At 34.3% G+C, this 65,072-nt stretch overlaps 1 long non-coding RNA gene across 1 annotated transcript; it reads left to right on the top strand.

Moving 5' to 3' along the window:
* Positions 1-23,284: 23,284 nt before the first annotated feature.
* LOC120227417 lies at positions 23,285-39,116 on the top strand. The gene is made up of 3 exons (XR_005527251.1): positions 23,285-23,741; positions 24,473-24,598; positions 39,088-39,116. It is a non-coding gene; the product is annotated as an uncharacterized LOC120227417 (long non-coding RNA).
* The last annotated feature ends 25,956 nt before the right edge of the window (positions 39,117-65,072 follow it).

Below are 65,072 nucleotides of genomic sequence, written 5' to 3'. Positions count from 1 at the left end.
AAATAAAAAAAAAATAAAACATCTATTATGAAGGTAAGTCTGAAATATCTGATGCTCCCTGTCATGCTATAGATATCCTTTTTTCCCTTAGATTCTGTTCAATAGGAAGTTTCACTTTCAGCATCAATGCACATTGGTAGCCAGGTCCTGATCTGAAATGGTTGCCTCTCACACTAGGTAATGGTTTGGACCTTGCCATAAAACATCACCACACATTTGCCCCTGTCAGTGCATCCAACACACAGAAACTCTCAGTAAATAAAAAACAAGGGAAAAATTAGTTTTGATTTGGTAGAAAATATTCAATGGGAAAGATAGAGACAAAGGTGACTGATTTAATTTATTGTGAGAATTGGTTAAAAATCTTTAAGAAATAATTTAGCTTAGTGTGTCATTTCTGCATACAACACTTTTATAAAATAATCTGAAAAGTATAAAAATGCATTTTAACAAAAACAAAAATTAAAGGAAAAGTAGTAATACATGTAACACAAGTGAACTCATGAATTAAACATCATTCAAATTTATTCTTCAGTTTCATAGTTCAATGAATCTGAACTTTCAGAAAAAATTTCAGAGAAATATTTTTGTTGGAAATATTCATAATAAAATGAGCTTTTCTTAATAGTACATCAGGATATAAATGAGAATGGTGACAGTTTTGTAGCTTTGTTTCATAAAGACATTTAATTTTTATATTGTAACTAAATATTTTTTAGGACTAAAAAGGGTGATTTATTGTCCTATTTTAGACTCTATCTAATCTCCTAAAATTGTCTGATCCCACAGTACACTGAAACAATATCTTTCAAAGCTTAAATAGGAAATGATGCAGGTTTAGAAAATCCTGCTGCTAGACAAGAAAGCTGTAGTTCTTTACAAAATCTCTCAAAGACTACTAGGGCAAAGTCACACAGTATCAGTGGGTTGACGGAAATCTTTATCTCATTCTTTTTGGGTAGGTTTAGATTAAGAAGTTCTATCAAAAGACCCTTGCTGTTTTAAATTATAGCTCAGAGTAAGAAGAAAAAAACCTCCTTGATTTCTATTTTGGTTTACCATTTATATAAGAAAATTCAGTTGTCTCTCATGCACTTGGTTGCATAGAACACAGTAAATTTCTGAATATCTTGCTAGCTTATTTCATTAATTTTTTTTCTCACATTTTGACTTCATAAGTATTTAAACAGGTAGCACTCTACATGAGAAATGAAGAAAATTTCTCCTTAGGTTTTATGTATTAGAAAAACTGTTTCATGCACGTATTTAATTTGAAGAACAATTTAGGTCCATTGAAAACCATTAGATGTTTTGCTCTGACATTTAGTTAAATAGAATAAATGAGTCTCTTTCCAAGTGAGAAGTACCTTTCTTTGTGTTTTAAAATTATCTAAGAAAAATTCACAACAGAAACTGAATTTTCTAAAATACACAGAAATGGCTTCATTGTTTAGTGTCTAAAAAGTATTAAAAGTGCCTTGACATTTGTGTTACAACAGTAATAACCTTCTTTAAAGTTACCAATGTGCTTTGGTCTTAAAAGGCCATAAATGTTTATCTGCCACTGTACAGAACTGTTCAATGTGTATATCATCCACGTACATACACACACAGAGTCCAAAATAAATAGCCCATTTACTTTGCACTGTTTCCACTAGGGGCAGAGTTGCATATGCACAGGATTGTTAGATTTTATTTCTGTTAGATGGGAGAGTATTTAAATCTTGGTACATATCACATAGTGCAGTGGTTTCAGTCATAGGGAAACTACTAAAAACTACAGATGAACAGGAAATTAGTTTCAACTGGCCTGTGGTGGGGCTCAGACATTTATATTTGTAATAAAGTCTCTCAGTGATTTTAATGTGGAGCCAGGTTGGAAACCACTGGTCTTGATTTTAGGATTGTTACAGCATAATCTTAATACCATAAATACTCAATATGGGATATTATTTGAGGAAAATTAGCCCTCTTTCTTCCTATCAATTACAAACTTTTCATCCTACACAGTTTCCTAAAGGTAGGAAAACCTGTGACCCTTTTTATCACTTAAATTTTACTCAAAGTCCAGAACAGTCCTAAAGAGCCCAGTTCTCTTTCCCTTTCTTACATCTAACTCGGCTGCCATGTATTCCTCTTTATTTTTTTTAAACTTTTTTTAGCATTTTATTTATTTCTGAGAGAGAGAGACAGCGTGAGCAGGGGAGGGTCAGAAAGAGAGGGAGACACAGAATCCGAAGCAGGCTCCAGGCTCTGAGCTGTCAGCATAGAGCCCGACCCGGTACTCGAACCCATGAACCGTGAGATCATGACCTGAGCCGAAGCCAGATGTTTAACTGACTGAGCACTTAGGTGCTCCTATGAATTCTTTTTTAATTGAGGATTTCCCAAGCAAAAAACCTACCTCTTATCATTCATTCCAAAGGAAGAAAGGCTACGAAAAAGAAAACTTCACTTCTCTCATTACAAGATCCAGATTTTAGCCAAAAGAAATGTATAGGCATCCATGGAAACAATTACATTTTATTTCACATAGACAACCTAGGAAAAAACAGCATGAGTAATTTATTAATCATTCCTGCAGTGAAAATGTTTTAGCAGCATCCATTGGATTTGGGTTAAAACTAACGTGAAAATATAACAATGATCAGAATTAGTAAAATGGAAATAATTGCCAGTTATTAAAATGCAAATGACCTAAGCTTTCATAAAATTATATACTATAAACAATGATCAGTAACTAATATCCGTAATTTGTTTTTGCATATAGTAGGCATTTAATAAATATTCATGAAATGAATGCATATGAACTTATGTGAGCAGTGAGCAGACCATCAGTTCAGTAGTCAAGAGAAATAGCAAACTGAAGAATCTACTTATTTATAATATAGGAGCCACATTCTCACTTTAGCACCTTTTTAGTGGGAAAACCACAGAAAAATACTGCAGTCACCAGTTCCTCCAAACTAGCTCAGCCAGACTCTGAGGAGTATTGTAAGGCTTAAGCAAAATCCAGCAATATGAATGAAAGCATTTTTGTAAAGCTAAAAGTACTATGAAACTTTAAGATGTCATTAATTTACAAAAATATTAGTGGCCCAGTACTAGTGAATTTCAGAGATATTTGTACTCTCTTACACTATAGGCAGAAGTTCTACCAATGAGGCAAGTTTATCTCTTGGAACTTCTTTAGTAACATTAAATCTTAATGTTCATATTTCTTACAGATAATTCACATATTTCATTACTTTTTAATTTTAAAATGTATTTTAAATTGTAAGACAATAAAGTATTATACTGAATTGATCCTACCATATAAATAACATGTAAATCATGAATGAAATTCCAACATTTGTGAGAAACAACTAATAACAACTGAGCATATAATTTTCCATTCTCAACAAATTTATGACAATGATCATCTAAAACCTACTAAATGACAGACATTACTATTACGTTACATGATGTGTAGTCATTTTTCATAAAACTGCTTTGGTATTTTAAATAGTGATGCTTTTTTTTTTATAAGTATTCCTCTTCTTTTAACATTTATTTTATTTTTGAGTGAGAGAGACAGGAAGCACGAGCAAGGAAGGGGCAGAGAGGGAAACAGAGACAGACTGAACACAGAGACTGATGCAGGGCTCTAGCCCACAAACTAAGAGATCAAACCTGAGCAGAAATCAAGAATTGGACAGTCAACCGCTGAGCCACCCAGGAGCCCCTAAATAGTGATACTTATCTACTTTTTATTTCCTTCTTTATTTTCAGTTCTCACTTTTTGATTTTTCTATGTCTGTAACAATCAGAAATGCTATTGGTATTTTCTGCCATTATCTTCTGATTCTACAAATGAATAAAGCAAACACGCACAGTCTATATATAAACCTGTGGCCTGTGTGCTGGTATATGAACATACAAATAATCAATAATGATATAAAGCTTCAACAAATTTTATAAAACCTTAAATTATTTTCTATACACAGTATAATTACACTAGTAAAAATGACAAAAAAGTAACTAAAACTTTTCAACCACTGGGAAATTAACCCAAAGTTAAAAATAATTAGAAAATATTTTAAACATTAATAAAAATACAAAATATCAAAACTTGACAAGTGCAGCTAAATCATAGGGAAATGTATAACCTTAAATGCAAATATTGAGGGAGGGATACTGGAAAGTAATGATTTAATTTGTATCTCAAAAGCTAACAATTGAGGACAGCATTGTATCTGAAAAACAAAAGAAGAAAATCATCAAAGTAAGAGCAGAAACCACCCCATGTCTACATGAGTGGGGCGGGGGCGGGGGGGGAGGTAATTTTCTGAATACCTAAGAAAGAGTATTATCAATCTTACACAAATTCATCCAAAAACTGGTAACAGAAGAAATACTCTACGCTTTTCTGAGTCCATGATGGCCTTGATTAAAAAAAAAAAAAATTGATAAGAATGACACAGGAAAAGAAAACTACACACTCTATTATCAAATTCACATATCCTAAACAAAATATAAGCTCATTAATATTAATTCTGGTGTTATATAAAATAGTAAAATATTTTGACCAAGGAGGATTTGTTATAGAAATGTAAGAGTAAGTGTAGTTTAATATTCAATGTTAATAAACAATATGAGTCTTCATATTTATAGAAAAAAATGGAATGGGTTTGAACAGATGAAAAAAGTAACAAAGTTTAACACCTAATTATGATATACAAATCCTTAACAACTGAGAAACAGAAGCTAACTCAAAAAATCATATGAAAAAATAACTGCAAAAACCTCATAACAAACATCATACTTAATGGTAAAATAGTGAACGTTTTTTTTTTTCCAAGATGAAAATGAGAAAAGGATGTACCTTCTATTAAAAACTGTATTAGAGGTCCAAAGCAGTTCTGAAATAAGGGACGGAAATTCTTTTAAAATCATGGCACTGGAATAGAAGAAATAAAACAGTGTGTATAAGGAAAATCCAAAAGCAAATCTATAGATATACCTGTTGGGATACTACAACATGAATATTTCCAATTCTCTGAAAGGTCAGAGCTTTCACAGAAAAGAAAAAAAAAAATTACTAGCTTAAAGGATGACTGAATGGCAAGGAAGCACTGGAAATTAGAAATAATGAATGCACCCAGAGAGATTTGCAGGTTTATTTCCCTGTAACCATTTATTTACTTTTAGCCTGTGAATAGATAAAGGAAATTACTCTCCTCATCCTGGAAAGATTCTGTTTATAAAGATAAGTGCCCATGGTCCCTCGAAGGCTCAATCTCTCTCAAACTCAGTCTCCCTCTCCTTCCTTCCCTCCCTTTCTTTCGTCCTCTTCTCTTTTGCCCTTGAGGAGAGAAAGTGTAGCTGTACAAATATAAGCTCCAAAATTCAGAATTCTGGGGTTCCCCTCCTATATAGCAGACCCACCCTGTATATGCAGAGTTTACCCAATACTTGCCGATCATCTTCTGGGGGAAAATGTGGTATGAGAAATGGGCTCTAAAATATTTTGTAGGTAAATAGTTATTTGCTTCTGATCCAGAAACTTCATATTTATTGTAAGGAGAAGGGGAAGGGGATGGGGGAGGGAAGGGAGAAGGGAAGAGGAAGGAGAAGGGAAGGAAAGGGAAGGGAAAGGAAGGGAAGGGAAGGAAGAAGGAGAGAAAAGAAGAAAGAAATAGATTTTATTTGAATAAGTGAATTTAACAAGATTGTTGAATATATAATCAACATCTAAAAAACAATCGCATTTCTATGTATCTATAATAAGTGGAAACTGAAAGCTAAAAAAATATAGCATCAAAATTATTGAGTGCTTAGAAATACATTTAACAAAAGATATGCAAGGTTTCAGTCATGAAGACTGTAAAACATCTGTAAGAGAAATACTTAAGATCCAAGTGAATCAAACAGGAATATAGCGTGCTTATGCTATAAAAGATTCAATATAGTAGTTACCTCAACTCTCTTCAAATTAATGTATGGATTCATTACAATCGTAATTGAAATTCAAGAAGTTTTGGTCAAATCTGACAGATTCTTAAATTTATGTAGAAATTCAGGGGATCAAAAAGTCTAGGCAACCTTGAAGAACAAGAACAAAACCGGAGTACCTTTACTACAATATATTAAGAATACCCATGACTAAAAATTGCAAGAAAGCAATGTAGAGCTGCAAGGGTCTGAAAAATAAATACAAAATAATATAGTATATGCTACAAGTGAAGAATGTAGGCTCTGGAAAACAATGCTCAGGTTTTGAATTTACAGTCTGTCATTTACTAATTTTGTAACCTTGGATAAACTAGTAACTCCTCCAGGACTTAAATTCATTTCACATAAAATAATGCTGAAAATAGTACTTCTTTCTTAGGATATTGTAAGGATTAAGTGAATTCAATCACGTAAAGTATCATGAACAGTGTCTGGAACATATAAGCACCCAATAAACATTAGAATCAATACTCAAGAGAAGACGAAATAAGGTATACAGGAGATAAAGGGAGTGGAGAAAGGCTGCTGTGATTGGAACCCTGCAATCTCGGGAGAGAGTTAGAAGATTATGCAGTGAAGGAGGCAGACAAATGATAATGCCTGGTCCTGTTGATCATGATGAATGTTTAGGGATTCAATACAATTGTAATTAGAAATGGAAACAGTAGTATGCGCATATTAGAAAGCTTCCTGGCTTTTGTGTAGAAAATGTGGCTGTGAAAAACTGGAGAAAAGAATATTAGTTATAAAGTGGTGGTGTAGGTCGATACGAAAGAGACTGGTTTCGTGTTTTTCAGTTGAAATGGTGATAAGTGGCTTGATATAGGCTATATTTTGGAACCAGAGCTAATAGGATTTGCTGATAGACTGGATCTGCATAATGAGAAAAAGAGAAAGATCAAGTATCAAAATGTTTTTGGTGTTAGCAACATGTGCAACGGTGGTATTGTTCGACAAGACTGGAAGAAGGATCTCTTCAGGAGGACATTAGGCAAGAGTGGGAATTTAATGTTTTAGATATACTTAAAATGAATTGTGTATTTTGTACCCAAGAGGGACTTTTGAAAAAATAGTTGGACACTGAAGTCTATATATAGCTCAAGGAAAAGATAAGGGATAAAGATCTGTATGTGCAATGAATAGTATTTCAAATATAATGGCAATGATGATGATAAATGGTTAGCTATGTATATATTCTTCTTGCCAGCCTCTGCCAGAAGCTTTTTATGCAATATCTCATTTATCTCTCAGAAACGATTCTAAGGGATCAGTTCTATTTAGTATCGTTTTTAAAATAAGAAAATTAAACCTGGAGCTGGAATAATATGCACATGATCACAAATAATAGAGCTATGATCTGAACAAATGATACTCTGACTAAAAGCTTTCTTTTCCAATTATTTTACATTTTTTAACAGCAAGTTATCTCCTCAAGTCAGAGAATAAAAATGTGGCTTTCTAACAGTATATTGCGATTTTTTGTCAGTATGTTGTGTCTCATGCACTTATGCCACATCTTACAAAAAAATAAATATTTGAATTATTTTGTATTAAGAAAAAATAGTTCCTTCCCATATAAATTTATAATCTAATATTAAACATATTTTATAATCTTATAATGCAGTAACTCTCTGTCCTTGAAGAAGAAACCTGAAATAGAACTGTATTTCTTATCAACGAGTCTAATAAGGAGTGGCAAAGCACCATCAATGGAAGAAAAATTCATTTATCACACTTAATAAAAGTTGTTTGTTTTCTTAAATTATGAAACACTTAAGATTTTAGCCAACTGGGCACTGAATATGAATTCTTTCTTGTGAATCCATCACCCTCCCATTTTAAACAGTTTATTCCCTTTGCAGATTCTCTTTTGTGGTCTTTTTGACACACATTTTTACTTTAGCTGATCTCTTCTGAATCTGATTTTTTTTCCATCTGCATAACCAAACTTCATCTCAACTCTCCTTAATTAAATCAATAGCTGAATTTATACTTTCTACCAAAAATATTGACCAACTCTGATAAGGTAAGTGCTTAGGGAGAAATAAACTTCACACAGCACAGCTATGAAGCCGAAGATATTTTTCTCTGTCTTGCTCCTTTACCCCCATCCTCTTTACCTCTCTTCCTTTTCTCCTAATTATTCAGTAAAGAAGAGTTAATCCATGTCTTGGAGGTGACAGAATGCAGCCAGGGCAAGATATGGTGAATAATCAGCATCTGTGCAGGGATTCCTTTTACTGAAAGATCCCAGTGGGAGCAGTGGGATACAAGCTGACACAGGACTGCTAACCTGGAGGAGTAACTGTAACCTGGCTACAAGGCTGCAATTCTAGACCTTAAATCCTTTAGATAAATGCTGCTGTAAGGAGAAGTAGCCAGGATACAAAGCCCTGTAAACATGATGCTTTTCTTTTCAAATCTGAAGGACTCCTGAGTCTCCTAGGTTTGGAAGCCCTTATATAAGTGGGAGTATTGCTTTTTTAGGATATTTTCTTGTATATTTTGATGGGTCTGTGTAGCCACTTCTTGGCAGTTCTTGTACATACCAAACTGAATAAATGAAACATTTTCTATAGTTCAAAGCCCTTAATACAAAATATTGTGCAATTGTCTTTTCATTCTGAGATATATTTTTTTATTAATGAAAGAGTTCATGGAATGAGTGAATACTGAGAATAAGGGGCACACTTTCAAACAATTTAATGTCAAAAATGGTTTCCATTTATCATATTCAAAGCAGTTGTCTTTATTTCAGTTTAGGAAAATAAAGTATTTCAGCTCTAGTTTTAGAATTTCATCAATGCAATTCACTTGTATAACGCAATGGATAGGCTATTAGGTTATTTTCCAGAGAGATATTGTGCTACAGTTCATTAAGTATAAGAAAATAAAATTTAAAAATCACCAGGGCACCATTTGTGCCCTGGTTAGAGTATGAAAATGCAGCAGAGTATTAGTAAAATATTGTAGGCTTACAGTTAGACATACCTGAGTTGAAATTTTATTGCTATCAATTACTAACTGGTTTTAGGTAATCCCTTTAATGGCTCAGTTTGCTTAACTCTAAATTACAAGAACATATATTTAAAAATTTTTGGATAATACTGGTAATTGTTACAGACTAAACGATTGTGTCCCCCACAAAATTCATATGTTAAAACCTTCCTTACTTTCATGATATTTGAAGATGCGGTCTTTGGAAATGATTAGGTAATGAGGGCAGAACCTTCAGAAATGAGAGTAGAAGTCCTTTAAGTGGAAGCTCCAGAGAGCTCAGTTATCTCTTCCACCACAGGAAGAACCAGAAAACAAGCGATCTACCAAACACCAAATCTGCCAGTGCCTTAATCTTAAACCTCCCAGTCTCCAAAACTGTGAAAAATGAATATTTGCTGTTTGTAAGCAACCTAGTCTATGGTGGTTTGTTATAACAGTTTAAAACAGACTAAGGCAGAAATTGGTACTAGAAGTGGGGTGCTACTCCGACAAATACCTAAAAATGTGGAAGCAGCTTTGGAATTGGGTAATGGGTGGAGCCTGGCTGAAACTGGAGGTGCATGCTAGAAAAAGCCTACATTGCCAAGAATACCATTAAGAGTGATTCCAGTGAAGAGCATCTGCCTGGCTCAGCAGCAGATGGAACATGGGACTCTTGATCTCTGGCTTGTGGATTTGAGCCCTACTCCAGGTGTACAGACAACCTAAAAATAAAATCCTGAGGCACCGGGGTGGCTTAGTTCGGTAAGCGCCTGACTTCAGCTCAGGTCATGATTTTGCATTTCGTGAGTTCAAGCCCTGTGTTGGACTTTGGGCTGACAGCTCAGAGCTTGGAGTCTGATTCAGATTCTGTGTCTCCCTCTCTCTCTATCTCTCAGAAATAAATATAAATTATTTTTTTAAATAAATAAAAAAATAACATCCTAAAAAATTACAAGAATGGTTCTGGTGAGAGCTCTGAAGAAAAAGAAAAAGTTTCAATTGTGTTAGAGAATACCTAAGTAATCCTGAACCCAATGCTGGTTGGAATATGGATGATAAAAGCTATTCTGATGAAGTTGCAGGTGAATATGAGGAATATGTTATTGGACAACAGAGGAAAGGTCACCATGAGGAATATGTTACTGGAAAACGAAGGAAAGGTCATCCTTGTTAAAAAGTGACAAGGAACATGGCTGAATTGTCATGTTCTATCTAGTGTTCTGTGGAAGGTAGAACTTGAGAGCAAAGAAAGTGGATATTTAGCTGAAGCAATTTCTAAGCAAAATATTGCAAAAGTGGCCTGCTTCTTTCTGAAGCTAATATATTGTAAAATTTGAGGAAATAAATTACTTAAGGTGTAACTGTTAAACAAAAAGTATGAGAAAACTGTCAACCTATTCATATTGTAAAACATGAGGGTATGACCAGATAATCATTTGATAAGATTGGTCAATCATCTCCATTAAAGCCAGCAACTATTGTTCAAAACAATTTCTATTGTTTATCAGCTAACCAGTCTATGGTAGTTCCTTACAACAACCCAAACAGTAATATATTTGTTACATAGCAGATAGTACTTATTCAACATATATTTCCCCACTTGTTGCTACTATTGCTTTATAACAGTAATTGCATTCAAGCATAACTTGCCCAATTGTTTTTAATCAATTGTTCTCACAGTTTTCTAAACACTTTGGAACCAGGTTTGTTGAAGTACTAAAATCAATAAAATACCTAGTCAAACTTTACAATTTTATCCTTTTAAAATAGATATGGCATACCTATAATAATATATTTATATGTATTAAATCTATGTTTACTTTAAGCCATTAGAACTTTTTTTTTTTTAATGTTCTGAGAGAGAGAGAGAAACAGCGTGAGCAGGGGAGGATCAGAGAGAGCAGGAGACACAGAATCTGAAGACAGGAGCCAGGCTCTGAGCTAGACGCGGGGCTTAAACCCATGAACTGTGAGATCATGACCTGAGCCGAAGTCAGACGCTCAACCGACTGAGCAACCCAGGCGCCCCATAAGCCATTCACACTTAATCAGTGTATAGGTGTACGGTGAAAAATGTAAATGTTTAGTTATTGTTTCCAAACACGAAGTAAAGTAACGCTTCGCTGATGGTGGGATTTGCCAACTTTTGATGTAAACAGCTTTGGTCACTTCCTGACAAGTGTGGTTCGGTACCCAATTTGTAACGGAGCCCAGGAGTTGAAAGTTACTTTTAAATACACATAAAAATAATGTCAAAAGTAATATTACTAAAATAAATTTCTTATCCTTGAAAAAATATGTAAGAATCAAGACAAGCCACACTGTAATTAAAAGCAATTAAGCAAACTGAAACAAGAATATGAGTCCTGATGGTACAGTCAGCCCTGGAAGTTGATGTCCTGAGGACTGTGCCCCAAATACATGACTGTTTTAAGCAGATCAACATCATACATATTGGCACAATTTTTCTGGGATGATAAACTTTGTTCATTTATCTATGCCATGTCTAATTTAGGCTGTGTCAGCAGCGGTAGCAACTGAACAAATGAGTTTATTATTAGTATTAATTTTTGGCCTGAGAAGCTACAAGTGATCCAGTTCTGTTATTGTAAAACATGTGCCTATGACTGACATAATTCTTACGTCTTTTAGGACCACAAAACTCTGAAAACTGATTAAATATGTAGCAATTTAATCAGACTACATTCTATAACTAAAGTAAAAATGAGCCTCTTTAGCCACTTTAGCCCATGATGATAGTATCCTATTATGCTACTTGAAATAAGTAAAAATTCAGGGAAAAGAAAACTCTGTGGTTAATACGCCCTGGATATTATTATATTTCAGGATGTTGAAATTTATACCAAATAAGGGGAGGAAAAGTAAAAAATGAATTTTTTCCATTTGCCTTTAGTATGTAAATATCTGCTGGTGTTTTAGGAGGTCTTTTTGGCAGGAGAGAAGTTGGCAATTAATCTGAAGTGTCTCAGTTTCAAAGGAAAATTATTTCAGAATGTTTCTGTGGGCATCAATTTAATTTCAGTAGAATAAAAGTTAACATGTTTCTGTATTTTTTTTATGTTTATTTATTTTTGAGAGAGAGAGAGCAAGTCAGGGAGAGGCAGAGAGAGAGGGAGACACAGAATCCAAAGCAATCTCCATCTGAGCTGACAGCACAGAGGCAGACGTGGGACTTGAACGAACTGAGAACCATAAGATCATGACTTGAGATGAAGTAGGCTGCTTAACAGACTGAGCCACCCAGATGCCCCTTGATTTTTTTAAGAGAAACCCGAAGTATCCAATCTTTGGGTTTCATTTTATATCTGATAGGTATAATCCAATTTTCAGCCTTTTAAACTACATAAAATATTAGGCGGCACGTAGATATACCAAAAATGTAAGTAGATTTTAGTTTGAATCCTCCATATTCCCCACTCTTCCAGCATTCCCAGATGGGCAGCTTTCTTGACATATAGAGTAATTTTCTGGTCTTTCCTTTCTCTTGTTTGCAGATCCTTAATTTATTCATCCTATGGTATATACTGAAAAAGCCCCAATAGAGATTTCCTTTGCTTTTCAACAGATAAACTAAAAAAGGTTATAAGAGTGATTTTAAAATATTATTCACTGTATGTTTCTGATTGTTAGTCTGTATGGACAGGAAGGTGAATAAGTTTAAAGATATTAGTATAACTTTTTCTAACACTCTTGAAATTTACCATTTGTATTTAAAATTAAATAACCTGAATTCTCTTTGATTTTGCATGAATTGCTTCCCAGGATACTATCTCCCCATAAAGATAAGAATTACAATAAAAGTAAAATAAGGAAATAATATAAATCAAGCAAAATACAAAACACAGCAAAAGAAAAAAAAAAGACATCTGTCTATGAAATGCCTACATGATAGAGGAAATTTTATTCTCTCAAATTATTATGTTTATTGCTTTACTCCTTCACATATTTTACTATTACACCTCTTCTCAGTTTCAATTAAATTCATTTTCTTATGTTGATTAGTCAACATGAAGTATATTTACTACTGAAATTATCATAATGCTAAATCAAATATTTCTAATAAAGTTCATTCAGAAGTGATGAGAATGGTAACAATTTGCTCCATATGTCCAAAATAAGGCTTTTCTCAAAACCAGCCATCTGGAACTGACATAACTCTGCTTAACTGTTCTATCTTCAAATATCATTTGAAAAAAGTTATGTTTTTTTCTTTCTATCTCGACTATTCATCACATCATAAAAGACAACATACATAACCATTTATAGATTACTTATTATGTACAGGCCTTTTGCTTGACAATATTTTAGCAGTTTAATATATGCACTAATCTAATTTCAAGAGCTTGGATTTTGAAGGAAGGAGAAGAGAAATAAAAGTGTCAATATTAAATATTTTATCTGATCCTATTAAGACTTTGGATAAATGAAGATAATTTACCAAATAATTTCAACTTACTGTTTATCATCAATATCATCATCATTGTCATCATTATTATATTTCCCATTCTCTATAGAGTTCTTGAGGAATGACAATTTTTAACAAATGCTCTTTCATTTAACCTTACAACGGCACTGTAAAAATGATTATCTTACGAAGCAACTAAAGCCCAAGAAAGCTTTTCTAAAAAGCAACTGTGCTAGGTAATACAACTAGGAAGAAATAATATTGTGTTTTTAGACCATGACTTCTAACTTTAATGGCAGAGAATATTTTTGACACTAGATGCTAGCTTTTTAATATCTATTTTTTTATTATTATTCTAGATATATGCATAAAATTTCTTGGAGCAGATTATTATTATTTACACACAGCAATAAAAACTGTGATTCTTCTATGTCCCAATTTTTACTACTGATGTGGTACAATGAAAACCAGATGTCACTGTACATATACAAGGTCTACATTGTAAGTGAGGAACCAAAAAAAAAATCTGAATTTTATATAGGAAAGAGACCACAAAAAGATAGATCTAGACATTAATGTAGGAAAGTTCTCCCAGCCGCTTCAGAGAGTCTTTTTTGTAAATGTAAGGTGAAAGATCCTGGATTCTCACTCTTTGGAATGCAAATGTGTTTCTTCAGGAGAGATATAATACCAGTGTTTCCAATTTCACAAGCCAGGGAATGTCTCCTGTTGCCAGGTCAACCCTCCACCATGTGAAATAGAGATTTATATTTCTGAAGAAGTAAATGTCTCTATCTTTCTTACTAGCTGATGAGTTATAAATTAACTCCTATCTCTTGTCTTTTAGCCTAGGTTTGAAGTTTCAGTAAGATATGTCCAAAAAGTTCTGTGTATAAACATAAACATATTTCCTAAATAGCCTCAGGCCAGGGTTGATTTTGCTTTTATGGCAAAAGTATACCATATATTAAAAAGAGTAGCAATTTCACAGAATCTAAGTCTCTCGTAACTTGCAAAAGAAAATATCTTTTTTAAAAATAATTTCAAATTGAGCAATTGAATTTATTTTTAACTGGTATTAAATTACTAACTTATAATTAATAGAACTATATGTAAATGAATGATAAATAAGGACAAGATTAGGGCAAAAAAAAGGAAAGATACACGCAGGAAGTACCAACAAGATTCTGAACATGCTATTCTCTCCAAGGTATCTTTTAGCTTTTTGAGACCAAAGCTACAGAAGAGGATAATGTGCCAAGATGAGGATTAGGCACTAATAAATCACTTAAGAAAAAGCAGTCCTTGTGATTTCAACAGCTATAAGAATTCAATCAGATTGTTAACACTTCCTGAAAAATAACATCTCATGTTGAAAAGTCATCTAGCATTATTTTGTTGATAATAATAATCCAACCTCTTGCTATTGGGATTAGTTCTTATGTGCATAGATTTTCCATGTTCTCATAAACTCAAATATCATGGTTTCACTTAATGTGACATCAAGATTTGAGGTAAGCATCTTCGCTTTTAAGTGTAAACCTTTTAGTCTATGTGCATAAAAACAAGCAGCAATAATAAAATACTTAACTGCTAATATTTTAAACAATCACAAAAGAAATAATTCAAAAATAATGTTGAAAGCATTTCAGAATCCGTATTTTGTAAAATTTCTGTATCCTCATATAGAATCTGGTGAATACATTTTGTTATGATACCTTTTTGCTATTTTAACAATACTTTCTGGATTTCCATAAAATCTCTTGATTTCAAAGTGAATGAATCCAGAACATCTATTGTTCTTATATAGAATCATTTCAGAAAGACATGTTTAAAATAAGCCCGTTTTACTAAAATTAAAGCTCGACTAAGAAACTATTCATCATACTCTTTATTTAATTCATACTTTACATAATGATATGTCATTCATGTGCTATGCAGTTTCACATTGTAGGGGGAAAATCTCTACTGCTTTATATTGATTCAGGATTTCCTTTATAGTATAGTTCTTATGTAAATGGCTAGTATCTCATTTTCACGAAGGTAGAATCAACCATTATCTCAAAATACTATTATTTTTCTTTTTTAAAGAAAGGCAGATTGCCAATGCAGCATCTCATTTGGATGAGTCTTGGAAGTTTGATGACCCTATATTCTCCTCCAAATGGACCTTGAGATCTTGTTTGGAGGTTCGAGCACAGGAGCGAAGATATTCTTACACCCTTGACCATGAACATTCTTCCTCTCTCAGGGAAGTTCATCTTTTTCAACTGACCAAGTACACAGCTTCTGGAAGGGTGCAGGGTGCACATGGAGCAGGGAGGGACAAAACCTAGCCAGACAGATCAGCCAAATCAATCCTGGTAATCAATGGAGTGACAGATGTTGCAGCCAGATTGCTCTGACATTCTCCAAATCCCAAAAGTTTAAAACGTCTTATTTAGTAACTATTCAAAATAGTTTCACTGTATCTAATTCATTTTCAAATGGAACAGAAAGTCATAATTTATACATGTTAATTGAGAATGAGATATTTTCTTATTGGTAGCAAAATGAATAATTAACAAAATTCAAAGATTAATTCTGGCACCGATGGCCTGGGGCAAGTTTATTGCCCTAAGTATGATTACATATGTGATAATTCTTGATCATATAGTTGACAATGTAGAAGCAAGAGTTCTTAAGTGTCTCTTTCATTTAAATTCTATGATCACATTAATTATAAAAGTGTCCCATCTAAATGTGTGGCTGTTCCATTTCATACAGGCAAAATCTTGTAAACTGAAAAGGAATATAATATTGCTGATAATACTGAACTATTCCAAAGCCATCTGTATTTACTCTCTGTTTAAAAGTATTTTAGTAAGTTCATTTTTGGGTAGTGGGAATTTGCAATGGAAGAGGGTGGATTAATTTCCTTCCTTTCACAAAAGAGTGCCAAACCTATGAGAAGTTGACTGAAGAGTTGATATTTATAATGGGAGAATCAGAAGGCCAAGAGGTGTCAGGAAAAGATGCTGATGCTGGCAGGGGTAACAGGTATCAGTAAACATGCTCCACTCAACATCAAGTGCAAGTAGGTAGGATAAAAGATAGTTGCTAGGAGTCTAATTAGGAGCCAAACTCACACAGAAGAGCAAGGTTTGGCTGAGGGTACACAAAATAGTGAGGAGGAAAAATGTGATGTTATAGTAGGAGAGACTGAGGAAACTTCTGAATTAACTAGTAAATAGAAATAGGTATTATAACAATTCAGTTTAAAACATTGGGAGGACATATTTTAAATGTAAGAAAAACAACACTTAAAATTCAAAATATAATTATGAAAGGATGATGAATTAAAAAAATTTTATAGCAGAATCACAAACTTGAATTTTGCTGCACATAAGCATGTTGAAATTGACCTCACAGTGACCTCCTTCCCCTGCCACACACACAAATGAATGTAGTTGCCAACCTTTAAAAACTTGAGACTCCACTTAGAAAAAAAAAAAAATGCACTCTTCAATGATCCCTATTTCATTCAGAAATGAACCACATTCCTTACAGTTTACTATAGGAATCTATAAGAATTGCTCATACCCTAACTTTACCTCTCTAACTTCATTACCCATTTCTTTCACTTTGCTGTAGTACCTTTGTCTTCCTTGCCTTTCCTTCAACATATCATCTTGTATGCTAATAACTTCTTCTGTCTACAGTTCTTGACCCCAGATACCAGCACTGTTTCTTCATGTCCTTAAAATCATAATCACACTGACTATATAAAATTGTAATTCCACCTACTATTCCTAATCTCCTTTTCTGTGCCCTACTCCTTCCCTATAACAGTTACCATATTTTAAATATTATATAATTCATTCATGTACATTGTTGGTACTTCCTACAGTAGACCTATACTATAAGAGTATAGTAGACCTCTCTATAAGAGCATGGGTTTTTTGTTTGTTTTTATATTCTATCATAAGTAATTAACACAATTATGCCATCACTCTACCCCCAATTAGATCGTTGTATTCCTAAAGTTTTGGAAGATTCTAAAACTTCAGACTTATATTATTACCTCATAACAATAACTATCTGGATCCCAGGAGCACATGTGTCTTTTATATGAAGTATTCATTCTTTTTTTTTTTTTTTTTTTACTAAAGTCTCCAATATTGCCTTTTGTTCCCTGACATTGTTTATCTCCAATCTTGCACTGATCTCTTTCTTTCCTTTTTCAAACACTGAACAGGAATTTGAAGTATCTTTTGTGTCAATATATGAAAATATTAAATAATAAGAAAAAATGAGACAGATAAGTGAAAATTATTTCTCTTTATCTAGTTTTAATATGCACTTGAATCACCATTATAAAACAAACATTGGATGATAGTTCACTTATTCTATTATTTGCTGACCTTGTGGGAAATTGAACTTGAGGTCTCTGAATATAAGGTATATGAGTGGAGTATTAGAAGTTTCAATTGGTATGGTAGATTGACCAAATTAATAATAATATAAAAAAACTTAAATGTTATACCAAAAAAGTTTTCAATTAATGTTGGATGAGGTTCCGATAGAAACCTCACAAAGTCTCATTTAATAATCTCTATTCCAATTTCTTTGTTATCAAACCTTTTCGTTTTAGTTTTTTTTTTAATGAAAGATATTCTTTTTAAGTTGCAAGAGCAGGAAAATTTGTTCTATACACTGGCATCTACAGAGATGAAAAAATTTCATTTCTTGATGCCTACCTACGTCAAGTCCTAAAGTACAATTCTGAGACCAATCCTACCCCAGAATACCTTCCATTTCCTTGTTTTACCAATAGATGTTCGGGTATTTCCTAACCAAAAGTTGTGTTTCAAAATTGCTTGATCAAGTATGAAACTAAAGTGAAAGAAACACTAGAAATTATATATACCAAAAAAGTGGTAATTTTTGTATTTATAAAACATTCAGAAAGAATAACACTGATATATTAATAATAAAGCAAGATATCTGTTGCTGAATTTTGGATTTAACACATATTTTTTTTAAAGTATAACTAGCCTAGGGGCACCTGAGTGGCTCAGTCACTTAAAAGTCCGACTTCAGCTCAGGTCATGATCTCAGTTTGTGTCTTTCCAAAGACAGTTTGTGAGTTTGGGCCTGGCATTGGGCTGTGTACTTACAGCTCAGAGCCTGGAGCCCACTTCGAATTGTGTGTCTCCCTCTCTCTCTCTGCCCCTCCCCCACTCATGCTCCATCGCGCTCTCTTTCTCCTTCAAAAATAAAAATAAACATAAAAATTTAAAATATAACTAGCCTAATATTAACTTCAGTTTTTCTTACTTAATAAATTGCCATGGAATGGGGAGGAGGGCCAGCATAGGTAGATGGAAAACAAAACTCACTGAAGATATTTAGAATTGGCAGTCATAAATGCTGCCTTCAAATTAAACAATGAAGTCAATCATGTAGAAAAATCTGCTTTTAGTCAACAGATGGGGGATTCAAGAACATAACAATTTAAGGTAGAAGACTTACGTTCAATGGTGTATTTAGGTACCCCTAGGATATGGAGAATGTCAGAATACTCTTGTGGATCCATAGTACAAAATATTACACTGACTAGTATTATTAAATCATTTAATTTTAGGAGAGGGAACATTCTTAGTAGGATTTACTTCAATAATTTCACATTCAAAACATTTAGATAAGCAAACTGAGGTGAGGCCAAGAAAATTAAAGAAAAAAGCCACCATGGTTAAAAGAAAGGTCACTAGAATGAGATCTTAGATCTTAGTTCTAGTACTTGTTTTATGACTCATCAAACAGATATTACACAAGTCATATAGTTCTATATGTTTGAATTCTTTACTGTTACTGGTGATAATTATGTCAAACTACCAACACCAGAGGCCTGAGAGAAAACATGATATCTTCAATGGTATCATCAAGATACTTTAATAAAGGGATTATGTTTCAAAGACTTAAGCAGAGCTAAGGGAAACCACTGAGAGTAAGTGAAACACCAAGGGACTTGTACCAGTACCATGACCGAGTTTCTAGAAAAATGGATAGGGGCACATGAGAAGGGAAAAAAAATTCTCTTTTAATATTTCCTTTGTCATATTTTCCTCCTCTATATCTTTCCCATTTGTTCCCTAACCACTTCATTAGAAGAATGCTAGGCATATATTTATAAACTAATTCACCAAAACTATCAACTAATACTTGACAAGGGAAACAAGAATACTCAAAGCGGAAAAGATAGTTTTTTTTCAATAAATGGTGTTGGGAAAACTGAATAGTCACATGAAAAGAATGAAACTGGACCCTTATTTTATACCACTTACAAAAATTAACTCAAAATAGATAAAAGACTTACAAGTTTAAGAGCTGAAACTGTAAAACTCCTAGAAGAAAACATAGGGGAAAAGCTCTTTGACATTGGTCTTGGCAATGATTTTCTTGGATGTTTCACCAAAAGCATAAGCAACAAAATTAAAAAAAAATAAAGAAGTGGGACCACAGGGGTGCCTGGGTGGCTCAGTTGGTTAAGCGTTCAACTTCAGCTCAGGTCATAATCTCACGGTTCATGGGTTCAAGCCCCACATCGGGCTCTATGCTGACAGCTAGCTCAGAGCTGTCTTCGGATTCTGTGTCTCCCGCTCTCTCTGATCCTACCCTGCTCATGCTGTGTGTGTCTCTCTCTCGAAAATAAATTTTAAAAACATTAAAATAAAATTAAAGAAAAAAGAAGTGGGACCATATCAAACTAAAAAGCTTCTGCAAAGCAAAAGAGAAAATCAACAAAATTAAAAGGTCACCTATAGAATGAGAAAAGATATTTGCAAGCCATCTATCAGCTAATGAGTTAAAATAAAAAATATGTAGGATATGTAGGAACTCATACAACTCAAAAACTCCCAAATAATATGGATTTAAAAATAAGCAGAAAATATGAACAACCATTTCTGCAAAGCAGACATACAAATGACCATCAGGTACATAAAAAGATGCTCAACACCAATGATCATCAAAGAAATGCAAATACAGACCAAAATGAGTTATCATTTAATACTTCTTAGAATGACTATTATCAAGAAGACAAGAGATAACAAAAGTTAGCATGGAGAAGGAGAAAAAGAACACTGTACACTGTTGGTGGGAATGTAAATTTGTTCAGCTAGCACTGTGTCGAGAAATATAAATTTGTTCAGCCACTATGAAAAACAGTATGTAGATTAATAAAAAAATAAAAATAGAGCTACCATATAATTTAGCAATTCTACTTCTGGGTATACAGCTGAAGGAAACAAAAGCACTCTCTCAAAATATCTGCACCCCCAAGTTCACTGCAACATGGTTCACAATAACTAAGATACAACCTAAATGTCCAATAATGAAATCAAAGGAGAAAATAATGCAGTATATATACACAATGAAATATTATTCAGTCATAAAACAGAAAATCCTCCCATATGTGGGAACACAGATGTACATTGAGGGCATTATGCTAAGTGAACTAAGTCAGACAAAGACAAATATTATATACTCTCACTTATATGTGGAATTTAAAAGCTGAACTCATAGAAACAGACAGCAGAATAATAGTTGCTAGGGTCTGGGGATGAAAGAAATGGAGAAGTGTTGGTCAAAGGGTACAAATTCCCAGATGTAAGGTAAATTAATTCTGAGTATCTAATGTACAGTATGGTGACTAAGTTAGTAATATTGTATTATATACTTGAAAGTTGCTAAGAGATTGTAAATGTTCTCAGACCCACAGAAAAGAAAAAAAGTAATTATGCAAAATGACAGATGCCTTAACTTACTTTATTGTGCTAATCACTCTAGAATATTTTTATGTATCAAATCACTACAATACTATGGATCAACCTTTAACTTACAGAGTGTTATGGATCAATTATAACTCAATAAAGTTGGATAAAATATACCATGATACTGTGTCATCATTGTGAGTACAAACTAGGAAATGTATACAGTACAAAAAAAATAAGAGAGAGATATTTCTGAATTTCCAGCCAAATAATCTGAGTAGACAAAATCACCCAATTATTTATAAATTATTTATATTTGTTACAGGGAAGTAAATGCAAGTCCAGTAAAACTCTCCAGAAGCTATTTATCTGTGGTTTAAGATATTAAGATCTGTTAATGACCAGCTTCTCCAGTCCCTACATTTCACAAATAGGGAAACATGTATAGAGAAGCAAATAGAATTTTTTAAGACACAACTAGAGCCAGGTTCAATGTTCTTCACAGCATAATATACAGCCTCTTTATTTAGGGCAGATGTTATAATATTTCCATTGTATACAATGTTTGATTTTTAAACCAATGTTTGAAAATTTCTTTTTCATTGAAGTATAAAACAGAAAGATTAATTCAAGTTTAATTTAGAACTAGGTTATTTTACTAAGGCAAACAAACAGAAAGTGATTGTTTTCATTTCACAACCTCGTGATTTTCTCCCAAGACAAAATTTTCCTTGTTGTTTAGTAAGGAAGTTTTGTCACTCTATGCATCTATCCCCAAGATGGGTACAGTCACTTCCACTGTTTCCTGGTTAATGATCAGAACAAAAGGGGTGGGAAATTATAAAAATCTATTTAAAAATTCGGGATTTCATTCTGGGATATTATGCTTCCTTCTCTTCCTCAACTAAATCAGCCTGTTAGATGTCAGGTTGGCCAAAAGAAGGCCGAAAGCATCCAAATTTAATTCTCGATTAGGCCATCTAGATTATTTTGTTTAACTAAAAGAGTTCTGGATCACAAAGATAATAATGACTACTTAGTCAAGTACACTGTTGGTCAATCTGTAACGAGCCAAAGTAAGATCATATTATAATTCTGTACATGTTTAAATTTCTTTGTCTTTAGGGCATCTGGGTGGCTCAGTCGGTTAAGCTTCCAACTTCGGCTCAGATCATGACCTCATGGTTTGTGAGTTCCAGCCCCATGTAGGGCTCTGTGCTGACAGCTCAGAGCCTGGAGCCTGCTTCAGATTCTGTGTCTCCCCCTCTCTCTGCCCCTCCCATGCTGATGCTTTGTCTCTCTCTTTCTCAATAATAAATAAAAACATTTAAAAAATTAAAAATAAAATAAAATAAATTTCTTTGTCCTTGAATTGACTACAGCAGATGAAATGTCTTCATGTGAGTAGGGAATGATTTGGGAACAAAAAAAATAAATAAATAAATAAGGATGAGGTTATACCTATTGGAATGAGACACACTGACTTTTATGGGAAGGGAGAGGGAAACATCAGAGGTGCTTTAGATCCAGAGAAGCCTGGAGGAATGGAAAAACACTAATCATCTATCTCTTTTAAGTTCACAAAACCTTCATTAAAAAATGGAAAGCACTGGAGCAATCTCCCAAACCCTGCGGACACTTTTCAAACTTTGCCGTTCCCTGACAGGTTTCACCGACCACGATCTGATCACCGTCTTAATTTTACGGAGACATCTTTCGGAAACAGCAAGGGAGGGTACCCAGCCTCCGTACTCACCACACAAAGCAGGTCAACTCCAGATGCCATCTCCACGCTGGTGCCCACAGTTCGAACAGCGTGGGCCGGTGAGGGGACAGGACTCGGTTCCGCCAGCACGTACCGGCAGGGCTGGACGGCCGCAGCACACGCTGAGGGCTGCAGGCTCGCCGCCGGCGCTTGTGCCGTTTGCTCCCCGGTGCACGGCTGTGGGGGAGCCCGCTGGGCGCAGCTTTGGTTCTCCACACTGGGCGAACCTCCAGGGCGAGGCACGGCCCCATTGTGACTCTGACTGTGTGAAGTGGGGAAGTCCATGAGCACGGAGTACTTTGTGAGGCAAACTGCGCAAAGCCGGGGATGAGGCGTTCAGGGCCGCCCCCGCCACGGGCGCTTTTCTCGGCCTAGGACCGCCTGCGGGCACCCGTACCTCTAGAGATCCCACGAGACCAGGCATCCTCTCGGGAGTGTGGTTGCGGCGCAGCTCCCGCGTGCGCAAGCCGCCTGTTTGTCGCTAAGCCTTCGCGGCTGTTCCAGGGCTCTCACGACCAGCACGTTACAATGAAAGGTGTAACTCAGATATTTGAAATACCATATCCTTCCAGAAATCGCATTGGAAGCTTTGTGGTGCCCTCAATGTCAGTGTGTTCCCTGAACTGATAAAAGGTCACACGGAAGACGCTCTAACAACTGAAAATACAGCTTTTTTTTTGTTTTGTTTTCGGGGGTGACCAGAAGTGCTTCGTCAGGACTGTACTTTTTCGTGTGGAACACCAGGCAGTCACTTGCCTCCTTGTTGGAAACATGATGATTTGCTTCTTACTTGAGGTTGCAGAGGTCTTCAAATATTTAGGTAAACACTAGCAGATTATCTAGCCTTCCAGTAACGGGTAAACTGGAAAGGTCTTTCCAAAATGAGGCTATCTTTGGCTGTTTAGGCAATCTGCCTGAAAATAAAACCAAACACGTCGTTCATGTGCATCCTACAGAGAGTTATTCAATAATGGAAGTTACTCGGTTAAAAAAAAAAAAAAAAAAGTTCCATGGAATTTGTCCCTGACTTTGGATGAAATTTTCAGTGGTAGGACTTTGGCACTAGAAGGCATTCAGTTCAGGTCAGCTTCAACTTCTTCTACAGAATTGTTATGAATGATGAAATTGCCCTGAACTTACCGTATTAGGCCATAATGGGACCCATGCAATTGCTAAAACAACTTTCTCAATATGAATTAGTACTTGGAGAAGGTGGAAATGTTGGTACAGAAATTTAATGAGAAAGTCACATGGCTTTTTAAGGTAGACTTGGGTGCTTTATGGGATTTGTTTGATTCATTTTCTCTGGGACATTGAGGTCAGTACTTAAAATTAGCTTCACCCTGAAACTTGGAGACCTGTTGACAGTAGCCTTAGTTAAATGTTACATGAGACAATGGAACAGATATGTCCCAGTCTCTGTAGGGCAGATAATCAGAATCATTAAGTGGCATGCTAATGAGACAATACTTGCGTGTCTATCATGTTTCATGTTTATTTATTTCTTGTAATCAAGACATTCAATTCCCTTCATTAAAAATATTTTTTCAGTCTATATTTTGAAAGATGTTTGCATAGTGCACAATGTTGGAAGATACAGTGCCTTCCTTCAGAGGAAAAGACAAGTGTATTTTCCCTCTAGTATGATGAAGATGATGTCTTCCTTCAGAGAAGAGGGTAAGCATTCTTACTATTTATTAAAAGAGCTAGTTTCCCTAAGCTTAATATTCCTTTTTTGTAACACAGTCCATTTTATTTGCTGGCATCCATCTATGCCATCCCCACTGGCCCTGCAGGAGTTCAGACAAGGTGAACTAATGTAAATATGTTAATGCTCATATTGCTTTCTCTGCCATGAGTAATAAAGGCCTTGGTCTCAGACCAGGAGTCTTAGGTCTTCAGCCAACATCCATGAAAATGTGGCAGACTAACACTTTAGTTTGCAAGTGGGGTAAAATCTGAGCCTTCCCACAATTTTTGGCATCCTGGGTCATTTATGGACTACCTATTTATCCTGAAAAATTACATGATTAAGTTGTCCATTCACTGAATATTTAAATATGTTTCATGCTGAGAATCTCTTACAACTGTGTGTGTGTGTAAATATATAAAGATTGGTAGGATTATCAAGCTATGAGTTACAAAGTTACAGAATGCTTTCGAAATTCAAGACTCATCAATCAACAAATAATAAAACTGCATGCTTCACTTTTAAATGGTGACACAATATTTAGCTGCCTCGTTAAGACTGAATGCTAATAATAATCTCTAATCTTTCCCCAGGCAACTTTATTTAATATTAGAAGCCTTCTCTAGTTAAAACAACTTGGTGAAATTCCCAAGAAAGGGATAAAGCTGATATTTATACAGTTCTATTAAAATGAAGGTCAGGTTTTCAGCCAAAGAATCATTAGGAACAGGCCACTAGCCCCTGGAAACCTTTACTGCCTCAGATACATTATGGAGCTTATTAGTAGCAGGAACTTTATGTAATAAGTCTCATTACCCCCATCTGCTGTATATCCTCCTCCTCCACCTCCCCACAATCCACATATTTTGTTCCATAGAAATTGTCATTTTTCTTGGTTGCCTGCCAATTTGCTACTGTAATGAAAATGTTCCAAATTAAATGCCACTCGCAGGACAGGATGTCCATATGAAAGATAGTGACTATAGACTCTGTCTAGTAGTTGGACATCAGAGCTTATAACAAAGATTTGCATTTCTAGGATTTCAGTGATTAAATCATCTTAGATGTAGCAAAGTGAAAGATAATTTTACCCCTTTGGATGTCCTGGAAGGGAAAAGAGGCAGGGAGATGGGGAGGAAGTTGTTTGTTGACAGGCTTTCATTTTTCCTAACATGAATAACATGAAGCACCAACATACACAGTAGTACTCTATACTTTTAGGATTAAAGATGAAAGGTGAATTTCATATATATTTCTGTGGTATCCTGTCCATCATATAATCCAAAAAAAACCCGCTTTATTGTACCATAACACTTTATTTACTTACTGCTTTGCTATATTGGTCTGCAATTGGCTTGGGAGCAGACAATATGTCTTTTTTGCATTTTTATATCAATTTCAAGAAGTTGGCTTATAACATCTTGAAACCTGAGAAATGGTTTTTAAATGAATGAAGTTTTGATTTTAGAGAGCTATAACTTGTTTTGTTCTGTGATTCCACTGACATTGTGCAGTTTCTGTCCATGATGCTAGTTGAGACAGAGAGAGATGCTGTACGACAAAAGGAAAGAGGATTGTCAGTTGCCATGTTGAGCTGGAAGCACTGTCTCTCAGAAGATTTGCTGTTGATGCACAAAGCCATAATCAAAAAGAAAGACTGAGAACAACCACAACAAGAAAAGACAAAAGCCACCAACCAACTAACAAAAATAACAGCCCATAGGCTTTCCTATTCCCACTCCATCCAAAAGTTTGAAACCAAAATCAATGTATTTGATCATATTTGAAATAGGAGAGAAAGAAAATGATACAAAGCAGTTAGTACTTGCTTGTTGAACACTCAAGATGGAATGTCCATGAAAACAGAAATAACCCTGCCTTTTAGGGAAAGCTTCAGGGGAGACTCTGTTGGAATGGCCACACTTAGCCTGGCTATGCCTACCACTGAGCTAAGAAAGAAATAGTAAATAATCATGGTGTCTCCTAACACATTCAAAAGACAAGATCTATCTTTCCTTTGTTCTTTAAAAGAATATGAGGCAACTGAAGGTAAAGAATATATCAGACTTAAAAGAGAGAGCTTGTTGGAGTGCCTGGGTGTCTCAGGTGGTTGAGCATCCAACTCTTGATTTCAGCTCAGGTCATGATCTCCCGGTTGTGAGATAGAGCCTCATGTAGTCAGGCCCAGTACGACAGCAAGAAGCCTATTTGGGATTCTCTCTGTCTCCCTCTATCACTGTCTCACTGCCCCTCCACCACTGGTGTTTCCTCTCTCTCTCTCTCTCTCTCTCTCTCTCTATCTCTCTCTCTCTCTTTCTCAAAATGGATAAACATTAAAAAGAGAGAGTTGTTTTTAGTAATTTAACATGGTTCATTTCAAACAGACACTAAGTTATAAACATGGCTAGGAACAAAAATTTCTTCTGGAATTTCAGCTCTACACATTAAACCATTTAACTCTTAATACCAATGTCTCTTTCTCTTTACTTATTTTCCATCCTTTTGTCTCTCTATAATTCAATGCACCTATTAACCTAATTTTCAGTTTTCAAGTTCTTACTAGTTCCCCCCACCATCTGCTGTTAAACACCTCCACTGAGATTTTTTATTCCAATTAACGTATTTCTCAGTTCTTGAATGTACATTTTGTTGTGTAGCATAGATTTCAGTTTACTGAAGAAAATCTCAAACTTGTCATTTGGTTTTTGTAAACAGTCATCTTAAAATCAATGAATACAGATATATTTGGAAACCCAAGACCAGACTCTTTCTCTCTCCAAAGATGTACATTTGCTTTTGGGAAGGCATCATAGAGCTCTGACAATACTGAATCAATTTAATGTACAAATTAAATCACAAATTAAAAAAAAATTAAACCCCAGTCTCCGTTCCTGAAAAGCTAGTTCATTTTCCGTACTGCCACCTCCAGAGTGTAACTTTTAAGTGCAATTGTGTGGATCTGCCTATGGTGAGCAGAGACGGAGCAACAGGGAAGTCATAGGGAAGTAAAAGTTTTTCGGCCTTTCTTTGGCAGTTCTTCCTAACCTACTTTAATACCGAATCTCTACTCAGTGTCTCTGTTTTTCAGATGCCTCTTTGAAAATTTGCTGATAATGTATAGTGTAAAAATGCCCCCGCAAATCAGAGCTCATCCCTCTGGGTTTCTGTCTTATAGATCCTGTCTAGTATTTCTTCATTGGCCTATAAAGCTTTCTGAACTTGTCACAGGGGTTTTTAAATTATTGATCTGCTCAGAATTACATAATTTGATATCATCAGAAGTCCTGAATTACATTTTAAATCTAAATCATAAGAGGGGTGCCCGGGTGGCTCAGTCGGTTAAGCATCTGACTTCAGCTCAGGTCATGATCTTACGGTTTGTGAGTTTCAGCCCTGCGTGGGGTTCTGTGCTGATAGCTTGGAGCCTGGAGCCTGCTTCAGATTCTGTATCTCCCTCTTTCTCTACCCCTCAACCACTCACATTCTGTCTCTCTTTCTCTCACTCTCTCTCAAAAATAAACATTTTTTAAATCTAAGTCAGAAGAGAACAAATTGAAGAATTATAAAGTTTACTTATAAATATAATGGCATTATCTATCTTTGGGATATCATAAATGTTTAGATAAAACTGGACCAAAAACTATGTGAAAGTGTACTAATTTTCACTTGTGTCATAAATTTTTTAAAAATCAAAAGATTTCACAGAGCCCATAAGAAAGGTGGCTTGGAGCAAGATGAATGGATAAGGCTCCATTGATTCAATAAGAATAGCACTTCTTTTACATGTTCATACACATAAAAGTTCCTTTGAAGAAAGGGCTCTTCTACCAAGACATAAAAATCAGTGATGTTTGATGAGGTGTTAAGAATTTCTAAGCTGCATAATGGCAAGAAAATGTTTTTCTCTTTCATTTCTGTTGTTCTATTATGTACCATAGAACCTGGCATGTTAAACGTTCTCAGTCATATTTATTGAGTAAATAATTGAATTACTCACAAACTTTGAAACACAGAATGTAATATCCACAAAAATAATTGTTGAAATAATTTAAATATTTAATTATTTAATTAATTTTTATTTAAATTTTAAAATTCATATTTTATAGATTTTACTGATATATAACTTACATACCAGAAAATTCATCTTCTTAAAATGAACAATTCAAAGGTTTTTGGTATATCACCGTATGGTTGTTATATATGTTTTTTTCCCTTAATTTTAATTTCAGTATAGTTAACATCAAGTGTTATATTAGTTTCAGGAGTATGATATCATATAGCGATTCAACACTGCCATACATCACGACAAGTAATCCTCAACACCTATTTTACCCAGACTCCTACGCAACTCCCTTCCAGTAACCTTATTTGTTCTCTATAGCCAAGTCTTAGTTTTTGTGACTTTTAGCCATCACCATTTGGTTTCATGGTTTCTGTGGTTTTAGGCATCACCATAACCTAACTTTAGAACATTTCATCATGCCAAAACCAGACCTTGTACCCTTTAACTGTCACTCTTTGTTCCCTCTCATCTGTACCTACCCAATCCTCCAACCTAGGCAACCACTACCTATTCTTTGCTACCTAGATTTGCTTATTTGGAGGTTTGATGTAAATAGAATCATATAATATGTAGTCTTTTGTGATTGGCTTCTTTCCCTTAGTATGATTCTTTTGAGGTTCATCCATATTGTAGCATGTATTTCTTCCTTTCTTTCTTATTGTTGGATAATTTCCCATTACATAGACATATACCATTTTATTTATCTCTTTATCAGTTGATGGACATTTTGAAATACACATTAAAACTATAATTAGATACTTCTTCAGATCCATCAAAATAGCTATTAAAAAAAGGCAATAAGTGTTGATGAGAATGTGGAAAAATTAGAAGTCTCGTATGTTGCTGGTGGGAATACTCAAGAGAAATAAAAGTGCCAATGCAAAACTTGTGCACAAATGTTCACTGGAACATTATCCATAAGAGACAAAGGAGTTGAAATAACCTGTATTTGTCTTTTAATCTGCATAATTGATTTTTTCATACTCTTTTCAGATCTGTATTTTTTACTGATAAATTTACTATGATGTTTTTTCAAACATCATGTTTTTTCAAAGCTTATGGTTATCTACCATAAGCTGATTGGGCTGCTAATTAAACTAATGTGGCAATGTTGGCTTTTTTTGTTTACCCCCCAATCTAAACCAGCTAGTACATATTGCTTTTATTCATTTATTGACCAATCATAAGTTTATGCTTAGTACCTACTATGCATTAAGAACTGTAGCAGTTATATAAGATTCAAAATAAACCTAAGAATCTGTTAAGTCATCTACTAGAATTTCAGGTACACAGGAATCACCTAATGAAATTTATTTAATTCATAAATGAATACATATTATAGCCGATGTGTTCAAGGGTTAAAAGGTTTACAAAGGCAACTGTAAGTATTACACAAAGGAGTATGCAGGGTACTATAGAGCAACAGACATTTCAATTCTCTTTTCTAAGACTCATGGTGTTTCTAGTGGTGAATATGCTATTTCACAGTTTGAGGTTCTTTTCCAGTTTTGCTGTGATTCATAACCTTTTTATGTTTTTCATGTTTTATTCTTTAGCCTACTGTCTTAAATAAATGCTCATATGGTAATATCATATTTGAAGCTTGATAATATAATCACAACAAAAGTACTTATACCTATAACTGATATTACTTTTGTTAAATTGATGTACATTACTTGTTTAGAACACTGTCAATGGGTCATTTCCCCTGCCTTTTATCCTTTTTGACCTTCTTTTTATTTCAATATAAACAATAGGACTGGATTTTTTCCACATGTATGACACATATTTCACAATATGTTATTTTAAAACTGCAGTTGACAGAGAGCTTAATTCAAAATGCAGCTCATTTATAAGGATGGGATGAGCTGCATATTTTAACTTAGATTTTTAAAAAATACTTAAGGAATATGTTCACAAATTAAGCTCTCATTTAAATAATCAACCTATAATGTATTGCATGAAAATAGTCTGCTTATTAAAAATAATCTTGCTGACATAAAATTTTGAATTACAAACCTAGTAACAATAATTAATAGTGTTGCTCTTGTTCCAAACATTGTACTGTGTACTATTGTATAATAATAGGTCAGATCATTTCATCCTAACAATCCTATGAGGTATGATTAGTTTCACTTTACCAATGAGGAAATCAAGGCCTAAAAGAGTTATATAATTTTTCAAGGTCAAATAATTAGTGTGTGACAGAGCCCAAGACTGAGGATTTGAATCACATAGTTGTACTGAAACAGATTTGAATTTTTTGTTGTTGATGAAGATTTACAGAATAGATTATTTTCCTCTGCATGTATTTCCTTGATTATGCTATTATCACTATCAGTCAAATAAATTAATCTTATTTAGGTGCCTGAAGGCAGGGACTGGACCTTTTCACCTGTTTTTAGCCTCACATTCCAGCAGAATGTGGAATACTGCAGATAACTGTTTGATGAATACCGTTTAGATACAAATCATTTAACATGTTTTTAGTTTGGGAATTTGCAACTGATCAGAAATATCTCCTTTGAGAAAGGGCTTATGATTACTTGAAAAATAAGGAAATTTCATGAGGGCTTGTTTCCAAATATTTGTTCTTATAAATTCACATGTTGTTTATGGTCTCTTGATAATTACGGGGAAAGGGTAAAATGAAGAAGTGACTTATAAGAAAACTGTTCTTATCATGGTAATCCAGTGCTTTGCCAAATATCACATTTTATTACTTCAGATCTTCTAAAGGCTAGATTTATTTTCCAGAGTCATAAAAAATTAAGTTTCTTTTGATAGGATCCACCAGTGCAGGTATTAAAGGTTTTAATTAGCATGGAAATTACTTTAGAAATTAAATTGTAACAAGGAACCAAAGGTCTTTAAAATTAACTGGAAGCAAGTGTTTATTGCTTTTAGAGACCTTTACATCACAGCAAATGCATAGTAACTAATTGGTGATCTTAATACTGTAATTATTGTTTTCTGCTGAAATCATCGTCATTAAAATAATCTTCAAAAGGAGGAAAAATAACCATGATATCCAGTATCTTGCTTTCTAGTATGATTTTACTAGATACTACAAGATAATAGAAGCAATCAAGTGTTACCCTTCTCCTTTTTCTTTCATCTAATCACTAGAGTAAATTTGATATTTAACATTTCCTTGCATGTCTTTATACTAATTTATACATCTGATTTTTTTATTTTTTTAAGTTGATTTATTTATTTTTTGAGAGAGAGAGAGAGAGAGAGAGAGAGAATCCCAAGCAGACTTCAAGCTGTCAGCACAGAGCCTGATGCAGGACTTGAACTCACACAGACGGCGAGATCATGAGCCAAAATCAAGACTTATGACCTGAGCCGAAACCAGAGTCAGACACTTAACCAACTAAGCCACCCAGCTGCCCCAATGAAGTTTTTAAAGTAGTCATATTTAGCAAAATACCTGTCATTCCCTAGTGTAATTTTCCATTCAACATCATGTTTTTGGAATTTATCTGTTCTGATATTCTTGGTATACCACTTAAATTCTGTGTATGATTTACTGTAAAACATATACTGTATTCATCAATTTTCCTATTGTACTATGTTAGTTTGTACAAACAATGCTCTGATGATGAATGCGTGAGAATTTGATTTAGCATTTTTTTGCATTGCATTTGATTAGATTGGTTTATGCTTCATTTTCTTATTATGTCAATATCTGGGTTTGGTTATAAAAACTTTTGTTAGCCCAAAGAAAAATTTGAGTAGGTTTTCATCTTTTCTGTTTTAAAAAGGATTTGTATGAATTTGGAATTTTCTCTAGGTTTAGCAGGGACTATTAATGGTCTCCTAATATTCATTCTCTTCCTTTTCCTCAGCAATATAATTTTACCTGGGTATATGACCACACAGTTTAAAGACATCATTTTCCAGTCTCTCTGGTAGCTAGGTCTGGCCATGTCCTAAAGATTGCTGAAGATATGTTATAAAATGATTTCTCAAGGTTTTAATTTGCATTTTCTTAATTATTTAATGAAGCTAAGCATCTTTTCAGATAAAACTTTCTTTTGGATGAATCATTTGTTCATTTCCTTTATTCATTAATATTTTCATTTTCTTTTTTTCTTTTATTTTTTCTTGTTTCTCTTCTTTTTTTTTGCTTGTGTTTGACAAAATAATTTGTTTTCTGAGGCATATAATTTTACTTTCCTTATGGTGATATTTTGTAAAGAAATTTTAAAATTATTGTATTTAAATTAATCCATTCTCACCTCAGTAAGTTGGGTTTTTCTCTGTAATTTTATTTGGGATATAAGGTAGTCATATATTTTATCAGTTTCAGAGATTTGATCTTCATATTTAAGGCAGTTTCCATTTGTATAAGGTATATACCTAATTTTTTATTGGTAAAAAGACTTGATTGCATCACTATCATATTTTAAATAATCCAATCTTCCTCCATGGATTCAAAAGGAGGGTTTTTTTGATACATTTATTGATCAAGCTTTGTAGTAGATTTTATTGGAAAATATTTGGGGACAATCAGTTTTAGTCTTCCCACACAACTCTTCTATCTTCATTTCATGAGAGGAAAAGGATCTTTAATCTTTTCTTCCCTCAGAGATCTTCTTCAGGTCATTTTCTTTTCTCATTTTACTCACCTGGACATCTTTAATAATGTGTAAAAAAGCAGTAATAGAACCATGCACACCTTTTCATTATTTTGATGTGAAAGCCTATAAACGATCATTAAGTATTATCACTAGCCTACTTTAAAAAAAAAAAAAACTTACTCTTAGCACAATACTTCACATAAGACCTACCCCATTAACAGTTTTTTTTTAAGTATACATTATAGTTGACAGCAAGTACCATATTGTTCAAGATCTCTATGGCTTATTTTATCTTGCTTAACTTTATGTCCATTGATAATCTTCCGTGTCCCCCTGACATTATTCCCTGAAAACCACCATTCCACTCTTTAATTCTATGGATTTGACTAATGTAATAACCTCATAAAAGTGAAATCATGGAGTATTTATTGGTCAGTGGACTGGTTTATTTTAATGTCCTCAATGATGTCACATATTATAGAATTTTCTTTTTTAGGGCTGAATAATGTTCTGTTGCATGTATGTGTGGATCACATTATCTATTCATCTATTAATGAGTATTTAGGTTTTTCCACATCTTTACTATTATGAATAGTGGTTCAGTGAACATAGGTATACAAATACCTCTTTAAAATCTGGATTTCAATTCTTTTGGATAATTAGAAATGGGATTGTTGGAGCATATGATAGTTACATTTTTAATTTTTTAATGAATCCTCATACTGTTTTTCATAGTGGCTGCAACATTTTACATTCCTGCCAGTAGCATTTGTGGGGCTCTAGTTTCTCCACATTCTAGCCAACACTTGGGAGTCTGCTGCTGGTGGTGGTGGTGATGGTGTTAGCCATCCTGACTAAGTTTAAGGTGATATCTCATCGTGGTTTTGATTTGCATTTCCCTAAGGATTAGTAACCTTGAGCATTTTTTAAAAAACCTTTTGGCCATTTGCATGTCTATATAAATAGAAAAATGTCTATTTATATCCTTAGTTAATTTTTTAATCAGCTTAGTAAATCTTTTGTGCTGAGTTGTAGGAGTTCCTTTTATTTTGGAAATCAACCTCTTACCAGATGTTTTTTGAGAATATCATCCTATTTTCTATGTTAATGTATTTACTAATTGATCATTTAATATCCATGTTACCTCAAAACCAATTTTTCATATCCTTTCTGATACTAGTCCCTTTATCAAATTGTTTCTCTTCCACTGATACACTGTCCTTCGAAGTTTGAATATGATCTCTCTGCTGCTAAGTCTCTTAAGTGTTCATCTCACCTTCTAAATTCTTCAGATGTCATATAACCTACTTCTAGTCCTTATACCTACCTTTTCCAACACACCTCTCTCATGATGCATTGCTCATTATTGCACCACCTCAATATATCGGACCTCCACTAAGACTCCTACCTATGCCCTATCACTGAGTCTTGACATTTCATTAAAGTGATACTGATCAACTAGCTTATGCTCTAGAAACAGGTACCTTATGATTGTAGCCTTATATTGCCCAAGGAGCTGACACTGTATTAAGGAAAGTCTTCACAGTCCAAAGTCTACTCTTCTACTAAATATAATATGCAATATATGGTATAGTATAGATTCTTTCATCTTATGTCTCCATTGCAATAATTTTATACTAAAACTTCTTTGCTATTTTGGAGTGGTACTTCAGATACCCAAGTGCTTCAGAAGGTTTAAAAGAAATAACAAAGCCATATTTCCATTTTTTTTGATCCAAGGAAACCATCTATATACTATTAAATTTCAAATGCAAATTCTCTAGCAAGAATTTTATTAGAGAGTGTAGGAGAACAAGAGTAAGAGTAGAAAAGAAGCAGATCTGGGCAGATGAAGTTGGACTGCAGTACAGTCTAGACAATGAGCTCACACAGTCCCATGGAGAATGCTAACAAAATAACCCTGCCACATTGTTCTGTTTTTGCAGAGAGGGGTAGATATATGTCCATTTTACAGCCTTTTTTTACTTTGGTGTAATTTTCTCTAACCTGATACTACATATTTGTTAATTGATGCATCCAGTTGAGTTGCTTTTCTAATATTTCCTTTTTTGTTTTCCAGTTTTCATTTTTAAGCTATGTAGTGGAATTGCCACCTAAATCTTTCTACACTGACTTAATTCCCCAGTTGCTAAGACTGACAGCTGGAAACTCTCAGATTTTCTTCCTCTTTATAAATTGTTTTTAATTAGAAAGGGTTTCCTCACCCACCTTGTCTGGATGTCCTATCTCTAATGACTATTCAGTGAAAGAATATGAAGACTGGCCTTCTTTGTTCCTATGTAGAACATCTCGGAAGAGCCATCCCAGTTTCAGAGCTCCCTGTGGAGTCATCTGAGATAATTGTGAAACTAGATTACAACCCTACTTGTCTTTTTACCCCAAGCCCTTCTCCCCATTTTCCAAAATAAATATCTTCCTAATAAATGTCCTGCCGGCATAATAATCCCAGTCTCTTAGTTCATTTTCTAGGAAATTCAACCTACAAAAGATCAACATGTTTTCATATTTGAGAAGCTCGTATAATTTGGTATTTACTGCTAAATAGAAATACTTAGTAAAGAATTATGTGAAATAGGGTTGTGAGACTAAAAATATAATTTCAAAACAAAACCCTATGATGAAATGTTAAATGAGATCATGTAGACTAAAATCACCATAGAAATTCAGAAAAGGAGATAATTATTGAAGGGTGTCATATTCAGAGAGATTTTTATGGAAAAGAAATACTGAGCTCAGCCTTGATAAGTGGACAGGATTTTGATACATGAAAGAAATGAAGAGCGTTCCAGGCAAGGTGTACATTGCTGAAATGAGCAGTGAGGCTGTTGAATTTCTGGTATTCATTATCTATCAATCTGAGAGTGACTTGGTGGTACTTAGAAAGGTGGCAATCAAATAGCTCTTACTCAGTTGTTTTAAAGTATACTTTTATGATTTTTTTCCCTGAAAAGCCCTTAAGTTGATTGTGTCTCTTATCACAGTTTCTATGAAATCTTTAGATTTAATGAGCTTATTACTGGTTTAAGTAAGCTGCCACTGGAGAGCTGTCAACCTAAAATAATCTCACATGTTCTCATTTGGAGAACTCTCCCAGGAAATGGATGATCAAGGAAATGATTACCCTTAAACTAAAAGTGTTTAGTGAAATTCTAAGAGAGAATGTGTCCATACTGAAACTAGACTATGACTTCAGCATAGCTAAATATATTCAGATTGACATTAAAACATGGGTAACATACAGTATCAGTTTTGACATACTCATATATTTATATATCAAGCTTTGTATCTTAAGGAGTTCATATTTCCAAATGAAAATTGGTGAAGCTGTGTCCTGATCTCCATGTACAGAAAAAGGGATCTAATGGGGCAATTCAATATTTGACATTTTATTTTTGCCTATTCTTCTTCCATTAGTTAAATAGCATTTTAAAATTTATAAGACAATAGTCACTATTGTTAACCTCAGTTTATTTTAGGATATATTTAAAAGAGAAACTTTTAACTGGTAAGAATGGCTCACTATGGTTCACATTTTTAAAAAGGATATAGAAAACAAGAGGCTGCTATCACATAGGTAAGGCTTTATTATATGATGCTTTAAAATCAAAATCATTCACTTAGTGTCTCCTCTGAACAAATAGCTAAAGCACGGCACACACAATATTAAAGTTAAGCTATGGTCCAAAATAAGTCATTTCCATCTCATCTACCACCAGTTAAATATATTCAAAGAATTAATATTTTTAATGTAACTTATTATCAAGTTGGCTTACATGCAACACCCAGTGCTCATCCCAACAATGCCCTCCTAAATGCTCATCACCCACTTTCCCCTCTCCCCCACCCCTATCAATCCTCAGTTTGTTCTTTGTATTCAACATTCTCTTATGTTTCTCTCCCTTCCTCTGTTTGTAACTATTTTTTCCCTTTTGCTTCCCCCATGTTAAGTTTCTCAAGATCCACATATGAGTGAAAACATGCAATCTGTCTTTCTCTGACATTTATTTCACTTAGCATAGTACCCTCCAGTTCCATCCATGTTGCTGCAAATGGCCAGATTTCATTCTTTCTCATTGCCAAATAGTATTCCACTATATGTACAAACCACATCTTCTTTATCCATTTGTCAGCTGATGGACATTTAGGCTGTTTCCATAAGTTGGCTATTGTTGAAAGTGCTATAGGGTACATATGCCCCTATGCATCAACACTCCTCGTACCTTGGGTAACTTCTTAGGAGTGCTATTGCTGAGTCCTAGGGTAGTTCTATTTTTAATTTTTTGAGGAACCTCCACACTGTTTTCTAAACCGATTCCACCTGTTTCCATTCCCACCAACACTGTAAGAGGGTTTCCGTTTCTCCACATCCTCACCAGCATCAGAAATTTCCTGATTTGGGGCGCCTGGGTGGCTTAGTCGGTTAAGCGTCCTACTTTCACTTGGGTCATGATCTCTTGGTTCGTGGGTTCGAGCCCCGCGTCGGTTTCTGTGCTGACTGCCAGCTCAGAGCCTGGAGCCTGTTTCAGAGTCTGTGACTCCCTCTCTCTCTGACCATCCCCTGCTCACGCTGTCTCTCTCTCTGTCTCCTAGAAATAAATAAAACATTTAAAAAAAAAAAAGAAATTTCCTGATTTGTTCATTTTAGCCACTCTGACTGGCATGAGGTGGTACCTCAGTGTGGCTTTGATTTGTATTTTCTTGATGATGAGTGACGTTGAGCATCATTTCATGTGTCTCTTGGCCATCTGTAAGTCTTCTTTGGAAAAGTTGTCTATTCATATCTTCTGCCCATTTCTTCATTGGATTATTTGTTTTTCAGGTGTGGAGTTTGATGAGTTCTTTATGGATTTTAGATACTAGCCCTTTATCTGATATGTCATTTGCAAATGCCTTTTCCCATTCTGTCAGTTGCCTTTTAGTTTCGTTGACTGATTCTTTTGTAGTACAGAAGCTTTTTATCTTGATGATATCCCAATACTTCATTTTTGCTTTTAATTCCCTTGCCTTGGAGATGTATTCAGTAAGAAATTGCTGCAGCTGAGGCCAAAGAGGTTGTTACCTGCTCTTTCCACTAGGGGTTTGATGGTCTTCAGTCTCGATTTTAGGTCTTTCATCCATTTTGAGTTTATTTTTGTGTGTGGTGTAAGAAACTGGTCTAGTTTTATTCTTCTGTGTGTTGCTGTCCAGTTCTCCCAGAACCATTTGCTAAAGAGACTGTTTTGTCCTTTGAATGCTTTGTCTTCCCTGCTTTGTCAAAGAGTAGTTGGCCATACATTTGTGAGTCCAATTATGGGTTCTCTATTCTATTCCATTGGTCTATGTGTCTGTTTTTGTGCCAATACTACACTGTCTCAATGATTATAGCTTTGTAGTAGAGGCTAAAGTCTGGGATTGTAATACTTCCCACTTTGGTTTTCTTCTTCAGAATTACTTTGGCTATTCTGGGTCTTTTGTGGTTCCATACAAATTTTAGGATGGTTTGTTCTTGCTTTGAGAAGAATGCTTATACAGTTTTGATTGGGATTGCATTGAATGTATAGATTGCTTTGGGTAGTACTGACATTTTAACAATATTTTTTCAGGGTTCCTGATGAGGCAGGTTAAAAATAATATTTATTCTTCCAATCCATGAGCAGGGAATGTTTTTCCATTTCTTTGTGTCTTCTTCAATTTCCTTCATAAGCTTTCTATAGTTTTCAGCATACAGATCTTTAACATCTTTGGTTAGGTTTATTCCTAGGTATTTAATAGTTCTTGGTACAATTTTTTTTTTTAATTTTTTTAATGTTTTATTTATTTCTAGGAGAGAGAGAGAGACAGCGTGAGCAGGGGAGGGTCAGAGAGGGAGACACAGAATCTGAAGCAGGCTCCAGGCTCTGAGCTGGCAGTCAGCACAGAGCCCAACGCGGGGCTCGAACCCACAAACCGCGAGATCATGACCTAAGCGAAAGTCGGACGCTTAACCAACTAAGCCACTCAGGCGCCCCAGTTCTTGGTACAATTGTATGTGGGGTCAGTTTCTTTATTTCTCTTTCTGTTGCTTCAAAGAATTAAGATTAAGACAATTTTATCCAAACACCACAAGATAAACAATGGCAGCCATTTCTGCTCCATTTCTCTTTGTCAGCACCATTGAAATAGGCTTCTGCATCTTGTATCCATTTAGTGAGTGAGTTAGGTAATTATTAGATAATGTTATTCCATATTATCTAATTTAACTAACTTAGAAACAGCTTCAGAACTCCTGTATACCTTTGTCAAAATGCATAAATCTAATCCTCATCTACTTTATATAGAAATTTTAATTCAACTGAAATCAATGCAATACAATAAACAGTAGTAAGTGTCCACAGTGAATACTATTTGAACAGCATTCTCTGGATATCATGGAGGGCAAAAAAAAACCCACTAAAAATAAATAGAACTTACATTAATTAGAGAGACATTCTAAAATTCACTTATACAATTCCACAATCTAGGCTTTCTGAAATGGAAAAAAAAAACCACTATGTATGCACTGGTCTACTTCTATGCAAGCACACTGAAGATAATTATTCATGACAAAAGTGTTTTTTAAGTTACCCTTAATAATGTGGGGAAAATGCATGTAATAATAGAAACAACACTTAAAAGAAACCCCAGTAGACTATTATTTATTATTTACATCAATGCTATGAGTTAAATACTGTTATTATTTCTATTTCACAGGTGATAATATGCTAAGAATATAGATTAAATAAATTTTTCCAGATACTAGAACTAATAAGTATTAGAGGTGGTATTCAAACCTAGTTGCTCCAGCTCCTGAGTCCATGCTGTTAATCTCTACTCTGAGTTTTCTTTTTTAATGCCTCTGTATCAACACAACATAAATAAAGCAGCAGTATTAAGTTAAATATAAACATATTTTAAATTTAAATATATTCTAAATATATTAAATATAAATATATAAATTAAATAAATAAAAAATTTTGTATTGCTCAAAATTCATTTAAGTTATTATTTGGCCTGATGAAGGTACTTCAGATTACTAATTTTGCATAACAATTATTTAGTGGTCTGTATATATCGTAAATTATCTGGTAAGAAAATCAGAAATCTATAAAATAATAAAAAAGTTAATGAGTCAATTGATTTATAGTCTATCTCAAAGGATTAAGTGATTTACCATAAACTATAAACCTCAATGCTGGTTAGTAGAATCATTGATACATGCTGGATCTCATGTGGTATAATCCAATGATTTTTTGTTTGTTTTCTATGATATATCAAGCAATAGAAATTCAAAATCCCATTACTGCGTGTGTTACTAGGCATTTAATAATGTTTGTAGTGATGAAGAAATGATAAACTTGATGTTGCATGAGTTGTCTAATTTGTTTCTTGGAAGTCTAAATCTCACTGTTAGAATTTAGAGAAATTCTGAATATAGATTACTGCTGCTCATGGCTTATTTTCCACTTGAGTGGATTATATTGATATGCTCAAGAAATGGGGCATCACTGTGTAAATAAGGGAACAATTTTGATTATTTTGGCATAGTGTCTATTAATCTTTTGTATTAATATAAAGAAGTAATGATGTAGTTGGATATTATATAACTTATTATTTCTAGAATACAGTGATTCTCAAACTATTAGAAAATTCCCAGAAATTAATATAAGATCATTATCATTTATGTATGTGTTCAGAATAAAAACTTGCCTGCAGTGTCTTAATATCAGACTCACTAGGGGAAACATAAAGCATGTCTGAGCTTTATATATGTTTCCCCTCCTTTCAAAATTAGCTTAAACAAACCCCCTCTATGAAATATTGTGTGTTATTTGACAAACCTAAGGTTCCCTTACTCCTAATTAAAATTCCAAGTAAGAGATGATTTTTGTAAATATTTATTTTTGAGAGGTGAGAGCAAAGGGCACAGAGAGAAGGAGACAGAGGATCTGACATGGGCTCTGTGCTAACAGCAGAGAGCCTGATGCAGGTCTCGGATTCAGGACCTGCAAGATCATGACCTGAGCCGAAGTCAGATGGTTAAGCAACTGAACCACCCAGGTACCCCAAGTTGATTTTTTAAAACTATGTGTATTTCCTTGATATATTCATTTGTTATCTACATTCAATCCATAAATGCTATTTTATTATGTAATAGAGTACAATACTACTTTTATTAGAATTAAACTTTAATTTCAAAGACAAAAATTAGGGCCTGTCCTCAATGTTTTAACTTTCATTCTTGGTCTTGAATAGAAGGTTTTTTCATCTTCCATTTCTAGTCATGCTCTAGAAAACATCATCAGTCACATTCTCCACATTGTCTGAAATAGCTAAAGGCTATTATGTTTATTCTTACCATTTAACTGAGAAAGAAATGTTGACCTACCTTTTAATTTAATAATGAAAATTCTTTCTTAAGCAAGCCAGAGATTCCCATATGCATATTTGAGTTTGGTAGATGAGCATTATTTTTAAAATTGCAGGTCATAAAGGCACTTTGGGTTAGTTTCATTTCTGACAATTGATAAAAGGGATGGTAGAAAACAAGGACTGTGGGATTTTTTAAAGATGGTAACTGATGTCTCAAATTAAACTTCATGTCAAAATATCCTTAAAGAAGATGATAGATGACACATGATCTGCAAGTTACTACTCAGCAATCTCTCTTTCACAGCAAAAAGCCAGTTCTCCTGGTGCCTATATTAAAGTTGGTCTTGGATATATGAATAACATTTACATTTATTCCTAAACTAGATTAAATATAATTTCTTCTCGCTTAAATACTATATAGACTTAGAAGATCATTTCTGTTTCATACAACACAATAATTGTACAAAGTACATTTTTTGAAATGTGTAACACTTTTATAACTTAATTTTTTTATATTTCTAACATACAAATCTATACATTTGTACACATATAGTACAGTCAAGATTATTATATAGTAACATAGAAAGAAGGAAACTTTCCTCTGTCATTAGAAGTATAGATATAGATATAGATATAGATATAGATATAGATATAGATATAGATATAGATGTGTGTGTGTGTGTGTGTGCACGTGTGTGCGCGTGTTTGTGTATATTTGCTTCGCTTTCCTTTCTGAGGGATTTTTTTTACTTTTATTCAAAATGATGGTCTTCTAAAATAAGATTTAATTTTTTAATTAAATGTTCCTAGATAAACAGACTTTAATATCTGTAAAATGGTGAAACAGCAGTTTGTCAAATCACTATTGTTCAAAACTGTTCTCCAAGTGATTTCTAAACAAAGAAATACATTTTCTTAATTATAATAATGCAATTTGAATCATAATAGTTGTAGCTCATAAAATCTTACCAACTTTTCCATTTATGTTTTCTAATTATTTTTTTCCTTCCAGTTTTGGCATATGAGTTGTTCAGCTTGCTGTACTTTCAAGATGGCTTTCCTTGTCATTCTGATGTCTTAGGAATCTTTTATGTCTCACATACGTTTTTCACTATGAGGTTACAAGCCTATGAAGAGCCTATGAAGGCTCTTTAGACTTACGTGTTCTAAAGCAGTTTGCTTATTTTTAATTCAGACCTATTTTCATCTTTTATTTTAACCTCTCCTTGCATCTCAAAGGCAACTTACAATCATTGTTTCCAAAAATAAATTTACCTCGCATCTTTATAATTACTTTTTCTCTTTCATAAATTAACCACTGTGGCAAACATTTCTAGTCTTCATCAACAGTGTGTGCACTCCTCTACATTTTTCAGACTCTTTGCTTTGGGGCTGATCTTAAGACTAGGTTTTGGACCGTTTGATTTGGATAGGAGTAATTAATATCACTCCCAGGCTTGGTTCTGAAAATCATTCCATGCAATCATCTTGTCTGTACTTACACTTCTACAGAGATCTTGGAAGCAACTTATTCCAGAAGACATAGCCAGAAAAAAAGGACAGCCCAACTGACCTTAAACTTTATATTAGTGACAAATAACCTTTTTTTTGGGGGGGGTGTATAAAAACTGAGAATTAAGGCTTTTTTTTTTTCATTTGTGACTGCTAGCATTACTTCCCTTAAAACATAAATGGTTACCAGAAGGCAGGTATGCTTATATAAAAATCCTAAAAATATTTGTTATTTAATTAGGAGAGAAGTAGTAGGGAGTAAATAAATCAATATCAGAAACTGGTAAGACCATGGTACACGTTGTATAGTGGCAACACATTTGGTAAAAGGGGCAGCTGCAATCACTTATGAGGCAAGACACATGCTTACTTTAACTTTAGAGGAACTGTTTCAAAGACCTATCAGAGGTGTTTTGATTATTACTGGCTCAATTTGGCAAAGTTTATGTGATAGAAACGAACCAGTCTGCAAACAAAAATGCAAAAAAAAACATTACATAAATTCAGAATCTTGCAGATTTGGGAAAATTGACTGCTTTTTGGTAGACTTTCTAAAATATTTTCAAGGATAAGGGCCCAATATTTTTTTTTTTCAGTTCGAAGAAGTGACACAAATCAAATAAGATATTAAGGTATAGCCTTCTCATGAAAGACTCTTGGACTCAAGGGTAACCACATCAAGATGGGGGAGAAGTACAAGGATATGAAAGAAAGGATATCAAATGGATTTGAAAATCATATCAAGAGGAAAAGTCTTGAGAATAATTACCTGAGCAATACACTGGAAGTGAATAAATCAGAAGCCCATTAAAGAATTATATCATTACCAAAATAACAATGAGCAGAAATTGAAAAATACTTTTAATTCCTTGAGCTATAAACAAGCTTTGACGCCACCAAACCATGAGACAGAGGAAAGTCAAATTAGCTAAGCTTCAAAGTCACATTAGCCAAGGAAAGCATATTTTCCAGCACCACTTTAGATGAGGCCAAGTGAATAATGGCAAAGGAAATATTTCTGAGAGGCTTGAACAAGGCTGACAGGGAAATCCTGACAATACAGTTTCTTCAAGGAAGAAGAATCAAGATCTGCTCAAGAAAATTTCTCACCACAAGTCTATATTTTGTTTTGTTTTGTTTTTGAATCACAATTTCCAGTGAAAGTTTAAGGTTTAAATATTTTTTAATTTATATTTGGTTTTATTGAGTCAGTAATTTATGTACCCCTGCAATTCTATGAAAAACTATAAAGGAGAAGCCATAATTATTTTTATGAAGAAAATAGAAGATATTATTTATCGTCCTGGACAACTTTCAGGAAAAATCCACTAAGCTTTGAGCATATGCTTCACCACAATCAGATTTTTGAGAAATGGAGTCCTGTTTTTGTAATGTATAAGCTAAATGATTATATGAATAGAATATCTGTATCTAATGACAATAGAGATGAGAAAATAAACTAAAAGTGATTTTAAAGGTTTTGTGGGGTGCCTGGGTAGCTCAGTCAGTTAAGCATCCAACTTGATTTTGATTCAAGTCATGATTCCCTGGTTCCTGAGATGGAGCCCTGTATCAGTATGAAGCTTGCACTTGCTTGGGATTCTTTCTCTCCCTCTTTGCCTCTCCTTTGTGCTGTCTCTCTCTAAATAAATAAACATACATTTAAAAAAAAAAAAAGGTTTTTGTCACAAAACCAACCAGTTTTGAGGTAACATTGTATAATGTCATAATGAGAATTATACTATAACTTGTGGGAAGTGCAACTAAAGACAGACATTAAAGAGTTCTCATTCAAGGTCAGCCTGATTTTATTCCACTTCCCCTTGAAATTAGCTGTGCATATCAATCTTGGTAACACCTAATATGATGACATGACTCAGAAGACATCCCTTGATACACAGATTAATGTAAAATTGGAAGTAGATTGGCCAGAACTGTATGGTAGACCTTTATTTTTTTACAGCTATACAGTGCATTTTCACTATTACCACACAAGTGTGTAGGCATTTTTGAAGGCCTTGATAACACAGTTAATGGTGAAAAATGACCTGACTTTATTCTTAAAGAAAGACCACCAAATGTTGACTTTCTTTATACAAATGTATGCCATCAGTGAGAAAATGAGATCTAAAGATATTCTGAATAAAACATCACAGTTTCCTCTGTGGCTAGGGGAGTAAGAATAGGAAACAGATTCTGCACTCTAGAATCATCCGGAGGCCAGTAGAAGAAGCAAAAGACACAATATCCTCTGCACTGGTTCTTCGTCACAGATGGTACAGGTTTTGACTTAACCTTGTAAATCACATGACTTTCAGGGAATGAATAGATATTCCTTGAATGTCCCTTTGGACCCTAATCAGGATCCATTTATAATGCACTGCTCAGAAGCATACTGAAAACAGGCACTAGGGGAAGTGGTCATTTTCTGAAACACTGCATGGTATCACATTGTGACAGATTACTGAAAATTCTGGAAACAAAATTTATGAGCATAGAATATAGTAATTTGTGGGTAGAGAAGACTTTTTGAAAAAAATATTTCTTCACATAAATACATACTTGGGTTTCTTCTCAGGTAATTCTTATATCCAGGGGTTAATTTGGTTTCAAAGTTGAAAGAAGTGAAGAAGTTGCTCTAACTTGCCTATTATGCTTTCAAAGTTATATTAAATCCAACTGTCATGAAGTTCCATCACTAAACAATGATCCCAGTCATTCATTCAACAAATCGATTCATTGATTGATTTTGTACCTGTCATATACTAGACATCATTCCAAGTGCTACAGTAACGTAAATGAATAACATGGACAGAATTCTTGCCTTCAATGTAGTAACTAAGTCAGACAAAACTAATATATAAGTCACATTAGTATTATGGAGAAGAATACAGCGGTGCATGAGTACAAATATGCTCTGCAGTGGGTTGGGGCATGTGCTGTTTAAATTAGGGCAGTCAGAGAAGCATTTGTCTTTAAGATGATATGTCATCAGAGACACAGAGGATGTGAATGAGAGAGGCTGGTAGATTAGATATTTGGGGGAAAAGAGTTCTAGGCAGAAGGAATAGCAAGTATAAAAGCTTTGAGGAATGAATGTGTTTATAGAGATCAAAGAACAGGAAGGTTAGTACAACTAGAGCAGAATGAATAAGGCAAGGGTGAGGGTGTTGGCTATAGGCTAGAAGAGGATAAAGTTAGAAAAATGGTAAATATAAGAAATTATAAAAACAACTTGTTGTAGTCTGTGGTGAACATTTTGCTCATGTTGGGAACCAACAGGAGTTATTTGAACATAGAAACAATACTGTTTTATATTTTAAAAGAATTTATCTGGCTGCTTTGTTTGAGAATACCCTAGAGAGAAGCAGAGACAAGAGCCTGAAAAACAGTCATGAAGCTATTAATCTAGGCTGAAGATGGCAGAGGTTTAGACCAGGATTGTGGCAAGGCAAATGGTAAGGTAGCAGATTCTGAATGTGTTTTGACATGTAGTCATAGATATTCTTGGTAATATAAGTATATAGTATTTTTATAATATTTTCAGAATTCCTTTATAAACTAAAATGCATCTCTCCACATTCTGTCTAAAATTATGGCTTGGAAAAATGGGGAACTAGGGAGATTATGTCATTTTTGGAAGGAAGAACACATAACATTGGAGCATAATCACTTCTCCAGGGTTGTGGTCTGTACAGACATACAAGTAGATGAGGGTAATGTTATGTGACTAGATGTCTTCACTCTGAAGCAGTGATGGATAAATTTGCATCTCTATATTTCAGTAATATAGAAAGTTATTTCATTAAAAATATCCCATCATAATTTGCTACTGTTGTTGGTCATTCATTTCTGGGTCTTGTGTATGTATATTGTAATGTCTAAGTATTGTAATTATTTGATTCCACAGGTTTTCAGAAATGCATTCTCAGTCAATCTAATTTAACATGAATTGTATCTGGGAGATTCATTAATTCATCGCACTTCTAAAACCTCACAAGACTGTGGCACCATGAATTGTGTAATCTAGGTTCCCTTATATCTGTGTGTTCAGAATGTCAGAGGTCAGTGACTGGGGGCAGTCTGGACACAGAACACACTGACACATTAGAAATCACAAGAGATTCATAGATACTTTGCTTTTGTTACAGTCTGGTTGGCATAAATAAAGAGGATATTTTGATTCTTAAAGAAAAATTCCTAGAGAAATCTCATAAGATGGACAGAACTTGGGACATTATAGTAAGTAGAACAAATAGGGATGTAAGCATTTACTTAAAAAGAGCCTATACCATTGATTAATCATATTAATTCTGTGTCACAGAGAAACAAAGTTTCAAGTCATATTCAAGTAAAATGATCAGCTTTGCATTGGATTTAATACTGGAAACTAGACTTCTCTTATGCTAATCAATATATAAAGTATATCAACACAGTCTCTGAAATTAGTTCCATTGGACAATATTGCTATACCAAGATAATAACCCCAACTTATTTCTAAGACATTAACATTACCTCCACCAAGATGCAAGAATTATGAGGTTGGGGCAGTTATTTATTATGTGTATTAAGAGAAGAGCATTTAAAGAGAATCATCAAAATTTCTTCACTAAGAGTAGGTGATGGTTGTTGATTTGTTTCAGTCATATTCGGAAATGATAGGAAGATGGTGCTGCCTCTTATTAGAGTGATTCCTGGCCCCTGTGATATAATTGTGGTGACTTTACATCTCATATAATGTAGGAGTTTCTAAAACCTTGTCATATTTCTGTCATGACTGTTTCATACTGAGCAAAGGGAACTTTAGTTCTTTAGTCCTTTGTATGGCCTAACCCACTTCTTTGCCTGGCTTGTCAGTTGGCTTACTAAAATGTGTCATTCTCAGTGAATTATATGAAGTGTTGCCTTATCTCTTAACAGTTTTTACCACATCATGTAGAATATGAATTCAAAGAGTTTACCTAGAGACTTTCTTAAGACCTTTTTTTAGTTTTTCTGGCTTCAGAGCAGTTAGGAGATAGTACAAAAAACAACTGATAATGATGTGACTGCATTCTCTAGGTAAGTTACCCTACCTGTGCCCAGATGAAATGCCACCAACTCCTGTAACACTTTCCATAAATTGGGACTTGATATTTGTGGTAAAATTGAGTAAAACTTGGTATTTCCCAAGCTTAGATCAGAAGCAGAATGAGGATAAATGATGGGAACACAGAAGCTGAAATTTTTCAGATATTAATTAAGGTCTCTAGAGGAAGGATTCAAAAAAATAAAAGTGGTTCAACTCAGGAATGACTAAATGTAAAGACTTAATCTAAGAGCAGAAATTAAATAGACAAATCAACTTTGATTTGAGAAACTTTTGATATTGCAACAGGTGCAAAGAAACAAAAACAAACTGGTACTCCCTGGAAACTATAGTGCTGTTTGAGATACTTTAGTCATTTGGTGTGCAGGTATTTCTTCTGGATGATTTCAAATGTCCCCAGACAAACTGCTGATGAAGGATATCAGTTGAGATTGCTTTTACGATGTGGAAATGAAAAACTTGATTTATTGAATTAGTTTCTCCCTGCGTATGCTTCAAAAATAACAAAGGTTCTCTGTAAGATCCATTACAATGAGCAAGATAAAATATTTTGTGTATTCACTAATTTGTTTTGTTTTGTTTTGCTCTTCTTGGTTTCACAGAGAAAGAATTCATGTTTTCACTGCAGTTGCTCTCTCCAGATGGTCTGTGATAGCATGAACAGAACATTGTCTCCCATCCAGTTTCCATAAAAGGGAGTTTCTGTTCTTATTAAAATAGTGCCCCCTCAAAAGTTTTGCCTAATTCTATTGAATAACCTCTTAGTAGTTTAAGTTTTGCTTTCTTAGATGTCTTTTTTTAGCATATATTTCTTAATAAAACATTTTCCTACCATTTCAACTCCTAGTTTTTCTGATTAACTTTGTTTTGTTTTCTGTGAAACAATTTACAGATCACCCAAAATTAACATTTATAAATATTTATATTCAACATACAATGGCAATAGTAATCTTTGGCAAGAATCTCCACATTTACGAGATGGTAGTTAGTTGCTCCTCATACCATCACTGATATTTATGACCAGCACTATTGACTATTATTATCTGTGGTTTGATAAGTTACAGAATAACAAAATATAATCACTTTTGGCTTTCAGTCTCACATAAATTGATCACATATGCTGGAAAGATATGTCACCCCATTATCTTAAATATCCTAATTATTTCATATTATTGAACATATTTTTAATGCTATTAGTAAAGCAGAACCATAAAGGGAAGATAGCAAAGAGTTGTGTATTAGAGACTAAAGTCATGGTTATTAGCTAATGTCTATGATTTTCTTAAAAAGCCATTTCCAGAAATCTATCCTTCATAGTCTGGGCTTCACTTCCAGGAGAGCAAATAAGCATGCCAATTTCTGCTTACTACTGACCTTTTGCAATTAATCAGTTCTTGGTAGAACTAAAAATCATGTTGAGAGGCAAACAAGATGAATCACATGCTAATCATTATATTTTGACTCTTCCTAAAAGCAAAAAAAAATCAGACCCTCCTAAAAGGCTTTATGATAATGATCAGAACACCTTTTGGAAGACAAATAATTGTGTTTTTCAGCCTACAAACACATTTATTTTTCTTAATTCTAACTGCAAGGCATTGAAACTACATTAAAACTTTATTTGTATTGCTTCCTCTGGCCTGATACATCGTAACTTTTCATTTCCAAGCTCATATTCTTCATGGACATATCACAGTGATATCAAACCAACTTTAGACTAACATACCCAAGTACCTTCTAAAGGTGCAGCTATAACAGCAATAGAAATTCTTAATTGTGTTATTATTTCTCCCTGAAATCTTTTCTTCCACCTAAGTGCAAAGAGCAAAGATAGTGAATGATGCTACCACCCACAAATCTTAAGACTCAGAAATCTAGGTGTGGTCACTGTTCTTTTCTCTCACCCATGATAGTCAATGAAGTCTTATATTCAATGTTTCAAAGAGATTACTGATACATTTATTTCTCTTCACTGAGTCAGCCAACACATTTATTCCATTCCTCATCATCTCTGGCTTTGAAGTTTTCAACATTTTCTTAACTTGTCTTACTGTCTGCATTCTTTCTACCAGACTAATCTTTCGACATATAAACTAATTTTCTAAAATGTGACATTAGTCCCTTGTTACCACTACTGTGGAAACTTTTGGGATTTTCCATGTCACAGATGGAGACTGCAGCTTTATTTCTGTATAATGAGTGCTTCTTAATCTAGTCTTGGCCTTATGTCCCCGTGCTTAGTCCCTGAGCCCCCTGCCTCAGATAGTTTTCTTTAGTCATAACCAGTTATACCATTCCCAGAATGTACCAAGAATTTTCATGCTTTTATCCCTTCAAACACACTGTTGTTTTCACTTGTTAATGTTCTTCCCAAATTACTACCACAACTATGTTAAGAAAAGCCTTGCAACTCATATAAGACTAAGGATTGAACACATCTCTGAAGCTCTCTCTATGTTGCTTGTTAACAAACTCAACATTCTCTCTTTGTGTCACCTAATACTTTCAGAAGATTTCAATTATAATACACATCATAATCCACTACATTTTTGTATGTCTCCAAATGATTATTGTTTCTTGAGATTTGAAGTATGTCTTCTTTACTTTGGTATATACCCAGTACCTAAAATTATTACTTGTAGTTTCTCAATTAATAATACTTAAAATTGGATGAATTAATTAATTGAAAGGGTGAGAAAGTTTTTCTGTAGCTGATCTTTTGCCTTACAATTTAGTTCTAATAGTTGGATGATTGCTTTTTTTTATTCCATATCAAAAGTTTATTCCTTGTAATTTGTTTAATATTTCTGTTTCTCCAACTCTAGAGCTCTACCTTATGCCATAATATTCCTTGTGAATAAAGTTGTACTTTGTATTCTCACTATCTATAAACAGAATGATGTTTGCTTGTATTTATATAATTGCCTGAAACTGTCTCTAGAAACATTTTGTTTTTCTATTGGATGTCACTGATATGTAACGATACACCTGTTTGAGTCTGTACATTAGCCTTCAATAGACATTATATTTTATATTCACACTGAAAACTTATCCAGCATGTCAGTTCTATTTTTTTTTATCATTTATGATTATCATCCCTCTGTAAATCCAAGATATATATTAGATAGATAGATAGATAGATAGATAGATAGATAGATAGATATAAATATAGACATAGATATAGATATATAGATATATATTATCTATTAGGTTTTTAGAAGGATATGCAAGTAAGTAATTTGGGAATGTATCTACATTTTTTGGAGATTTAAAAATCCAAATACCACACAACCAGGTGGTTGAAAAATTGTGAAGTATTGAGTTCTGTTGGAAGAAACTTCCAATAGAAGTTTCTTCAATAACAAGATGATAGCTCATTTTTTTATTCTAAGTTTATTTATTTTGAGAGAGAGAGCGTGCATAAGCGGGTGAGGGGAAGAGAGAGGGAGAGAAAGAATCCCAAACAAGCTCTGCTCTGTCAGTGCAGAGCCCAGTGTAGGGCTCAAACCCACAAACCATGAGATCATGACACTAGACAAAACCAGGAATTGACCACTTAACTAAGCCCCCCAGGTGGCCACAAGATGATAGCTATTGGAGTGCCTGGGTGGCTCAGTCAGTTAAGCATCCGACTTTGACTCAGGTCATGATCTCACAGTTCGTGAGTTTGAGCCCCATGTCGGGCTCTGTGCTGACAGCTCAGAGCCTGGAGCCTTCTTCAGATTCTGTGTCTCCCTGTCTCTCTGAACCTTTCCCACCTGTTCTCTGTCTTTCAAAAATAAATTTAAATTTTTTTTTAATTAAGATGATAGCCCTTAAATAGTAGGTAACTTACTTAAATCATTTTATAATTAAAATGATCATACATTTGTTCAATGTTCATACACATATATTTCAATATATGTCCTCAGTTAATATTAAAAAATGAAGAGTATCAAACAAATTCATAAAATATTACATTTCATACTCAAATTACAGGGGATGTAGAAAAATTAAACTGACAGTTTAAAACATTGTGCTAGAAAAATTATGTAGCTAAGAGTTGTTATTTTTATTCATGACATAGTTGATATGGTTACCTTGGCTTGTGAATGTTAATCAATGCTGGCTGAAGAGGTATCTCTTTTCTTGTTCAAACAGACAATGTTAGATGTACATAAATACATAAAGTGCATAAAGACATTATCTTTAATATAATTAGAAAATATACTTTACACAATTTGCCAGGGGGAGCTGATCTTTTTTATTATTTAATTTATAAAGCTCTTATAACTTTTGCTTCAACTATAAGATTCATAGAATTTACATCCACCAGAGATAATTCTTTTTTAAATATTTAGAGAAGATGGAAGGCAAAAATAAAAGTAGAAATTTCCTTTAAAATTTAACTCTAGGGGTGCCTGGTGACTCAGTTAGTTAAGCATCTGACTTGTGATTTCAACTCAGGTCATGATACCAGAGTCATAGGGTAGAGCCCTGTGCCAGGATCCATGCTCAGTGTAGAGATGTCCCTGTGCCCCTCTGTTTTGCTTGCAATCTCTCTCTTTAAAAAATTCTGATTATCGGTATTATTTGTGCAGCACTATTATATTTTAATCGTGTTTAATGTTTTTTAATTAAACTAAGAGATAAAATTTGATCATAGAATCTTATATCTGGAAGAAATTTTAATAATAATGATCCTTTAGCTAAAAGGAAGTTTATTAATTTATCTTAATTTATAAAAATTATAAAGTAAAATACTCCCATCTGTGAGAGTTTGCAACAGCAACAACAAAAATGTACACTCTTTGTGAAGGCTGAGGTGTTAAATTCTCACTGATGTCCTCAGCTTATGAAGGAAGCCAGATAGGAAATCTCCAAAGGACACATGTTCTAGTAATGACTGGCTCAATTTTGCCAGGGTAGAGGGATCACAGCTTCGTTATCCAGGATACTTATCTTTTCTGCCAGAGACATACACAAATGTACTTAGAGATTTCTGAAAATCAGCATAATACCACCATGTTTCCTTTCTGGACTAAAATAATTAGATTAGATTAAGCATAAGTTATATATTGCAAGATCAAATCAATATAAGGCTGTGATGATGATGGATGAGTATGTTCCTCTAGTTTATAAGGTTTTCTTACAAGAATTCTGCTAGCCACTCTCAATTGAAAAGGTTTCCAAGTCCTGAACAAGCCCATATTTGGCTAAGTATCCTTGATTCATTTTGTCAGGATTTTGGTTCATCAGTTAGTCCTGACCCTTTAATTCCCATTTTGTTGCTATCAAGCCTAGTTTTTACCCTCAAATCACTCAAATCAAAAAGCTCACTATCTCTGCAGCAGTATCCCTCTTTGCTTGATTCTGAGTTGGGAAGTTTGCCACTGGTGAACACCAGAGATAGTGTCAGTCACGAAAGTGCATCTGACATGGTTGCTTGAGACCATAGAATGTTCAAAAACAGAGCTATAAATAATAAAAGAGAAAAGACATTGGAATTGGGTAAAGGTATTCTGCAGTAGTTGCAACTTTTCACAGACACCAAGAGGACATTAGGAATTAAAGCACAGGAGATGTGTGCCAAGAGGCCCAGGGGATCACCTCATTAGTCTACAGACAGAAGATATCATAGCCAGGAAAAATGGACTAGACTAGGATTTCTTCTTAAGAAGAAAAATGTCTCTTTGTCCATTTACTAGGATGGAAAAGAACAGTATTCAGAAAAATAGCCAAATGGAAGGCATTTTGCTGATTAGTTAGTAAATGATCAGATGAAGAATCTCCTTTTCTTGGAGGCTTGTATCTCTTTCATAAATACGAGTTAACGCATATGTGTAATTTGTTTAAACAGTACAATCCACATAACAATGGATATGTGGAAATTATCTGTGAAGTCATAGAAGTAGTAGTAGCTTAACCTGCCTGAAATACAGTCTTATAGAGGAGTTAATCGATTCTGAAAGATGTTTTGTTTTATTTTGTATTGTTTTTAAATAGGGAGAGATATCTCAGTATTATTCCAGGAAATGAAAATAACATGTGCAGGTTTTAGGTGGAAAACCATTGTATGAACAGACAGGGAACAATGGTAGTATAGTATGGATTGTTTAGAAGTGAATGCTTAAAGCTGAGATTAGAAGGAATAGTAGGTTCTAGTTCATTAAATAATTGGTCAACTGTGCTGTGGAGTTTAAATTGTATCTTGCAGCTGGTAGGAGCCAATGAAGGCAATTTGGTAGAAGAGGTAATATAAATGGGGCTACAAATGGAGATGATACAGGCAATAAGGCAAGTTAAGAAGCTATTCCAATTGTCTCAAAGAAAAGTGATAAAAATATACTAGGAGTCAGTTGTAGAGAATAACTTAATTTTTATCCATGTTTAAAGAACCTGCTTCTCAGAAAAGGTATCCAATGGATAAAAGACAGCCTCTTTAACAGATGGTGCTGGGAGAACTGAACAGCAACATGCAGAAGAATGAAACTCGATTATTTTCTCACACCATACACAAAAATAAACTCAAAATGGATAAAGGACCTGAATGTGAGACAGGAAACCATCAAAAGCCTAGAGGAGAAAGCAGGAAACAACCTCTTTGACCTCAGCTACAGCAATTTCTTACTTGACACTTCTCCAAAGGCAAGGGAATTAAAAGCAAAATGAACTATTGGGACCTCATCAAGATAAAAAGCTTCTGCACTGCAAAAGAAACAGTCAACAAAACTGAAAGGCAACCGACAGAATGGGAAAAGATATTTGCAAATGACATATTGGATAAAGGGTTAGTATCCAAAATCTAAAAAGAACTCACCAAACTCCACACCCAAAGAAAAACAAATAAGCCAGTGAAGAAAGGGGCAGAAGACATGAATAGACACTTTTCCAAAGATGGAAACGTTCTTCATCTCCAGATGGCCAACAGACACATGAAATGATGCTCAATACCACTCATCGTCAGGGAAAAGCAAATCAAAACCACACTGAGATACCACCTCATGCCAGTCAGAATGGCTAAAATGAACACATCAGGAGACTGTAGATGCTGGCAAGGATGTGGAGAAATGAGAACCCTCTTACACTGTTGGTGGGAATGGAAACAGATGCAATTGCTCCAGAAAACAGTGTGGAGGTTCTTCAAAAAATTAAAAATAAAACTACCTTAAGACTCAGCAATAGCACTCCTAGGAATTTACCCAAAGTACAGGAGTGCTGATGCATAGGGGCACATGTACCCCAATATTTATAGCAGCACTTTCAACAATAACCAACTTACAGAAAGAGCCTAAATGTCCATCAGCTGACAGATGGATAAAGAATTTTGGTTTATACATACAATGGAATACTACTTGGCAATGAGAAAGAATGAAATCTGGGCATTTGCAGCAACATGGATGGAACTGGAGGGTCATATGCTAAGTGAGATAAATCAGTCAGAGAAAGACAGATATTATATGTTTTCGCTCATATGTGGATCTTGAGAAACTTAAGACCATGAGGGAGGGGAAGGGGAAAAAAACAAGTTACAGAGAGAGAGGGAGGAATGCAAACCATAAGAGACTCTTAAATACTGAGAACAAACTGAAGATTGAGGGGGGATAGTCGGAGAGGGGAAAGTGGGTGATGAGCATTGATGAGGGCACTTGTTGGGATGAGCACTGGGTGTTGTATGGAAAGCAGTTTGGCAATAAATTATATTAAAAATAAATAAATTTAAAAATATAAAAATAAAGAACCTGCTTCTCCCTAGTTTTGGTTTTCTTTTATGCACAATGAAGCATTTTGAACTCAGTGAGTGTGAATATTTTCTAGTAAATCAAATTTATTTCCCTTCAAATCTATTGAACGGGTAAAAAGTTTAATTTTGGTTGAAATGATAGAGTGAAACCCCCAAATTGGTCTTCTTTTCCAGAGCAGTCCTGTGGCATCTCTGAGAGAACCTAATGCTCATAGATCCAGTCATAAAACCACTGGATTAGATAATTGCTAAAATCTTTCCAGTTCTGTTGTGTTATTATTCCCTGAGGATGTGATTACTGCCGTGATTGATTTCTATTTTTACACAAGGTGAATATTCTCAGTAATAATGTCATTCACTAACTATGAAGTGTGGTAACTTACATAAGTGTGTGAAAATAATACAATATATAGTCATTTCCTTTTTAAGTTTCTGATTACACATTTTTGTAATTTGTTAGCGAAAACACTTCAAGTTAAAGCTACAACTGAGTTGTTTTACTGATTGTAGAGTTAGGCAGTTCAGTCAAGTAAGGAGTAAGTGACCAGTACGTGTTCTGATAGGCAAAATTCTGTGTGAAAGAGGAAAGAAGACTATTGCAGAGGCATTCTTGCAGGTAATTACTATATATTAAGACCTATTATTTATTAAAGTATCTCCTAAGTTAGTCTAAACAAAGCTATTTCATTATCAAATACAAAGTTCCCTGTTCTACTCTCTGAAGAAGATGGCAAATGGTTTTTTTTTTTAATATTTTTATTTTATTTCTAGGAGAGAGAGAGAGAGACAGCNTCTGAAATAGGCTCCAGGCTCTGAGCTGGCAGTCAGCACAGAGCCCGACGCGGGGCTCGAACCCACGAACCGTGAGATCATGACCTAGGCGAAAGTCGGACGCCTAACCAACTAAGCCACCCAGGCGCCCTGCAAATGGTTTTAAGTAATAAGAGAATAAATATAGGGACTCAGCACACGGTCCAATTTCTTCCACTTGAAATTTCTGAATTTGATGTTAATTCTGATATTTATAGTGGTTTTAAAGTGCAAACTTTGTATAAGCTTTGATTACCAGGATTTTTATAAACTATTTTCCTATTGAATTATTAAAATATATTTTACAATATATATTTTATTATACTCTTAAATTATAGAAGCAATGATCAGGATATAAAGGAGAAATGAAACATGATAACATCATATTATAAATTTAACTTCAGTTCCTATTTGGAAAATATAATTTTTAAAATAAAATTTACTAAAGTTAAATTTTTAACTTTAAGCAAAAGTGATGGAAGCAGGCATAAAAACTATGAAGTTTAATGTGAGTATTCATTTTGTTGAGTGACAAGTAGAATCCACAGAAAATAATCAGAAAACCTTTCTATCATTCTCCATGTATCTTATTCTACAAGACTAATTCTTCTCCATCTTTCTAGAATAAAACTAGAATAGATCCAATATTCTTCTGATCATTTTCACCTATTAAGAAATCATAAAAACAACTTCAGTTCAGTAATTAACAAGAATAATTATCCTGATTTGTTGTTTTCAACTCTTTTGTTGATATCTAGTTATCAGGAGGAATACAGCTCTAGGTTTTTTCTATTGAGATCTTCTTACCTCCTCAGCAAACTGTATTGAAGAGTTCTATAACAACCTCTAGCTCCCTCTTGTTCATAGTTATTGTTCTGGTACATGGGGTACGTGTTCCAACCATTCTTTGCTCTGGCAAACTATTAGATATGGGACCAACCCTAACCTAGCCAACGTCTCCTTCCATAGCCAGCTCATTTATAAAGGATTCACGATATTTATATGTATCAGGTCAGAGGAAGTCCTACTTCCAGGTTCCAGGGGACATGGAGATGTGCCTCTTACCTCCCTGTTACAGGGCAGACTTCTTGCCCCAGCTGTCATTACACAGTTTCCAACTGTTGCACATTTCAGGGTTTGTCTCTACTTTATAGTACCAAGTGGGTACCCCTTGCTGAATGGCCTGCATAACTCCTAAGTATAAAGATGCAGCCATTTAGGGGCCCCTGGGTGGCTTAGTCGGTTAAGAGTCCGACTTTCACTTAGGTCATGATCTCGTGGTTCGTGGGTTCGAGCCCCGCGTCGGGCTCTGTGCTGACTGCCAGCTCGGAGCCTGAAGTCTGTTTCGGAGTCTGTGACTCCCTCTCTCTCTGACCCTCCCCTGCTCACGCTGTCTGTCTCTCTCTCTCTCTCCTAGAAATAAATAAAAAACATTAAAAAAAAAATGCAGCCATTTTGAGCCACTGAAGGACAACTCTGACGGTCTATATTATTACAGTTCCTGATGGGGTTGACAGGTTTTACAGGACCTACATAGCAGGATGACTTCTACCCAATCCTGCTTCATTTCTCTTTATTTTCTGTAAGGATTATCCCTAATAAATATCTCATAAACTAAACTTTATCAAAATATGTACTGCCAGAGGACCAAACCTGAGATATTTCTGTGTGTTAGTTTTACATTCATTTTGTATTTTAGCATCTATTGTCTTGAGGATCTAGTGAAAACTAATACCAGAATGCTTTTTATTATCATTGTGTGTATGTGCACCTATATTTGTATATGCACACGTATCACTAAAATGCCCAAATATTCTGTACACTCATTTCTTATAACATAGTTAAACTTATCCCACCAAGTTCCAAATTTCTTTAATTTCTGAGGTCTTGGTAACTTGTATGTAGTCCTCTGTAGCACTAAACCCTTTGTATTATAATTACCTATTTTTTCTCTAATAGACTGTATGATGAGTGATCAGTTATTTGCTTAGATTATGTGTTCAATAAAATATTTTGAACAAAGGAAAAGATATGAAATAAATGTCATATAAGCTATTATTATGCCTTAACTAATTTCATTTTTTTAGTAAAACTCAATAGATTGTGTACTGTGAACATGAACTTTATATTTTTAATTTTGTAAGAAAAACTTATGCATACAATCATGATACAATAATTTGATCATGAAGTTTTATTATCATAACTAGTGTGATACTACATCTTCATTAACAAAATTTCTTTCTGTTAATATATAGCATTGCCTAGACTTAGCTACATCTGTATCTTGATAGATATTATTAATTTGGTAAATAAGCTAATAATTATTCCATCAATATTATTTAGGATTAATATTTAATGTTTTCTCTAAAAGCATCTAACATTTAACTTAGTTTTGTTTTCATTGAAGCATACACAACAAGTCCTCACCATATACATTAGGGTAGGCTAAACTGCTGTAAAAAAGACTTGAAAGTATAATAGCTCAAACACAAAAGTAGTTTATTTCTTGTTCACATAGCTACTCAAGGTTTTGTTTTGTTTTATTTTTTAAGACTTGCAAGCAACTCTTCCAATTGTTGAATAAAAACCCAGCCTTTCTTTTGGAGGCTCCAGCAACTTCTGAGGGTGTTGCTGTGGCCAGTTTTAAAAACTTAGACTGATTCTTGTATTCTTGCTGACACATTTGCAGTGTTCAGTAAACTGATACTAAGACTCTCAGAGAGGGGCGCCTGGGTGGCTCTGTCAGTTGAGCATCCAACTCTTGATTTCAGTTCAGGTCATGATCCCAGGATTCTAGAATAGAGCCCTCCATTGGGCTCCATGCTGGGCATAGAGCCTACTTGGGATTCTGTCTCTCTCTCCCTCTGCCTCCTCCCCTGCTCGTGTATTCTCTCTCTAAAAGAAAAAGAGAAGCAGGCAAAGAAGAAGAATCTCACAGGGAAACTGTAAGAAAAGTAGGTTTCCAGGTTCTAATTCTGGATATTTGTTTCTTTTTTTGTTCGTTTTATTTATTTCTGAGAGAGAGAGAGAGTAGGGGAGGGTCAGAGAGAGGGAGACACAGAATCTGAAACAGGCTTCAGGCTCTGAGCTAGCTGTCAGCACAGAGCCCGACGTGGTGCTCGAACCCACCGTCGGATCGATGAGATCATGACCTGAGATCATGACCTGAGCCGAAGTCAGACGCTTAACCAACTGAGCCACCCAGGCGCCCCTGGATATTTACTTCTATAAGTCTGAGTTGAGTTGGGAATTATTAGTTTTAACAAGTGCCCAGTTGATTCATTTATTAATTTAGGATACATTGTCTGTATAATAAGAGAGTGTAGGCAGAATTCTAAAATGGCAAACTGAGTTATACACACAACTTTTTTCTCATTCAGCCAAACATTGGAAACTTTTATGAAAGGATTTTGCAGAATAATTAAGGTTTCAAATCAGTTGACTGTAAACCAAGGAGATAATTCTGGTGGGCCTGACCTAATTGCATGAGTCCTTGGATTCAGAGAGTTTTCTCCAACTGGTTGTAGAAAACTGTGGGTTATAGTCAAAGAGTCATTCTGCATGGTCTAAAAGAAAACAAACTTCCATGTTGTGATCTGCTATGTAGATCACATGGAAAGGGAATGTGACTAACATCGAGAAGCTGAATGGTCAACATCAAGAGCTATTAGGAAAATGTAACCTCAGTCCTATAACTACAACAGTATGAATTTAGCCAACAATCTGTGACTGCTAAATAAATAATTATAAACTAGGTGGCTTAAAACAACAAAAATTTATTATTTCAAAGTTCTAGAAGCCAGTAGTTTAAAATTAGTGTCACTGGGCCAAAATTAAGTTTTCATCATAGCCTAGTATTTTCTAGTGTCTATAGGGGATAATTTATTCTTTGCCTTTTCCAGCTTCTGGTGGCAGCCCACATTGTTTGGCTAGTGGCCACATCACTCCAATCTCCAAGGACAGTGTCTTAAGTTCTCTTTCTGCTCCATCTTTACATGGACTTCTCTTCTCTGTGTGTGGTTCTTATCTCACTCTGTATTTCTCTTGATTGCTGTAGGGGCAATGTGAATAACCTGAAGATACATAATCACATTTGCAATGACTTTGCTAGATAAGGTAACATCCCAAGATCAGTGATTAGGATGTGGCTAATCTACCACAGCTAGTGAGTTTAGAAGAGCCCAAGGCCCAGGGAGAAGCTGGAGTCTCAGCCAACACTTTGGCTTCACCATCATGAGACCTGAGCAGAGAATCCAGTCATACCACGCCTGACTTCTGATCTCTGACTGTGAGCTAATAATATATGTTGTTTTAAGTTGCTAAGTTTGTGGCTATTTGTTATGCAATAATAAAAAAGCCATTACAGAGATGATGGGATTTCTTGAAGTATTTAGGTTATGATCTTTCCCTTTCTCCAAATCTTCTTTTGTTACTTAGTTCAATAAAGAGTAACTTCTTTCACTGAAAAGTGCAGGTCAGAAACCTGCGAGTTTTCAGGGAATCTTCCTTCTGTCTTAAAATCTTTGCCCAAGTAGTTCTCAAACACAGGGCATTGTACTTTCTTAATCTTCAAATCTCTACTTTCTCTTCATTACTACTGCCACAACTTTCATTCACATTCTTACCATTTTTACATTTGTTGTTTAAATTGCTTCTTAACATCAACATACATTCCATTTGACTTACACTTAACAAGACTGACAAAATAATGTATCTGAATATTAACTATAATCATGTCACATCTGAATATCCTCTGCTACCTCCTCATCAAATTTAGAAAACAAAAAACAAAAAAGCTAAGCTCTTTCTCATGAATATATACAATTTGTATGTATTTTTAAAGTGAAATGGAGGAATTTAGTTCCTAGTACAAAACCACTTTGAGCTCCTGAGCATATGAGGCATTAATCTTTGTAGTTAAATGCACCTCCATGGAAAAATGTGAGAAGCCCGTGCAAAAGGCATACTCTGTGGTTATCACAATTTCCCCCACTTCTCCACAGACTTATCTGGTTAACTGTCAGAGTTTGCATGCTCAAGTCACAAATAACCTTTTTTTCTAGAATCTTCCTAAGCTATCCACATGCTGTAATAGTCACCTCTCCTTTGTGTACATAGTTAGTATATTACCTTCACCTAATATTTACTTACCTGAGAGCTATGGTCATCATTTCATTCTATAGGCGTATTCACTGCTTAATACAATGCCCAGCATATAGTTGTTCTCAGCAAGTGTTTATTAAGTGAAAGAAATGAACGAATAAATGGATAACTCCTGAATATCTGTTGGATGTTTGTTTTCTTCTAGTTGATTTTTGAAGAATCTCTAATTTATGAAATATCAGTCCTTCTGTTTTCATTTATTTCTCATTCTTTTCATAGACTGAACACAGTATATTTTTATATAACTTCTGTAACTTCTTCTGTACAGGAAAGATGGTATTTCCCTTCACTATACACTGTCAGCATTTAGCATAAATTTCCATGCAGATTAAGTATTTATTACATATTTTTTACTTAGTAAATGATTATGAAAGGGAGGAATTTAAGAAAGAACCAAGGAAAGAATAAAATAGGGAGAGAACTAATGAGTGATTTGGGGAAATTTTGATGTTTAAAGGAAAGTAACATGTAAGGTGGTTTGAAGTTGGAAATGTGAACAATTTTTGTTTTTTGTTTGTTTCTTTTCATTTCTTTAAAAATTTATGTACATTTATGGGAGGAAACAGGACTCTTTGAATAGGAGAGGATTGAAAATAAAATAAAGTAACTTTCAACTAAAAGATCAAGGTTGCCAAAATGAGACAAGAAGGCATAATCAAATGGACAGAAGGGGATGCTCTTCCCTTGAGGAAAGTTTAAAGGTGGAAAAGAAAAAAAATTTGAGAAAAGTTTCAAGAGATGGCCCTCTATTTTCTTTTTCTTTTATTTTTTAAATTTGATTTATTTATTTTGAGAGACAGAGAGAGAAAGTGAGAGAGAATCCCAAACAGCCTCCACGCTGTCAGCACAGAGCCTGATGTGGGGCTTGATCTCATGAATCTCATGAATCTTAGGAACTGTGAGATTATGACCTGATCCAAAATCAAGAGTTAGATGCTTAGCTGACTGAGCCACCCAGGCACCCCTATTTTTTCCAAAACAAAAAAGATGTTAGTGAGATTCCTTGCTTAAGAACAGGTACTTGGGAAAGATATGAAATAGTTTCTTTGGACTGAATGAAAGCAAAATCCAGTGATTAAGTACAAAAAAATGGATCCTGAGATTCAGATACTATCTGCAAAATTATAAGGAGCAAGTTCCTACACCCCTCTAAATCTTTGCATTTACTCTTTCTTCTGACACTGTTTATATTTGCCAGATGAACCATAATGAAATATGGTTTTCTTTGCATCATTTCTTAAAATAAGGACTACATTTCTGATATTACTATAAATGTTTACAAGATGTTTACTTAATAAATATTCTAAAATAAATAATAAACAAAATAAAATCTATCTTACTAGTTGGATTTATGTAAAACCAAAAAGACTGTTCATCGTGCACATACTTTTCTTACTATATGTTACCAAGTATTACTAAGCTATATGCTCATTAAGAGATGAAATTTAATGTAAAGAGAATAGGGGAAATTAGAAAAAGGAAAGTGGATATTATACTTATCAGACAAGAATGCATGGGAACTACACTCATTGGTGTATTTTTTTCATAACAGCTGCCCAAATGTATCATATAAGCTCCATTGACTTTTCCTCAGTCACACTTGGCAAAATGTTTTATAGGAAAGAACAGGGTGCTATTTATTTAAAGGACTGAAGGGAGACAGGAAATTCTCCAGGGTTGATCTTTGAAGATCCAGGGTTTATTAATGAAGTTATCAGTACTAATGTGCATCAATGTTGTGTCTCACTGTACTGACTCTAGATATAAAAAGCGTTTGAGACCAATATGTTGATTAAATTGTAAATGATAGTAGAATATAAGAGTTTTGGGGACTAGAGTAAGTCAATTTATGTACATTCAATCGTGTTTCAACAAATGTTTGCAATTTGCATTTTATTTGTGGGTATTTGACTATTGTGGTGTATATATTTTATGCCTATTCTGTAGTGATAATTATCTCCATCACAAAGAGCAGCGCTTTTATCAAGAACTTTGTACCAGACTTGGCCCTACAATTCTTTCATTACAACTGCCAAGTAAAATTGCCAATACTTGCTTTATCAACAAGGATTATAAAGCCATTTTTCACTCAGGAAAAGTTTCCCATAGAAATCAACATTTTCTCAGAAATTTAAAATCAATAAATTTATTAATTAAATGTATCGACACATTGAAATATGTTATTACAATTAATATTCCAGAATATTGTCCGAGGACTCCTAGTAGAGTCGGATTTAGCAAACCTGTCTCATAGACCTGACTTTGTCATTCATGCATTTCAAAACATCTTGCTGAGCTGAATGCTTCAAGACTGTGGACCTAAATAAAACTCAGATCAGTAAGTTAACAGACCATAGTTAGGAGAAAGCATGTAGAAAATAAAGATCCAATGAAAGCATTTTAGGCACAAAAAATGTTTAAAAGACATGCCACTTACTAATTTTTTTCAATATTTACTAAATACTATGAATGACAATCTGTTTATTAATTTCTTGAACAAATATTTATGCCCCCATGCTGCTCATTGTTGGGGAAACAACAATGAGAAAAACACAGTATCTGCCTTTGATCCCAATAATTGCAATTCTGTGGTGTAAGTTTAATATTTCACAAATTACAAGCAGCTCATTGTTGCTATAGCATACACAGTAAAGGGTTGTGGCAGGAGCTGAGACTGGTTAGATGAACAAGAACTTTGTAACAAATAGTTTTAAATAAAATGAAAATATCTTATTATAGGGCTTATTACTTCCATGGATAATGTACCCTTGATCATAAGAAATAATATCAGAATTAATAGATAGTTAAGAACCAAAAAGCACTTTGAATGTATGCTAGCTTAGTAGGAATAAATGCAATTATTTAATTAAGGAAAACATATATATATACATATATAAGGAAAATATAATCTAACTGATACATTATCTTAAATTGTATAAGTTTATATTATATAATATAAATCTAATTTATACATTATTTTAAATTGTATAACTTTATACATATACATATGTAGTATGTAATATATATAATCGTTAGAGTTGGGAAGATAAAAGTTCAAATGGAAATGTAGGGCTATATTTAAAAATGTTAGGGGAGCCTGGGTGGCTCAGTCAGTTAAGCATCC

The sequence above is a fragment of the Hyaena hyaena genome, unplaced genomic scaffold (assembly GCF_003009895.1).
Source record: "Hyaena hyaena isolate Hyena2069 unplaced genomic scaffold, ASM300989v1 scaffold_2296, whole genome shotgun sequence".
In the NCBI taxonomy this organism is placed as follows: Eukaryota; Metazoa; Chordata; class Mammalia; order Carnivora; family Hyaenidae; genus Hyaena; species Hyaena hyaena.
Note: the sequence above shows the minus strand (reverse complement) of the source record. Positions and strands in the feature narration are given on the sequence as shown.